The 72,089-nt window shown below is 41.6% G+C and overlaps 2 protein-coding genes across 2 annotated transcripts; both read left to right on the top strand.

The window, feature by feature from the left end:
• The first annotated feature begins 32,900 nt into the window (after nt 1-32,900).
• On the top strand, nt 32,901-40,041 carry NT5C1B (5'-nucleotidase, cytosolic IB). Its single transcript, XM_055714469.1, has 6 exons — nt 32,901-33,440; nt 33,527-33,694; nt 36,507-36,636; nt 37,135-37,257; nt 37,934-38,118; nt 39,127-40,041. Exons 1-6 carry the CDS (start codon nt 33,312-33,314, stop codon nt 39,463-39,465), a joined length of 1,074 nt encoding a protein of 357 aa, XP_055570444.1. The 5' UTR covers nt 32,901-33,311; the 3' UTR covers nt 39,466-40,041.
• Nucleotides 40,042-46,080: 6,039 nt separating this feature from the next.
• On the top strand, nt 46,081-51,352 carry RDH14 (retinol dehydrogenase 14). Its single transcript, XM_055714470.1, has 2 exons — nt 46,081-46,457; nt 49,814-51,352. The coding sequence occupies exons 1-2, from the start codon at nt 46,104-46,106 to the stop codon at nt 50,429-50,431; spliced, it is 972 nt and encodes a 323-aa protein (XP_055570445.1). The 5' UTR covers nt 46,081-46,103; the 3' UTR covers nt 50,432-51,352.
• The last annotated feature ends 20,737 nt before the right edge of the window (nt 51,353-72,089 follow it).

The raw sequence follows: 72,089 nt of genomic DNA, 5'->3' as shown, positions 1-72,089 counted from the left end.
ATCATCATGGGAACAAAAGGAAAAGTTGGCTACTGAAGTAGAGGAACTAAGAGATCCATTACTTTCCTGGAAATGTTTCCTTTTAGTTGGCTAATGTGCATTATGAGCTAATGATAATGCTGCACATGCCTATATGGAAGGGATGACCTCTTTCTGTCTATTCTCTGAGCCGACAGACAAAATCTATCTGCATTTCAGACACCACAGAGAGCATTAGTATGTTTTAGGGTATATTTACACTAGTACTGGGTGCTAGGACAGCTCTGTAATTTCCAAATTGCAGATGGTTCATGTCTGGGCTATTCAGCATACAGCCCACAGCCATTCCTATAGACATACCCACACACAAAAAGCTCTGCTCTTTGGATATCTTTCCCATCCCTTCCCAACCTAACAGGAAGGTTACCCTCTTAGAAGACTTATTTTCAAGCTGCCTTCTGGGAGTAAACTTCATTTCATTTGGCAAATATAAATGAAAAGCAATGTAATATCCAGTTCCCCCTGTGCCTTTCTCCCAGATGGTGTTCTGAACCTGTGTTTCATTTATTTCCTCTGTTCTGACAGAGGCAACTCATTCTTACTCATCCCAACATCATCTTATTTTTGACACCTGTGATATGTCGGAGGGTTCAAAGAACTCAGTCTCTTTTTGTTCCCAATTAGTGGGGGAAACATGTCTCTTTCTAGAAGTGGTTTCTCTCTATTCTTTCATTCCCTCCCTTCACAAACAAGAAGAGAGGAGAGCAGAAATACCTTATAACAACTCAGGACAGGATGGAGAAATTGCTGTATGATTATGACCACATCCTGCAAGGCTTAAATGGTACTACATGTCCTGCAGAGGAAAGTGCTCCAGGCCTTAAAGAATTTTTACACCTCCATGCCTCCTAGTTTGGAGCATCAGTGTGCTTCATGGAGGATAAAGGGAGACTTTTTTCAAAAAATGTACTTAAAAATTATTACGGTGCTGAAATTCCTCCCTCATCGCACAAATCACACAAATATGTTGTGATGCAGATTCTGCTGATTTTTGAAAAATCAGTTTTGTCCTTTAGGCTGCTAACCATCTTTTAGAGCAAGATCTGTGGAATCTAAGGCTGAAGCAGCATCACGTTTTTGTAAAGAATTACATTTCAGAGAAGGTATTATGCAGCAGGACAGTTAAGCACGCACTCCTGAATTCTTCTCTGTGTGTGGGAGGGCTGCACTTGTCTTTCCACACCAGAAAATATCTAAGATGAAGCCTGGCACAGTTCTTTTTTTGGTTATGCCAAATTCTGTACAGAAACAAGAGGTTAAGGTAAGCTACTATGTGCAAAGGTGCAGGCTTTACTTTCTGGTTTGGTCTCTGACTTAAAGCACTTGTCAGTCAATTTTTTTCTGGAAAACAGAGAAAGAAATTTATTCTGCTTGTTGGTTGACCACCTCTGGCCCAAGACAGTAAATGAAATACAGTTATTCTTGGATTATACCCAGTTTCACCATTTCTGATTGATCCTCCACTGAGAAATCAGTACAAAAGGTTTGTTGTCTGCTACTGCTTGGCAGAGAGGAGGTAGTGGTGTCAGGATGGGACTGCTGTGTCAGGAAGGCAAAAATAAGACTTCTGAGAGCAACTCATTAGTTTTGCAATTCACCTGTGGTGTTACATCCTTTATAGTTAGGAATGCTTCATTAAATACCATGCATTTTTTAAAAAGCAGTTTGCCAACTTTTTTTTCCCTTTTCTTTTAAGTCTAGAGCCAGCAAAGTAACCACTTTCTAGACAACACAGATAGCTTAACTTCAGCAAATGTACTAATGCTGATAGTGTCAAAGAAGAAACACGTCTCTGACAAGGACTAAGCAGAGGCTGCACAGCAGATAAGGAAATTATTTTTTAAAATGAAGCCAGAGGAAAATGGAATAAAGATAAAAAGAGTAAGCAAACACTTTATAGTTGGGTGGGTTGTTTTTTTTTTTTTTCCCCAAAATGACAGAAATCCACTGGATTAAAATAAAATCAACAGGACTACCCCACTAAGGAACAAAGTTATCTTAAGACTTCTTTATCAAATGAAACATTCTAAGAATCTGTTTTAATTAAAAGCATTACTTCTATCTTTTACCAAATGCAATCTTCTATTTGGCACAGCTTTAATAACAAATGGCAGGTATTTAAACAGATGGGATTTTAGCTGTGGAAGAGGGACGATATCTATCCATTTGGTTTGTTTAGAGTCCATTCGCACCTTGACTGATGTCTATAGGTCTCGCACAGATGTAGCAAGGGAACTGCATGCTTTGTTTTGTGTTTGTTCTCTCCTACATAGTGGGAGATACCCCATCGCACCAGCAGAAACTTCCTTACACAATGCCACTCTCTCCCCCTTCTGGTAGGAAGAGCAAGGCTGGATGCAGCTCCAACAGTGATGAACAGCTGCAGAATTGTCCCTTCTCATAGGACGCCAGTCACATGTGCTGTGTTAATGTGGAGTTAGGTCTTTTCAGTTCTTCCGACTTTGTGTCCCCCACCTTCCTTGCTCTCACTGGCAGGTTTGCCCCAGCCAGGCATGTCTGGGCAGTCCCACGTCTCTTACCACCTTTGTACTACGGAAGCAGAAGGGTCTAGGAGTCCTCTTCTGCAGAAAAGTAGAGGTTTAGCTGTGCCGTTCAAAACATCCTCGTTTAAAGTGGCCACCTAGTTACTTCAGTAGTTAAACCTCAAGCACTATTTTGGAGAAAAGTGTGGGAATTTGATATTTGCTAGATGTGCCCCAAAGGAGAATTTGTCTGGTTTTAGATTGTGAAATACTCCAGCTTCTGGTATTGTTGTTCCTTTTTATTTCACAGAGTAAACACATATTGCTACTCTGACATGCCTGGTCCTTCTAATGTTAACACACAAGAGTAAACTTTTATGATTACATGGATCAAAGGGTTGCACAAAATTAAGAACACGCATTAAGTGTTTGCAAGATCAGGAATGTAGTCTACTGTGCCCAAAATAAAAATTCAGAGAACTCGGAGAAAACTTTGTAGAGATTTTCTTCAACTTGAATTCAAATGAGTATGTTTGAATGGCCTGAAGCTGAATATGAAATCTTTGTGATTCATTCTGCTTCATGAAACTTCTGTCTAAGACAAAGAATAAACAACTTATAGAAAATGAAATTTTGGTTCTGGTTCTGCAAACTGAATGCCTGTGCTTAACTTTATGAACAAAACCTTTGATGTCTGTGGGTTTGCTGTATAATGGTTTGTCACACACTGGATCTGTGTAACTTACTTATGGCTTGGCGTATTAAATGTACTTTTTTTGCAGAGCACTAAAAGCAGACATTGGTCTTATATGTGTAAGTTAGCTTTCATTCTAAGTGATTTTTTTTAAATACCTGGATTTTGTTAAGCAATCCATAATATAACAGTTCTCCTTTGCAGTCGAAAAACATAGCTCCTTCATATGCACATAATATTGCTATCAGCTGCCTATTGACTTAAAAATGTTTGATTTCTCTCTCGCTCCCCTACTTAGTAAGATTAAAGGCTTAAATGTTCTGTTATACCATACCATATGTTAAGAGGAAAGGCTAATTTTGGCTGCCTACAACATTCCAAGCCCTATTTAAATAATATTAACTAAAAACTCAAATTATATAAATGCTTAAATCTGCAGATGTAAAGCTTTGACTAACAAAGTCCTTTAAGGACCCAGGGCTGCAATTTTCTGCTTTTGAAAGCTCTGCCTTGCTCAGGGGACATGTGCTGTTTCTTGCTGGAGTCCTGGCAGGGCTTGGTGATGTATTCACGGGATCCATTCACACCCACTGAATTTCACTTGAGATCTACGCAACTGCCTTAACCACATCCTTCTGATGGTTAAAAAGTTCACAATTAAAGCTAATTTCTGCTTTGCACTTGCTTAGCTCACAGACAGCTGCAAGCAAATGCTTCCATTCTTGCTGTATTTTGTTTCTATCACTATTAAAGAGGGCCTTCACGAAGGTTTTCTGTCTGCTGGGCAAGCTACCATGCCACACACGCACATGGGTAAGCTACCATGCCACACACGCACATGGGTGAGAGATGAGCAGAACTGCCAACGTAAGCCTTCTGTCAAACGCTCACGAGCTGGAAGGTCAAATTAGACAAATCAGGCCTGTAATAAGAGGAGACATTCTCTGTGTGAGATGCTGTGAGGAGGTGATCACGTCCTCATCAGTTGGAAGAATTCAGTACCTTTTTACAGTATGTTTTCAGGCAGCTGCTGAGATTAAGGTTACAGGCATTAAATTAAGAGTTTATGGTTCTCTCCTGGGCATAGATTCAGCATATCGCCATTCTCACAGAATTTTGGGTTGTGTGGGCTGCCACAGCAAGCGAAGCGTATCAACTGCTCTGGGCTCAGGCAGAGGCTCTGTTTCAATCTCATGCTTCAGCTTGTTGCCTGAAGAGGTCAGAAAAATATTTTTTCCACCCTGATGAAAAAGTTCAAGAGCTCTTCTGTTTATTTGCTCATTTTCTGTTTAGCTAGCAGGTTGTTATTTTGGGTTGTTTGGTTTGGTGCATTTCTCCTCTTACACATTGACTGCTGCTGGAGGTGTGGCAACCTTAGGACAGAGCAGCACTCTGCGATGATACAGAGGGTTCCCTCAGCCAGCTGGGTCTTCTGCCTGAAAACTAACACTCAGGAATACACAGAGAGTTAGGCTGAATGATACAATCATCCTATCTAGCATTAAGCCTTGTGAGATATATATATAAATTCACATATATATTGGTATTGTAAATTAAAAATACAATGCCATCAATCTCCAGTGTTTTAATAATTACTATTTTAAAACAAGAAATAAAAATATCATTCCTATGAACTTTATAGCACATCCTTCTTTTTATCCAGTGAAGCTGTCATGCTTACGTAAGTACTCCTCTTTCCATACAGCTTCACTTGCCATTCCTTTCATATCTTATCTAGACACTGTATCTGCTATGCTGGATGACTAATCCAGATCTATCTCATGTGCATAGATATTACCATCATTAGTTACGTGTGAGATCACATCAAGCCCATTAATTACTCTGAAATTGCTTCAGTCATTCACTAGGATTTGATCTAAAACTCCACTTCGGTACATAAACACATCCTTATGGATTTTTCTCTTAAAACTTATGTCTCGCTTACAGTGAAGTTCTGAGGGTAAGCAGTAGCCAATTAAGTTTAATGTGGCACTGTAAATATATGCGTTCCACTATGCCTTGTAAGCATGAAGCACTCCAGCTGATGATCTAGATCAGATCATACATATGGCAAACATCAAGAAGCTATTAAACCTGCTGCCTTGAAGAAAACACCACCAGCAAACTGATTGTATTAGGTGTTGCATGCAAACACCTATTTCCATTTTGATATAGGAATTATATAGTTGACTCTTCTCTCAAATCTGGACTTCCTTGCCATTAAATACTTTCCAGCCCAGTCCCAGCCACATGTAGCAAGTCACCCTCTAGAGCCCAGCTGTCTGGGCCAGTCCATTTGTATACTTCATTGTATAGCCAGAAAGCTACTATCAGGCATTTTTGTCAGGCTACCTGAGATGGTTCCCAGGAATATGGGAGACACGTTGATCAGACAAAACACATTTCTGGCCACTCTTGAGAATCTTCTTTACAATTAACAGACATAACCACAAATTCTGGTTTCTTAGGGAAATGATCACTAGGATCTATGGCAGAATAGAGAGATACAATTATGCCTTACATTACCTGTTGAGCACCATACTACACGTTGAACAATTCTACCCAGTTAGATTGTGTTTGAAATTTATGTGGGTAGTACTTTTCAGCTTTCATACAAGTACTGAAACAGATCGAGGCACCCATTGTATTTTTTTTAATTAAATAAAAATAAAGTTTTTTGAATGATCTGCAAAAAGACCATGACTTTGCTTCCCATTTAAATTAATGATTTTAAAGGACCATATTTGTGCTCAGACCTGTGCCTTAACTATTCATTATCGGATATATTATCAATCTCTTATTTGCTTTTCTGGATTTTCTACCAATTCTTTGTCCCTGTTCCTCTAAATCATGTAGTACTTGGCTGGTAATTAACTCTTTTTCTTTACTTAACAAACCCAAAATTATCATCTGCAGTCATGTGATGGTCACCATGCTTGAATAACACTGGCAAGTGAAAAAATACTACTGGAATATCAAAAGAGCTCTCATATTTCAAATACCCAGTTGTATTATATTCTAAAAAGGATTAGGAGTTCAAGGGGATAAAAAACCCTGTCTACTGATACAGCTAGGTATGATGTGCACAGCAGAGGCTGACCAGAACAGGCTCAGCATTACTCTAGCAGCAGATGCTGTTGCCAGAGGAGAAAAGCTGGAAAGCGGAAAGGAAGCTGATCAGTACCATTTCTCATGGAAAATTGTTAGGTACTTCCTTCCAAAACCCAAATGTGCATGCCCTATGGAGCCTCAGAAGGACATTTCTACACTGTTCGCATACACTGATGCTCTATTTGAAGGGCCCAAACAGGTCTTGCTTTCTTTCTGTCTAGGGGGAAGCTTCACCCTGAGGGAAGAAGCACCAAATGCAGAGTTTGTTTTATACTGAGTTCTTCCTTCACATATGGCAAAGATATAGGTTTATCTAACAATGGTCTATTATGATATGTCAAAGTCATAGGATTATCTTAGGCTGGGCTGTTAGGATATGCTGTGCTGATCTACGTCAGTATCATGTTAACTTGGCGCCAATTCCAGAGGTGCTTTGGACTCTGATAGTGAGACACAGGATGAAGGATAAAAAAACAAATTGAGAACAAAGATTATTCTTTTAAGGGAGTAAAAGGCAATCAACAGCAAAACAGATATTCCTGGTGATAAAAACCTCTTTGGAAACCAGCCATTCTCACTTTAATGTATAAGAAGGAGAACCTCAGAGTGGTTCCACTTCATCTATATACCTCCCACTGTTTTCATCAGTGTAGCTCGTGGTAAGCCCTCTTCTCCATTTCTGTCAGTCTCCCTCACAAACCCTTATGATCTTTCCTCCTTTTACGGTTTTATGCTTTTGAATTGCTCTAAGACTGCCAGTAAAAGAGAATGCCTAAATATATAACGGATACACCCATTCACCTTGGGATGAATGTTTTATCGGTTTGGATGTCATCATATTCTTCACAATCACATGTTCCTCCCTCCAACACATATGGCAAGCAGCTGTATAGAACGGGAACTATTCTTACTTACAATTTAAACCAGGGAGACTCATAATATCAAAATTAAAACAACAAAACAACAACTCTGACCTCTTTTTAGTGAGCACTACTTTCAATCAATGCAGAAGCAAAGAAGATCAATGAGGAAACAGAAATTAAGCAAGGAATAGTAGTTCTCCTGTCTCCAGAAGATGCTATTCCAAAGGAGAAAGGGCACTATTAGCCCAGATCTGTGTCCAAAAGTGCTCAAGAAATGGCCCAAGTTTCTAATCCCATCTTCTCCAATTTTTATTGAAGAAAGAGGAGTGAATATTTGCATCTGTCATAGTCAGACAGCAGAGTGCTCTAAAAATAACTTCCAATGTTTAAGTAGCACTTTTCATTCAGATACCTTGAAGCCCTTTACAGGGCTGGATAAGGTATGTTATCCCCATTCTACAACACAGAAAAGTCAAGGTATTGTTGAGTTAATTCACCTGCCCAAAGATAACCCTTAACTTCACCTAACGGACAGGATCAGGTTTATGGCAATTCAGGAAGCTGAATCCTGTTCTTCCATCCACTTATTTTATCATATTTCCTCACTGTGGCACATTTCACATTAGATGATGAGGGAGAGGCCATGGGACTGTCCAGGGCCCCCTCCTGCCATTCACTCCACAGCTGCTCCTGGCCCTGTGGACTAACAGTGTCCCATGAACTGAGGCAGCGGTGAACAAATACTGAACTGCTGAACACTTAGTCTGCAGGAAAGCTTTAAAGTCAGATGTTCACCTGAGCTTTCTCTTTTAAAGACCATGAGCAGAGATTGCCAAGACTGCAGAGACTGCAAAGCCCAAAACAAAGCCTTTACCTATTGAAGCTCTTGGCACAAATTACTCAGTGCAAGAGGAAATCCTATCGCACAGCAATGCAAAACGTTAGAGTGCCTGGTTGCAAAGAGCTTGCCTCCCGCTCATGTGGCCATCAGGACAGAAACTTTTCAGCATGACTGCCCAGCACATAGCAGTCAGCCAATGCTATAATTAGACTGAGAATCATTCTTTCACTCCTGCTGCATTGGGAAACTCAAAATTGTATTGCACACAAATCCCAGAATTAGCTCCTTGACTTCATTCATTCCACTAACAAACCACTCGCTTTCTCCATTCCTCCTAATGTCCTGATTTTTGTCAGCCATGATGTAAAACTTTTTGTCTAATTGAAATGGGAGTGTGGTGGGTGCGTATTTGGCACTTCTATCCATTCATGACGGAGCACTATTGACACATTCACATTTACTGACAGGGGTTTTTTTCCTTTCTCCTTTTTTAACTTTAAATATCTGCCAATTCCAAGATACTACACCTTCTGTTTACCGCAATGCCCTAGCTGAGGAAATGCAGCCTTAATTGACTTTTCTCGCAAAAAATGAAATATTTTTTGCCTTTTCCCTAAGTTTTTTTTTTCAGTTAATAGGAAAAAATGCCCCAAGATATACTGAAAACTAGTGAGCACGAGGCACAACCACCCATGACTGTCACTTTTCAGGATAAGCACATAAACAGATTAATCAGAACATTTTCTCTCTTCCCAAAGCTTATTTGCTACCATTTCTAATGGGACCATTCATGGCAGTCTGTAACAATCATTATTAAGAGAATAACACACGCTGTTTCTGTTCACAGGACCATGGGGTATTTTGGAGCTAAGCTGCTTGCTCTGTTTACCACTTAATATTATTTGTCTTCCTATAGCACCAGCAATTGCCCAGTATCTAAAGCTCTTTGGGATAGCTTAAGTAGACCTTCAGTTACCAGTTTGGTTTGGAAGGTTTCACCCCTGAAAATGGAAATGCTGTGAAGCAATGTGATGAAATCAGTCATGTAGCCTCTGTAATATAAAATATCATCTCCCTCGTGCGGCTGAGATGAAGAGACGTCAGGTGGCAGAGGCCAGAATCCCTTCCTCTCCATATCAGTAACCAGGAGATTGTCCCAGAACATGGCAGGAGGGCTCTTGCTGAATGCCAGCATAGGAAAGGGAATCAAAATCCAAAACAGTTGTGAACCACTAGGATAGCCAGCAGAAGGTCTTAAACTGAGAAGTGGCCAGGACACAATGCCTAACAAGATGAATGTGCAGAATGTGCTCACTTTATTGCTAACTCATCTCTGTATTTCCCTTTCTTTCTGCACATTTATTGCCTTTTGATGGGGTTTTCCAACAGCACTGTAACTTCTCAATGTACAGGCTGATGGGCCATAGTGTACAAATAAGAGAAGGGTGAAGCCTGGTTTTTGAGTACTTCCAGATTTCTGTGTGTCTCCTCCCATCGTTCATCTCAGCCAGTACGTAACAGTGGGGTGGCAGAGCGGGGCAGGGTCTGGGAGGTGCCAGAGAGAAGGGCAGCCACCCAGCCGCCATCCCATGCTAGGTCACACCACCAGCACTGCCTGCAGTGGGTGTGAGTGCCAGGGACTTACTGTGGTTCTTCCTTAAAGCTGTGACAGAGTCCCTTCGCAAAACAGCACTGGATGCTAAATCACCTTACACTTCAGTTACTATATTTTGGCTTCCATGAGACAAAAGGAAAGACTTCAAAACCTTAACACAAGTTATACTATTAGTCAATATATCTGTGAGCAGGAAAATTAATATACAAGAGAAATACATAATATTCCTATGATGTTATTTCAAATTTGCATTCTAGTAGTATCAACTAGCCCAAGCTGAGATCAGTCTGGTGATCATGATGATATAGTGATTTCTAATGAATGGCAGCTTTGTCCTCAAAGATTTTGAAATCAAAGAAGAAATGAAAAATCAGAAGTGCCACTAATCCTCTAAACCAACAGAGATACCTACCTACAAAGTTTATGTGATTTCCAAGGTCACCCCAGGAATCTGTGGTTAATTGATGAGGTGAATCTGTATTCTGTGTCTTAATCTAGTGCCATCATCACACAGCTTGATTTCCTGTGTTGTTCGTTCTGTATTAAGAAGCTCATTGATTTAAATTCACACTGCTTTAAGTTTTCCAGCTGGCTATTAGGGAAATCACGGGAGTTTGAAAACTGCAGGAAAACATATTAGCAACTCGGCTATTGTTAAACAGGTTTTTTTTTCTGGTCACAGAAATAGTGTGGCTAGATTTCAGGGTTTTTTCTTAGGTGCAACTGACAAGCTTTGTGTTTCAGATTCCAGATGTCTTTGGGCATTGAACTGTCCATAAAGAATATGATATCAGCAACGTATTTCACAGATATGTCATAAGTGATTTTTGTAAAGTGCTTTCAGATGATTACAAAAGAGCCATCATAAAAGAACAGAGAATTAATGTTATGTTAGGACATTTGGCCTCAAAGGACCATGACAGATAAAACTATGCATTGTGATAAAGAAAGTCTTTTTTTTTTTTTTACTAGGAATGGGTTGATAGTGTCCAGAGCTACATTAGGGTTATAACTTAGGTTTGAGGGCAAATTGGACAAACGCTCAGACATATTAATAGTAATATCCTGAGGCTGATTTCATGAGATTCAGGAATGTCTGAAACAGAGAATAGGCCCCTTCCAGTATTGGATCCATCTGCTGTTTTGATGCTAAACATAGATATATAAAATAAAGTACAGAGAGGTAGGATTCAAAATTCTGTTCAGGTCATCTTAACTTTTCAGCTTTATTTGAAAAAACAATTCCAGTTAACTGGAGGTTGCATACTCTGCAGTGCTTCCAACAAATCCTAGAACTTTAATGAATTCTCAAGTAGTGAGCAATAAGTAGGCTTGTTGAGTGTCGGACTGCCTGGGATAAAGTCTTCAAAAAAACCTGTCCATTCTCATTGTGATTCTACTACTGCTGAATGGTAAAACAAAACCCATTGAATCAAGCTGAATAATCATCAGGTCAGCGTTAAGCCCTTTAAAAAATCCCTATCTCCCCTTTTCCTTTGCACAGAATTAGTTTGTATAATTGGCATATTAAACCTTATTATTCTAGGCACAAACCCATCTCTAATTATTATGTTAAAACGTTGGGAGACCTTAAAGAAAGAGAAGATGAACCATCATTTCCCTTGAAGCACCTCTTTCTGGTCATCAATCACTGCTGGGTACCGGCTGGTGGACTATATAGACAATGGAGCTGTGGCACTTTCTGTAGCCTTCTTCCCAAGGTATGTTAAACAGTTCTCAAATTGAAAAATCTCCTCTGAGAAGGAAGAGGGAAACTATGTTTGTAATTAATTGCAACATACTATCTTTATCTTTTTTTCTCTTATGGTATTCCTGGTAGGTAAGAGTACTATTTGCTTCGAAGAGGTCTTCCCACAAGTTGAATCACCTTTCCCATTCACGAGTGAGTTCTTCTCCGTACAGTTGAATGAATTAAAGCAGTTGTTCTTGAAAAAAACTTACGTGTTATATACACATTCATACACAAATCAAGTGGCAGCATCATTCTCAGGAACAAGTTCAGAGTCTTAGGAACCTGTTCACAAATATGTATCTTCCTTTTTCAATCAGCTCCTGATCTGTTGCAAACCCACTCATGAAGTGGACTTCACTGTACAGCTTTAAGAGTTTTTTCACAGTGAAAATGTCATGTGAAGCTTGAAAGGTGCAAAGAATAAGGTTCATAACAGACACATGGTAGTTATATAAACATTAAAAAAAAATAGTAGTAGTCCTTAAGGCAACAAATATAATTCAATCTGTTTTCCTATGGCTTGGGATTTCAGAGAGAGATACTCTAGTATCTCAAAAGGGTTAACAATGAGTGACACTCTCTTTCAATCATCATGTGACTCAAACAGCCCCTGCCTGAATGCTGTAGGTACCTGATATCTTTAGTAGTTCTATCTGAAATTAGCCAAGAATTTCAAAAGCTTCCAGAGATATGAACACATCACCCCATAACCTTTGATTCTATTGGAAACAAATAGAAAACCAATTAAAAAAAAAAAACACACAGAAAAAAAAACCAACAAACAAAATCAAACCACTAAATAATAACTTTTCAAAGAACTTCCTGAGTTTTGGTTCATTTTTTAACAATTTTTGGTGGAAAAAGGACTCATAGCAGACTATTTTCTCATAGTTAAAGTAGTTCCAAGAAAAGTGATGTCCTTTTGACTGCTTGTAGAAACCGTAATCTGCTAACTTTAAAGATTCAGTTTTGCTTTCTGTAGAGCTGTAAGCAGTTTTTACTCATGGCCAAATGAGGTCTGGCTGCAACCACTACATTTGCTTCCAATTGAGTAAAGTGAAACTTTTGTTCAAGTATGCTTGTAGAGAGTTCCTGAATGATGTACATTAGCGATCAGTGCTTCCTCAGTTGGGACAATAATTAGAAATGGGGTCTGAACCAAGATTTTTGGAAGCAAATAACCCTATTTTTGCATTAATTTCCAACCCAAACCCAGATGCAGCTCTGAATTTCACAATGAGAGGAACTAAAGTTTCAGAGCAGATTCCCCAAATTCAAGGATTTTAAAATCCAGCTCTGTATTTTGTGGTTTGGACCCCAGTCTCTTTCTAGAGATATTTTCAAAGTTAAAACATAGTAACAGGCAAGCAGTTTCTAGTGTTTTTCTCCTCAGAAAATATTTCTATATCTCTTTCAGCTGGTCAAATTATCCTATTTGAAACGCATTGGTAATTTGCTGCGACTGAGTGACCTGCTTGTGAGGCTGTATCTGATCATTTGCAGACCCTGTTAAATAACAGCTTGTGCATGACTTTAGCAGATGGTTTAGCTAACATATAATTTCTATAGGTATATAAAATAACATTTGGAATAAGAAAGCATAATGGCCTCAAGATTCTCTCTTCATTTTTGCAAAGTCATTTGCTTCTAGCTGTTACAGCACAGCAGCAAAGGACCATGCAGTGAAAATTATGGTACGGGTAAACTAAGCTGAATAATAACACTATTTAAGTAATACTCCAGAAACTCTAAAAACAAGCATTTCACAGATAGCTACAAAGGGGGAGGTCTAATATTTCCAGATCAAGCAAAACAGTTTGATCAGCACTGATTTGGTTATGGTTTTAAGTATCTGCAGTCTCCAGAGAAGGCTTATTTTGACATTGTAATCATTAAAGCTGGTCTTTAAAAAGCATCAGCAAGCAATTCCATAATTTACTTCCAGGAGATAACGTATTTTAAAGGATATGCATTGTCGAAATTAAGAGGCAAGACTTTGCTCAACAGCACTTGGATTTCATTCCAGATGATAAAGAAACAATAACTGGGTTAACAGCTTAAGTTTTTCAGAGTTTCAAGAGAGAGAAATTCCAGAGCATAACTTTAGAAGTAAGTAATTTACCCTACACTTCATCTGTAGCTGATTGAGGGAGTCAGAGGTCCTGGAGAGCAAGAGGCTACCCTGTAATACCACGAGGGCACTCCACAGTGCCCCTTGCAATCCTGATCCCAGGGTGTGCACCCCAGGTGCATCCATACAGCAGGAAAGATATGCTCCACAGTTTGCCCCATGGTTTTTCCCATCAGGGAATAAACTGGAATGATATGTGATATTCTCTCTACCTGTGGACCTGCATTTCCTTTGGAAGGAAATCCTGATGCACAAGTGAATGAAACACAACCCCGTCTACTCCCCTCACAACGCTGGAATGGGGCCACGGTGCTGCGTGAACCGAGCCTGCAAGGTTTCGCTGCAGGACCTGTCAGTCCTATCGTGCTGGCTCAGCCAAAGAGCCCCTGTGGGAAGTTTCTGCTTTGAATCATCCCCTAGAAGAATCCACTGCTCGCTGCCAACCATGGAGGAAACCTAAGACGACCAGTTTTCTGTGCCCAGAGTTAGCCTTTGTTATCACATTTGTTAATCATTTATCCTCTATTAATTACACGGCACTTTGTTCAGCTAATATTAATTCTGCTGTGAACATCAGCGAATGTCTTGCACGCAGACGTGGGTGTTCTGCACATGTATTACTAGGAGAATATGTCATCCTCCAGAGCAAAATGAATACATATCAGAAATTTCTGCCAAAATGCCTCCTCGGATGTGTTTTTCTTAAATATTGCAAGCCACAAAAAAGGGATACAACTTTGCAAAAATGTTTGCTGTTCCCATTCCAGTTTTTATTTCAGATCTGCCTTACCTCCTTAAATTTCTTCACTTATTATTTAGATGCTGTAATTGTCCTGTTCAAACAAAAAGCCAATTCAAAATTGTTGCTAAGTAGTGGGAATAGCTCTACTCATTGAAGTCTGTGAGTGCGGCAGAAAGAATCCTCAATACCGTCCGAAAATAAAAAATAACAATCAACTCCAGCAAATGAAGACAGAGCTTATAAAACTATCAAAACATATAAAACTATCACTGCCAGTCCTGCAACACCCACATACATGAGTCTAATTTATATGAATTGTTCCAAGTCTCATTTACCAAGGAAAATTGTTGTCATTACAGATACATCAGTGACTTGGTCAAGAACATTTTTGTTCTACTTTTCAAATTAGAAAGTATTGATTACTTCATACAATGTTTTTTCAAGGAGAAATGTTGGTTTGGGGAAATGGATTGAAAAATATTTGCAAATGTTTTTTGAAGTAACTGAGACTTTGTCTCTAGAAATGACCATTCTATGGCTCAAAATTACTTGTCATAGAGAAATATAAGTAACTTAAATCACAAAGTATATATTGAAAACAACCAAAATGTTTCCAAATTGCTAAAACAAAATGTTACAGCTGATCTCAACCAAAAGCATATCTTCTGAATTTATGGCCCATGATGTTTTCAGATTTTGACTTCTTTGTCCTGATTCAGGACATAAACATTTTTCCTTACTGTTACATTTGGCCAGAATGCGAAACCGATTTCCTGCCTGTTTCTTTTTTACTACCATACTGATGGCAGTTCTCCTAGCACAGTCACAGCTGTGATTTTGGCTCTATTGCAACTGTAAGACTGCATTTGCTGAGATACTTTATGTCAGTTCCACAGACCCAAAAGATAACTGTTCTGCAAGCCCAATTTTTTTACTTGCTAGGATAACTGTAGAAACATAGTTTTATACACACAAAAAAATAATCCCTCAGATGTAGCTTGTATTATGTTAGCCATATGTTTAAAAGCAGATTTTCCCCTATTTGCATCAATGAATCTACTTCACTGAAAACGTTCCTGTAATTCACCAAAGTGCAAAGGGTCTCCTGGGTCCCATGCGGGCAATTTTAATGTTAGCTATAATCCATATTTTAATACTTGAATATAGTGATGGGAGATGCAATAGTTCTGTGGAAATGGTCTTAAATATCCCCTGTCCCAAACAATGCCAGAATTATTAGATGTTAACAGACTTGTATTCACTCTGCTAATTTTGTGTCCTACTGCTAGTCCCTTTGTGACCCCTTTGTTCCTGCCCCAGTTGCTATCTTAGAGCACAGGTAAAACTGATTGAATTCCTTCTCTGCTTCAGCACTTGGATGTGGGGAGAGCTGAAGAGGGACCATGTACTGTATTCCTTTTCTCCAGCTGGGTGTGCTCCTCTGTTTCCCAAGCATGATGCTACAGCAGAGGAGAGTAGCCTTCAGTGGAATTTTATGGCATATCCACAACAAAAAAAAACCAAAACAAACCAGCTCAGGGGCTATTCTTATATTCTGAGGACAGCCAGCATGGCACAAGTCATGTCTGCAAGGGTAAAATTTCTCCTGTCCAAAACCAGAGTGTCTGTGTTGAAATAGTTTACTGGAAGCCACATCTGTCACATGAAATCACAGAATCACATAACCAAAGAACGGCCAGGGTTGGAAGGGACCTCTGGAGATCATCTAGTCCAACCCCCTGCTAAAGTAGGTTCACCTAGAGCAGGTTGCACAGTCGCATACAAGCGGGTTTTGAATGTCTCCAGAGAAGGAGACTCTACAGCCTCTCTGGACAGCCTGTGCCAGTGCTCTGACACCCTCAATCCCCACAGCAGGTCTGGCTGTGGTTGGGAAGAGCCCTGCCTGGCACAGCTCCATCGTGTCCATGAGCACGCTGACACCAAAGCACTACAGGTAATCATGGAATGCTACCTGAGTCCTTCCCCAGCCTGGTATTATTTATTAGTTTGGACCTCCCTGTCCAGCCCAACATCCTAGCAAGAATGGGAAGAAATAAAGTTTTACTGGAAAAGGTTTCCAGGACCTCCAGCCAGCAGAGGAAGACTTACTGACATGAGTATAACAGATGCCAGCCTGGAAGTCAGCCCCAGAGACAAATCCCTGAGAACTGGAGGGCAGGGTATCAGTCAGTGGAGAGCTACCCACACTCTTATCAGCAGCTCCCTCGAAAGCTCGCTAAGCCCTCATTTATAGCAAAGCTTGACGGTGATGTGGTATTTTATTTGCCTTGGTATCACAGAAGACTTGAATGGAATTATTTCACATACCTCCTAAAATATTAGCACTGTAATGAATTTCAGCTTGCTTGAATGAATACTGGGGTTTCTTTTTCTATTGGCTGAGGCTTTTCCTTAAGTCTATAAATACTAAGAGCAAAAGTGATGTATTTATTTATTTATTTATTTCCTACAGGAACCTCTTGATAATAGAGGGCAGGGAGCATGAAAGATGGAAGAGAAAGGTTCAGCATTTTTCAATTTGACCCTAACATTGCCCCTGGACAAACCACTAAACAGTTGAGTTTGCACATGATATAAATTTCTTAGCCCCTTGTGGCTAATGAGAGCTGCAGGATAATGAATCACATCATCACTTCAAAAGATAATATGTGCAACCCCAGTGTTTTCAAATTTCATAAAGATGACATGAGGGCAGCTGGAAACCTGCCAAACTTCAGAATAGTTATTGAGTTATATGCACAGTATCAAGGCATGACACGCATGAAGGAAAAAACAATGTTTTGTGGAAAGAGACAGAAACTGGAAAATAATAAGTTAATGGCTAAACAGACATACAAGGGTCCATTTTTTTGTTCTGTGATATTTCACAGGCTGGCCATGTCTTGTGCATGATTAATTAGTCTCCTCTATGCTATGACCCCCCCAATGTTTCTGAGATGGTAGACAATTCAGCTCCATTTGCTTTTCCTGTGTGTGTTTCAAACTTCTTGCAACTGCAAAAAAGATACCAGTGATCTCACACACAAGATCAGCAGTTTCACACATTTGTTAACAGCTAGCAGCTCTCTGCATAAAGTAAGCGTATGACCTAATAAAGTTGTGTAAGCACACTGTCATTAAATGTATGTAATAGCTATTATAATTCGATATATTCTTAGCTGTCAACAGGCTTTGGATTGGGATCTGGGTGTTCCTATGCGGCAGTTCAAGCCAGTGTGACTGGGGTGCTGGCTGCTGATAGAAGGGGGAGCTTTTCAGAGGTGGACTGATGCCCTGAGCATACCTTCTGGGGATGCCAGCGTATCCATGTGAATGAATGAACTGCTGTGTTTGGACTTGCTGCGCATGAAGTTCTCTCTGCTTTCCTGTGTGGCCATCACCAGCGCTGACTCGTCCAAAATGCCATCAGAGGCAAACGCAGTATTTACCAGGAATGCAAAATAAGTTTACTTTTTTGACTAGTGCTGAAAGACATGGGATTTGTGTTTGGTTTTGTGGTAATACTACACAATCCTGCTTGTGAAAAACCAGCAGTTTTTTAGGACTTTATTTCCAGCCAGCCATGGGGAATGAGATTGACCAACTCCATTAGCCAGGACAGGCCCCATTTCTATATATCCCAGCTTTGCCTTTTTACTCAAGAAAGCTATGATGAGAGCTGGAAAATAAATCATTAGATTTTAAGTGCAGAAAGGGACAGGCTTCTTTTTGACAGCTGGTGCCAGAATCATTTTCAGGTATGACCAGAAATTGGGAACTTGCAGCTAAGTCCTGGAATTTCATTTTGTTCTTCCTCATTTGCCATCAATATGAGAATGTTCTGCAGCAGAGGTGGCAATGAGGATTGCAAGCACGCTTTTAAGTATAAAACAACCACATTTAAAAAACCAAAATTGGGCAAAAAATGCAGGGCTTTTATTAATCCACCCTTACTTCATCACCACACTGAATGAATGCTCACAACTGCTGTTTATGTGATATTATACTCTAAGTACTAAGGAAGGAAAATTTGGCCTAAACTCATAACAAGTCCTCTGTTTTGTCAGTGTGAAATACTTGATAATTTGTAATGCATTTAGCCATTAATCATTTTAAAGGGCTTTTAAATGGGCATGAAGTCCTTTGAGTCTTTTCCATATACAGACATTGGATCAGGGACCTTTGCTACAAATTGCTTTTGTCTGGACTTCTAATACAAAATCAACTTGAGAACAAGGGAAATACATCACTGTTAAATTTTATTATAAGACAGAGCCATTACAACACATCATGGGAAACAGTTTTGAGTTGCTCTATTAATAACAGCAGTGCCTGATTTCTTTGGTTTAAACTTACCTTTTTCACATTTCTTGTGACATTTTCCAGATATAAATTGTTATGATGAAGAGTCATTCAAAGCAAGGGAAAAAGCTGTAATTATGTTTCTCTTTTCTAAAAGAGAGTGGGGCAGGAGGGGGATTATTTTACACAGATCAGTGAAGGACACCCTAATAAAGATTGGTCTGGAACATTTCTTTTTATGACAATTGACTTATCAGCAAGAGCCATTGTAGCAAATCTGGAAATTACATAATTGCCAGAAACTGTAGATATTTGACTTGGCAAGAACCTTAGGTGTCTCTGATTTATTATTGTAAGAATTTGGCTCTGCAAAGATGAAGAACTGTTTAATGAAAGAACAGTAGAATACAAATGAAACAGGCTGAGATCCTGTTTTCAGAGGCTATATTTAACTACATTGTCACTACTACTGCAACACAAATAAACTAAACTGAAAATGTCTGGGGTGGCAAACTGGCACAAGGATCAAGCTGCATGAAAATACTAATTTCAGCAGCTGAACACACAGTCTTTTCCTCTCCATTTTGTACTACCCTTTGGGCAAGTTCTTTGTGGGTCCTTCATTTTATTAGACATTATCCCTTTTAGCACAAGCACAATAATAAAACTGTAAAGCTGAAAGAAACTTGTTAACGAGGACTTGCATTTTTTTAATCTGTCGTTCACAAGGCAGTGAAATCCTTTCAAGTAGCAAAGTCTAAAGACATTAAGTACTATTAAATTCAAGAGAAATGTGGGTGACTTTAAGATCAGAGTGGTGAAGTGGGACACTGTAAGTGCTTATTTGAGGTTTGGAGGATTTGCAGACTGCAGCAATTCTGAAAACACCCATAATTATTCTCTGTATCAGAAGACCAGGTCACCGCACAGTAGATTAAGGTGAGTGTCTTTCCTTAAACCATTTGCATCAAAGAGATTTACTTTGGCAAGTCCTCCAGGAGAAGTTTTCCCTTTGATAAAGTTCCGCCTCTTTTGGTGGAGAAATGCTGTTTCCTGAAAATGGATTATCATCCAGTCTTTAATATCTCCTTATGTTTATCTTACTACCTCACGGAGGAGCTGCTAAGGACATCCCACAGTTTATCTGTCTTGGCATTCAGCTGGGCAGCAGCAGCTGGAATCAATGCCACTGCTGCTGCTCCTCACAGCCCTTGTAAAGGGAAAGAAATCCTGCCACAGCATGAGATCGACATTCCTATCTCCCGGAAGACACACGTGCTGGCACCACCGTCATCCATTAGACCAGAAGCTTTGAGTCTGCTATCAAGCTGGAGCTTCTCTGCTGGCACTTGGACAGACCACTGCCCTGCCAGGTCTCTGATCATCTGTGTTATGGAGGAGTAAAACCCCTGTTAGGAAAAACGTTTCTGTTGAAGTGGAAAACTCAGATGATATATTTCGTTGGCAGGAGATTAGGAAGAAATATAGCAAAAAGACACATAAAACTACCTTGTTATCTCCATGTTTTTTTCCAGGAGTAAATACTGAATAGATGTTACTGGACACGTTGCGAAAGGGGAGATATGTCAAAGAGTCTGAGGCTACCTTTTACTAAATGATGGAGATATCACTAACAATAAATTAATATTGCTCCATGTTGCTGCTGTTCTATATCCACCCTGGCATTGTTAACTACTGAGTCGGCACAGGCAAAGGTGTCTCCAGAGACCTGAATGCAGAAATCTTCTGCCCAAAAGCCTTGATCCTGGCATGAGTGGACTATACAAACTAAGCCTTTTAGCAAATAGCAGTAAATGAGTATCCCCATGGCCATCACCAGCAAAACATATAAGCATCAGAAAACAGAGCACCTCCAAACTGTTTGGCTTGGGCTTTACACCCAGTCAATGTAAGCAGAAGTAGCACAGCTTGTACTGTATGTCATGTGCTACAAGAGCATTTCTTAATGGACAGGTTTATGAAGGCTTTACCTTCCTCACTTTTCGCATTAGCACCAGCTGCAGGATCATTCCCTCAATACACTTAACATGACCATGGCCTTGTAGACTTGTACCCGGCTCTGCTCTTGGACTCCTTTCATCAGTTTACCTTCCTTTCGCAGGTATATTCCAGCTATTTCATATGTCTACATTTAAAAACCAAGGGAGAGAAAAAAAAGCACCCAGAGGCAGGATTCTGTATTAGTGATCCAGCATGTGCATTCATGTCTTCTGAATGTGACAAGCCATTTTAATGTATATGCCCTCCTTAAAAGATTTGTTTGTATTTTCTGGATTTTTTCTAGGGAAACAATAATCACTCATCTCACCTTTATGATTTATATCACACATCGCATATTTTACACATGTATTATTTCATAAAATAAATATTTCTGCTTTTTTTTTTTTCTTTTCCTTAAGTATGTTGTAACCTTTCACAATAAATACAAAGTAAAAGGCCACGCTAATCCTAGAATAGTAGGAAAGTCACTGGCAGGAAATTTGAAACTAAAAACATTATCTAATTGTTATTTTAGCAGTGGCTGGATGTAGGAAAACATTTTAAAAGGTCTTACATGTCCTTTTCATTCATTCTCCATAAGGTCATGCAATAAGACTCTAAAATCCAATGGCAAGAGTGAGGAGAGATTTCAGTCTCACCTCTAAAGGAAATGAGAAGGTCATACTGGAAAGGACTTGGAGCACCAGAAACCTTCTAGTGTTATTAGTCATCACATATACATTACCTAGCACTCAACATGCATCCTCAAAAACTGAGAGCAACCACAGGGTTTCAACCAGTTATAAAAGCTGGAATCAGGTGTGCTGGAGGCTCTGATGCCAGGCTCCTCTTGGTGGCTTCATGGGATGAGGAGCTGCTATGGAGCTGGAGTGTCCCTGGCAGCTGCAGAGGGAGAAATGGAGGCTTGGAGCATCTCTGTGATTTTAGTGCAAGGTGGAGAGGATCCCGTGCAAGCAAATCATTAGTGTTCTGTGCTAACTGAATAAATGATTTCATTTGTAGACCCTCAACAGAATTATGAATTGAATGGTGTAGCTTATTTGCTGGGGAAAATACCATTTGATGCTGGCCTGAAACCCTACATCAAGAACCGAACCTGTAGTGTCATTGCAGGTGCATCTGGACTAGTTTGGGGGCTTGGGGCTGGCGTTTTCTTTTTGGGTTGTTTTTTTTGTTGGTTGGGGTTTTTTTTTAAAAAAAAAACAAAACAGTAATTTTAGGACAAACTAAAAAAAGTCTGCTTGAGATAAGAAGAGATATTTATCATTTTTGGTTTTTTAAAATAGCTGAAACTTTGAGGAATTTTGATGACCTCAGTGCAATTACACAGACTGAAATAGGAAGAAGCATTTTGAAAGGGTGACAGGATTTAACTCTCTACTGATGCAACATGCCATGAGACCATCTCACAAAAAATGCCTCAGAGTGGCTTATAGGAAAACATGTGCCTATTATAGCTTATTATTATCAGAATGGTTAGTATAACAAATTTATGGTTGCTGTTTTCACATATTTTTGCAATATCTCCTATCTTTATTGGGACATACTATGGAACTGGTCTCCAAAACTTCTGAAAGATTCATTTTATCTATGTGTTTGTACTATAACTCAATTGACTACTTACCTTCTTTTGCATTTCATCAGTATCATACACCGTTCATGGTCTGCTATTTAGGGTCTTTTTCCTGGCACTAAGTAATATCCAAGAGTGTGGCTACCAGTTATTTCACAGCTTTTTATCCAGCCAAAAACAGTTCTCCCATTTTCAAGTGAATACGTTGTTGGCAGAATATGTATTAATACTTATAGTTTAAGCTGACTAATATTTTCCACTTTGCCAAACTTTAATTCTCTGCAATATTTTTTATTGTTATTATTATTATTAATCTAAATTCAATCTGGACTGAGAAAAGTTATTTCAGCAAAATTTGTTCTTCTGCTTCCTAAAATGCAGTTTGGGAACAGTATATTTTTTGGCTCACATTAATACTTTAAACAAACTTTTGCCATACTTCTGAAAATCAATTTAAATTTGCCAGGTTCTGAGGCTTTGGAAAATCTGTTTACACATGCTCAGGTGAGATATACTTGAGTTAACAAGAATCTGCACTGAACATATTCCATTCTCACCTGGATGCCAAAAAACCTCCTGCCAACATGCTGTAACTTACAAGAAAGACAAAACCAAAAACAAAACAAAACAAAAAAGCAAAAATTGATTCTAGAGTATCAAAACCTTTTTGACTAATGTTTTTGTATTCCTCAGAAGCTATTTTGGTGAGTGAAACTACAACAAAATACAGAAAATCCCCCCCTCTCCTCCTCTCAGTGGTACTTTTTTGACATTCATGACTGGCAAGGATTAATAATTTGATGAAATTCAGCTGAGCTGGAGCTCTAAGGGACTTTTGCACAGGATTTCTAACTGACAATTATTACAGAGACAGAAGAAATCTACTACCAGATATGGTGCAACTTTTCCCTTTCAAAAGAATTTGTAGCCAACAGAACCAACCCAGCTATTCCTATGCCATTTTCCATTTCTGAGATGGTCTATCAAGTGTTAAAGATTTAACTTCTGTGGGGGCTGTATGCAACCCTTGCCACTGGAGGTCTGCCGTGGCTCATTTGAGCTTCTTCCAGGACAGAGGAGCCAGTTTCTGGAAGAGTGAAATTCTTCTGATGAAAATATCTCACTATTGGCAGGAAAGACAGAATTTTGACCATAGACCTTAATTGAAAGATGTCATGTGGAAGAGGGTCGTGGTAAGGAGGAATACTATAAAACTGATTAGAGAAGACAGTGAGAAATACCATATCCAAATATCTGTGATATTTTTAGATATAAGATATCAGCAGGAACTGTGTCATTTTGGTAGGAATGAGTGGATACAGACTGGAGAACAAATGGTATCAGTAATGATAAGTGCTAATTACTTCTGGATTTGATAAACAACACATTTCATCACAGATGTCCTGGCTGGATAAGAAGTAATGTTATTTTTACTTGATTATTATAAATGCTGAGGATATTAGAGAAGCAATATCTACAGAGATAGCTATAGATAGCTTTTTATCAAACAAATATTGAATCAGGTGAAAATACATTGAAGATACTAAATAGTATCTAAAGTTTTAAGTCAAAACTAAAAAGAAAGAAAAATTGCATTCATTCACAGAACAAAGGCACGTAATGCATAAATAAACCTTTTTTTTCATTGCCATCTCATTTTCATACAGAGGAAGTACTTCAAAACTAATCTTCTTGAAGGTCTATAGAAAAGCTGATTTTGGTTATGTGATATGACAGCATATTTTATGACTTAATACTGAAAAAAATCAGTATTATATATAAAAATGAATGTTATTAGAATTTTAGGGTGGGGAAGGAACTGCTATATGAGACGTGGAAACTCATTGGCTGCTGTCAATTACCCCTAAGTAATTAATTAATCAATCAGATTTTTACTTAATTTCTGTTAATTATTTCAGTTGTTAGTCAAAATCTTTCCTCATTTTGAGAAGTCAGCAACTTTTATCAGGTTTGCTTTTTTTTTTTTAGTAAGGTTGAATGTCCCTGAAACAGAACAATACAAGGTACAAATTCACGAGCTTAAGAAAAAGAACAAGAAATCTAGCATCTCAGTGGTCAAAAAAGCTGTTAATAAAGAAACAATGATAATTAGTAAATATGGCTAAATTGCAGTGAGTATATACAGGGTGACACACAAGTCAAGGCTTAGAAGGAGCCCAATTTTCTTATTCCTGTTCAGTTGCTGACTGGCAGCTTTTTGAGGTACAGCATTTGGCTTATGTCTGTTTGTACAAATCCTTGAAAAATGGGTGGTTCATAACGACCTGCAGCAAATGAAATAGCATGTTCAGTATTCTGATAAATGTAATTCCCATAAGGCCTAGTAAGACATTGGTATACTCAATGAAATTTGGGGTTTCTTGGTTCATGGAAGGCTTACAGGAATTGGAACAGATGCGGAGGACACCTGGAGTTGGTGGGGAAAACACCTCACCAAAATAAATGCTGTAAAGATACACTACCATGGAGAGAAGGGTAACATCATGAAAAGCTCTGGTATGACAGGCATGTTCATTAGCTTCAGTCTAGAAAGTAGAGAAGATATATCTGAGTAAGTTTCTATAACAGTTTTCTGACTTCAACTGAGAACAAAAGAAATCTAATTGGTTTTAATATAGGCATTGGGACAGATATCCACATTATTGTGAATTCAAGGAAATACTTGGGAAATCTTTTCTTACTCTTCATTGCTTTTTCTACTTTCTATGCAGTATATTATATTTAGTTACCCAAATCAAAATTTAGCCAGGCAGCAGATTTTCAGCCTCGGTTTTGTGACTACTGCCTCACAGTGGGTATTGTAATAATGTTGTTAGAGGGTGAGTTCAGGACCAGCTCAGCCTTCTGACTCAACAGTTGCACCCCAGCATCACGTAAGTCCTGATTTACAACAGTCTCTTCAGCCTCTGTGAGCAGACAGGGCAGTATAAAAGGACATGGCTGCAGGTCACACAAACACTCAATGCAGTCTAATTAAAATCAAACGCAGGCTGTGACAGACACTGTAACCAGGGGACTGGCAAATCCGAACGGGCCATTGGGAGCTGTCAGAGCCCTGCTCTCTGCACATTCCGCCTCTCAGTCTGTCTCTCCAAACACTCTCCTCAGTCCCATCTCACAGTGATTCACCGAGTTTAAACACATGAACAATCCTTCCTATCAACTTGTATAACTTCCCTCATGCCACACACCACAATTTCACACAGTAATATACATACAAGTCCAGCAAAACCACAGAATATGCATTTCAGAGGAACAGAAACTACTTGTCAAGGTATGCTCACACAGCAGGAGGTTGTCAAGGCTGTGACTACAGGGCAAACCTGAATGATCTCATACTGACAGGAGCAGGCACAGACGCATTGGGCCAGCCTAGGTTGTAAAAACACTTGCTAGTCGTGCAGTGGCCTTTCTGCTGCCACACTGCCACACCAGTACCCAACACAGCTACTCTGAAGATCCTTGGGTGAAGACCCTTTCGTTACCTTTGACTGCAGTTCTCACAGACTCTCAGTCTTTTGGTAGGGCTGTAGCTTCTAGCCTTTGAGTCCTACACAGGACTTGCTAGGAAGGTTACAAATCCTGCAGTACCTTTGGAGAGACGGAACATTAATCTTGTTTAAATCTCTTGGATTCAGAGGACTGGATTCATTGCCCTGTACTGTGCCAGTATAACGCACGCATTTACCAAAGGCATTGGCCTCAGCAATACAGTCAGCTTAGGCTCTCCGTAAAAGAGCATCCAAGGTGCAGGTTAAGCCTTCAGTGGAATGAATAGTCTTCTAACACATACCATTTTCTCTACAGAGAAAGACCATAATGACTGCATCCAACCTGGAAATTTCTGTGCAGGAAGGAAAATAGGATGAAAGCAGGACAGTTTATGTGTTTTGTTCAAAGTCAGGAGCTGAAGCTGATAATATAACTCAGATCACCCAGTTATATGATCCACAGACTACTGAAATCCTACTGAGTTTATCTTTTTGTTTTGTGATTTTATAGCACCATGTAAAATGAGGGTTGGGTTTTGTGATGTAGACTCTTACGGAACTATACATCATAAAAGCCTCCTACTGGAAACATTGCTTTTATGTTATTACTGTTGTTACTCTTGTCGTTACTGCTTGTATTGCTATCTTTCCATGCCCTCCAGAAAAATATTGAAAACAGAGAAATGTAAATACTGCTCTGATGTAAATAACACAACTTTAAAGTCACTTTCAAGTGAAGTAAAAGCAGACTGCCGGAGTATTTTCTACCCCAATGAATGCATAGTGTGAATTGATGAATGTGCCCAAGGAATGTTTAATTAACATGACAAAAGAGGAAGCCTTGCACAAGCAGCTTTTGAGCATGGGTCTCACCTTTGGCTGCAGGTGGGTCCCATAACCTCGTCTCATGACCCTCTGCACCAGGCAATTCCCGTTAATGGTCACACCGACTAGGTCAGCACAGTTCCTCTGGCCATGTGAGGGCCATGTGCAGGAGAAGGACTGCAGCACTGCTTTGCGAATGCATAGGATGGCAGCCTGGCTGTGGGAAAGCACACAGAGAAGGGCAACTGTACGACCCTCACACTTAATGCTTGAGCTTGGAGAGGTCTGCAAAAATAATCTTCCTCCTACTGAGAGGACTCAAGAAGGGAGGAGGGATATTGTGTGGGGAGCACCTTCCTGTGTGTTCCTGCAGCATCAAACACAACAGCTCCCCGATGGTTCTTGAGGCCCTTGGAAACCAGCATAACACAAACAATAATGCATTATCATCACTTTTAGTCCTTACTTGTTTTGTCCCAAACGCTTCACTTGCCAAAAGGAGGGAGGGGACCTGACCCAGCGATGGGATACACATTCCCTGTAAAACAGAATCACGTCATAACTTAAATAACAGAGATGTTGTGTGCAGGTTGCTGACAGGTTTGAAGCCATAGCTTAGAGAAGCCCTAAATCTCCTCTTGTATTTACACTTCTGGCTCCTCTTTCCCCCTCAGGAGCACTGCACTAATCACTTACAATCCTCTTCTTGGAACTGGGTGGTAACTGTGCAGTCAAAAGCACTCTCACTGCAATTAAAGCTTGTCTCTATTAATAGGTATAATCACACTGTCCTACACCCCTTGCTTGGAGCAATTTGTACATTTTCTGACTATACCCCTGTCCTTCATTGTCTAGGAGTGTGTAGAAAGTGTATTTTTTGCACATACTCATAAGAAACAAACAAAAAGGTTTTTTCCCAAGGACAGTAGCAGGAGGGCTGGCTAGGTAAACAAAAATCCCGTTTCCCAGTCTGCTGTGTTAGTTACATTTGTGAGTTACACCATGGGATAAGGCTAGAATGAGATTACTATGTATGTGAAGAGGAAAGGCAGACGTTCCGTTTTAGGAAAACAGTGGATCTGTTTTCCCCAGTACATGTGGAAAGGCAGTCAGTGCCATAACACAATCAGTGGACCTTTTTGCTCCAATGGTTCTGCTTTGCCATTGCTCCTGCAGCCCAAAGCCTGTGGGATTGCTCAGCTGTTGCATCAGGGTCTGTGCGGTAGTCCCAGCAGTGTCACTCAAGCACGCACATGTTTTGATACCTTCTTCCAGGAAATGGGTGAGAAACCACACTTTGCTTGAATGGGTTTTATGCCTCAGAGAGCGCGAGGAGAAACACATCTAACAGCCTTGCTTGCTCTCTCATTTTTTTCGAAACCATAACTAGCACAGTGCAACAGGGATTAAGTGACATATCTATGGTATTTTTGTACAAGCACACAAAAGTATCTAAGAAACTTTTTCAATATGATTTTCTCATTAAAGATTTTAACCTAATTTAATACTTAACTTGAACCCTCATGGAAGCGAGCACAACCTAATAGCTAAATCATGGGTATTTAATGCAGAATAGAATATGCAATTTTCAGAGTGAATTGTAGACTAGTTTTAACTTCTTTTGTTCTGGTAAAATGAAACAATAGGGTTTCAACTTTTAGGTTTCAGTCTTGCACAGACATGTCCCTGTGTAGAGCTGTTTGCATGACTGGAGCCTCCATTTAGTTCTATTAGTAAAGAGATAATTGATGCATAGTGAAAAATACTGAAACAACTGTCTCTATTATATAGAGATGAACTTAAAATTTTTCATGATGTTGTAAATTTTTGTTCAGTAGGAGCTAAGATCCACACAGGGTTTGTGTGGTTTTAATTTATCAACCTTCCATCTTATGTATGGTTGTTTTGTAATGCAAACATTCTTGTGTTCAAGCTTGGAACAGGGACAAACCTTCCAGCAGCACATCTCTTTTTTTTTTTTTTTTTTTTTTCCTGTGTCTGTAGGTGCCTGCAGAGTAAAACCAGTAATGCAAAGTCAAATCCTCACCAGCTAAACCTGTTATTATTGCTACTATTATTGTTGTTGGTTTCCTTTTTTTAATACAGTAGTTATGACTTTATTACTGATTCTTTTCCAACTCAAAAAAACACCAATATAATTATTTTGTGATAGCATATGTGCCTTTTGTTGAGCCTTTTCTGACCACAGACTTTCAACAATGGTATTAGTGTCTTATTTGTCATATTCCATGTTCTTGGCAGGACAGCCAGTATTGCTTGAAGCTGGACTTCGCTCTATTGTAAGAGAAGTCACTGAATTCTCCCTGTGGCAAGCTACTAGATGGGGCATGCATATTCAGCATTAGAGCTAAGGCACTTTTTTCTTACCTTTTTAGTTAACATCTAAGTAAGAATAGGATTTTATCCAAATTTCAGAATTCTTGATTCATTTTGAAATCTTACAGTTACGTGATGAGCCTTTCCTGGGGTAAAGTAAGCTAAAAATTCGTTGCTCAGCTCAGAAGAGTTAGGAAGACAGTTCAGTTCTATAGAGATATTTTATAAATTATATTTTCCTAAGAAAAATGACATTAAGCCCTCTAGGGAGAAGAAATATTCAAAAAGCTAAAGACACAACTTGGTTGCTGATTTCATCCTGACAAGATTAAGGAATCCAAAACTTCAGTAATAGGAGCGGCAAAACTTCTATTGTAATAATTAAACAGGATTGCTTAGTGAAGGGATCACAGGTCACCGAACCTTATGCGTCCTCTGCAGCAATCCTCTGTACTTGTGCTGGATTCAGCTTCACTTGTCACCTAACCTGTCACATGAACGCTGTAATGCTCAAAGTGACGGAGATGGAACAGACTGCCTTAGAAGAACAAAAGATCTATGTCACTAGGTAATTTATGTAATTGTTGCAAATGAACATATTATTAAAGAAAGACTAGCAGCAAAGCCAAGCCAGGAAAAGACACAAGATGGTTGCCACAGGTTTTTGCATTCTTGTTTCCCTGCACAAACCCAGAGGGAGAGGAGGAGAGGGAAGAAGAGGGAGAGAATGGAAAATACCACTGAGGAGGAACTAAAACAACTGGAACAATCGTTAGATAAACTAGAAAGCGCCAATGAGATGAAAAAGGAAACTGAATACTTTGGGAAGATTTCTTCAGCATAAATATGCGTGATGCAGCTTCATCATGGACATCTGTGGCACAAACAAACTGCTTTTTTGCCATTTCTGCCCATGTTAGACTAAGTGATCAACAGGAGGCAGGCAACCAAAGGAATACAGACTGAGATCCACATTGAGGAGTTGTAGGAAACGTAGAAAATCAGTTGTGAAAGAATCAGGTCTTGAATTCTAGAATTGCATGAGAAGTACTTATATCGTCTACAAACAGGAGGATTTTCCAAATTATTTATCTGGCAGGTCAGATGTAATTTTGCCACAGCAAGCTGACCTAGATCAAAGTCCTTCTCAGGTTCCTTTCTTCTGGAAACCCATACTTGTGCTACAGGTCTTGAGATCTCAGCATGAAAAACCACAATGCATATATGGAGTAAAAATCACGATAAGTAACAGTAAGTCAATTCAAAGTGACCCTCACATGACTCTCCGAGTGTTAGGCCCTGGAGTCTCTGTGTTTGTGATATAATCATGCACAATACATACTAGGATCTACACATCTGAAGGCAGAAAAAAGTTCTTCCACTGAGGCTCTTTTCCTTACTTCTGATCTCACTATGTTAAATATTTGGGAATATTTCACATCTTTCCAGAGAGAAGTAGGTATCAAAAGAAGAAAAAAAAACCACCTTTTTTTTTATTATTAGTAATGCACTTTGATCTCCTTGAACAAGAACATATTAATCTTACTTAGTGGTTGTTCTTAATGTAGGAAAAATATTGGCAGCTCAGGCAGGGGAACTTTCTTTTCATTTGACTACTTATAACAGGCTTCAGTCTATGTGCATTACTATTACTTACTTTTGCCGCATGCTTACTATTAAAAGTAAGTACATACAAAGATAGCAAAATACATTCTTTTCTGTTTGTTTAAATGCAAATGTCCTAGAAATTAATGTGCAATAGCAGAAAATTCCTTTCCTTTCTAGCTTAGCTCAGAAACCACAAAGTCATTCAATTTTGGATCCATTCCTATTTCACAGACTCCCCAGGAGATTTAGTAAAAGCAAGACATAGCTCTTTCCTGGAACCCCACGGGCTTTACTACATTTTTTACATGCAGATAAGGCTGCTACACTCTGCGTTTGGAAAGTCAAGGTTTCATTTATAAGGTGTTGAAGCTGGAAGGCTTTTATGTTAGGTCCTCAGTTCACAATCTCCAGCAAGAGAGGAAATGAAGGGTATGTCAGTGGCAAGCAACCAAGCACAGAACAGAGGCGAGGCATCTCAGTTCACTGCATATGTTCACACAGCTGAGTGCTATGTAGAGATACCATGTGGGTCTGGTGAACGAAACATTTATGCTAGCATAGCATTGTTTTCAGCAGCAGCACTTCAGCACTGCCCGGGCCCTGTACCAAGCTACCATCTTTTAAGTTTTCAGGTGTCTTGCAAAGATTAAAAGGAGTCTCAATTGCTTGAGTGATGATTCTTTTATTGGGCGGACAGGGAGGGAGGGAACAAAAAATAAAAACAAAGAACATGGCTGAGGAGCTCTGATTGTGCTCCTGAATATCTATGCAGGGTGATGGGGAACACAGCTCAAGCATTCAGCCTGGACACACCTGTGGGAAGTGCACTGCCACAGGTTCATGCAGAGATGAACATTCAGTTTTGTAACTACCAGACAACTGCTTCCCGATTTCTCCTTTCTTTTCCCCTCTTCCCCATGGGCAGTGAACCCATCTGCAGTATTTAACCAGGAACAGCCTCTTCTCAGAGGTCGTCGTCTCTTACACTGATGCTGAAGTCTCTGAGCAGGACCGTGGTGGTGACTGGGACCAGGAGCAGGTGTTCTGTGGCTTGAACCCTTTATCCAGGCTCAGCCTGGATGCTCAGCCTGGTGACAGGCTTGCAGCCAGTCACGGAGAAGAGGGTTGGGAAGCGGGGATGTGCCTCATCTGACTGCAGGAAGGGGAGTAGGTGTTTTCAGCAGCATGTGACACACTACAGCTCTGAGTACGGACACTACAATGAAATATTTAGGATCAACGTTCAAAGGAAACAAGCACATCTATCAGTAGCAGAGCTACTGAAATCAGGTCTGTTTGGATTTGTGTTATGCCTTTTACGTCTTCCCATGACAACTGCCACATACAATGATCCTAACTTGTCTTTTCACATCTATCTTCCCAATACATTACACTTGGTACCTCTCCTTTTACCTCATATTTCCATTTCCCCTTCCCTAGTATGGTCAGTTCCCATTTTCCATTTACTTTAACCTCCCAGTTTCCACCACTTCCGTGCTTCCAGATCCCTCCCTGGTTAGCTGGGCAACAGGCAATGTGGCAGACTGGGAGGTGGCAGATCAGCCAGGGAATATTCATTTGCTATTACATAGCAGAACAAGCACATAAAGTCCTTTCCCCAGCAGGGCAACAAATTGCATGTTGTCATTGACTCTCATTAAACGTTTTAAGAATTTAAATCTCTTTGAGATCTTTATCCTCTGTCAAATTTGTTTGCAACTGAACATCACTGGGGAATGACGGACAGATGGCATAATTACATAAGCCTCCTTTTACTGGGAAGCCACATTAAAAAACACACACACAGAAAACCCCAAACAGGCAAAAGCAGCAAAAATAATGATGCTCCTTTTTGGAGACTGGGTGAAGGCAGAAAGACCTGACAATTTGATAAAGATTATGCAGTGATCAGGGTCAGAAGCAATGTTTAGAGTCTCCTTTCAAAACGTTGGAGTCCTTTAGATGGTGCTTACATGTGCTATGACCTACAAATACCATGAGTCATTGGCTACCTGAAGCAGAAGAGGTCCGCTGTGCCAGCTAGCTCAGGAGACAGCCCCCTCCTCACTTCCCATTCTCCTGCAGCACATCAGTTTGGGGTTCAGATGAGCAAGGCTGCGGAGGCAGCTGGGAGCGCTTTAGAGAGGTACCTGTTAGATGCTGCCCTTCGCTCCGGGGGCGGATGCTGAGCTTTAGGACCACTCAAACCCCATGGCGGAATAACGGTTTGTTGCATGTGCTGCAGACCCCCAAACATCACGGCACAAACTACTGTTTCTTAAAGGTGCTTGCAGTGTTGCTGTGGCACACAGGACCCCAGGTCACTGCCATGTGTGACCGCCCATTCTGATTGCTAAAGTCACCGCCACATTATGTAAGGGATCTCCTGGAAATCTGTTGCAGTTAATGCTAAATCAGCTAAGCCACTGCGGCTGACTGGTAAACCCCTAACGCTGCGGACAGAGCAAGTGCTGGAGGCTGCGGGGGGCGGCCGGTGTCACAGCGTCCGCTGGGAAGGGCACGCTGCGGGTGTCGCCGCGGGGTCCCCGAAGGGGCGCGGGGCGGGGCTGCGGCTCCAGCTCGCCCCTCCATGAAGGGCGATGCTGCGGCCCCGCTGCCCCGCGGGACGTGACATGCGGGGGGGCCGCTGCCCCGCGGGGCCGGTGCCGCGCCGTGCCGGGGTCGGGCCGCCCAGAGCCGCGCCGTGCCGGGGGCGGGCCGGGCCGGGCCCGGGGCGCAGCGGAGCGAAGGGGAGAGGCAGCGCCCGGGTGACTTCCCCCTGCCCGAGCGGGGCGGGGCGGCAACCGCCGCCGCTTACCGGTCAACCGCTGCCCGGCCGCCCGGCCGCCGCGCCGGCAGCATGAGGGGCTCCGGGCCGGAGGCGCCGCCACCCAGCGCCGCCGCGGAGGGCCGGCAGCAGGAGGCTGAGCAGGACCGGGCCGCGGCCAAGGCTTTCTACGACAGCCTGGTTTCCAAGAGACCCCGGCCGGTGAGTGCGGGCGGGCCGGGGCCGGGGGGGCCGGGGGCCGAGGGCTGGGGGCCGCGGGCCGGCGCTAGCCTCCGCTCGCTCCGCAGCCCAACCCGCAGCACGCCATCACGGTAGCGGTCTCCTCCCGAGCCCTCTTCGACCTGGTGGAGGAGCAGCGGATCTACGAAGAGCAGGGGCTGGAGAAGTACCTGGAGTACCAGCAGGACAACGAGAACGTCACCCTCAAACCCGGCCCGGCGTTCTACTTAGTCAAGGTACCGGGGCCGGGCCGCGCCGGGCGGGGGGCGCGGGGGATGCCGCAAGGCCAAATTTCGGGAAGAGGAGGAGCCCGGAGCCGCCCAGGGCGGAGATGAGGCCGCCCCGGGAAAACGCGGCGGGGACGTGCCGCCGCCCGCGGGGACCGCGCCTCGGCCGGGGGGTCGCCCCCCTCCCGCATCGCGCCGCGGCGCCCCGGCCGAGGGGGCCCCGCTCCGCGCCCCTCCGCGCTCGCCCGCACCAGCTGCGCGCCGGCGGGAGGTGCCGCAGCGGGACGGTTTGCGTGCCCCGGCGCTGCGGCGCGGCGGGGAGCAGCCGGCACCTGCCGCTGGCACGGGGCCCGCGGGGCGCCGTTCCTTGCGAGACCTTTTTCAGCTGAGATAGGCCCCTGAACGGTTTTGCGTTTGTTGCAACGTACCTCCCCACCCCACCCCCATCCCACCCCCCCCAAAAAAAAACCCCAAACCAAAACCTTTGAGTTCCTCATTCCATTTTTATGTCTCACTTTTGAGTAGGACTAGTGCGATTAAAGACAGCATTGATTCTGTATTAATCCAATGGCTTTATTCAGAAATTAACCTTTTTTGTTGTTGTTAGCATTAATTTTTCTTTGCTTTCATTGTCGCCCTGGAATTTGTTCTAGAGGACCAGCAAAAGAAACAGACCCCTAGCTCGGAGTCACCATTTAAGCAGAGGTGAAATGGAGTATTTTGCTTTCATTGCACAAGAGAAATGGCCAAGGTGAACAGCCTCCAGCATGGAAAGCAAGCAAGATTAAAAAACAGAACAAAACAAAAAAACCCACCAAAACTACCCCAGGTTTTGAGGGACACAGGTTTTAGTGGGACTGACTTGTAAAAATGCCACCTAGAGTTCATTTTATGTCCATTGAGAATCGTTTGATAAGCTCTACCACAGCAATATTAGAAAAATTATTAAATCATAATTATCAATCATACTTGCTGACAGCAGAGTTCTGGAAGAACACTTCAGGGGTTTAAAAGTAGATTTTAATTACTTCAGTTTTAGTCTCAGGAATGTAAAACATTTTCCACATCGATCGCTTTTCAGAAATATAAAGTGGAAAATTACTTAGGTCAATATTGATGCTGTTGTAAATATAAGAGATAGCTGTCAATAGCATTAACTACACAAGCATTGTAAAGGTGTTTCTAACATAAAAGCATGGTCATAAAATAATTCATTTCGTACACCAGTGAGGCTAGGCTCACTAGTGAATTTACTGCATCTTTTCCTATCTGTAGATAGGTAGAGATAGCAGCCCTGCTAGCACAGTTTTCAAGAGATTTGTTAGAGTTCAGTGTCAGATTCACTTTGAATATAAAACAAGATTTGACTGTTTATCTCCTCACACTCTGAAGAGCAGAGCTGTTAGCTGTGCCCAACTAAATGCACCTTGATCTCTGTTCCCTTCCAGTATGCTATTTGCGTTTTAATTCTTCACATTTTTTAAGATATTCATAAATTGCTTAATCATAGGAATCATTAGGCTGGGGAATTAGGGGTTTGTTGGGTGATACTTCCGTGGAGACAAAGAAGGCAAAAAGAAATAATATACTTTTGTTTGTATTCCTTTGTTGAAACCTTTAAGAAACTTAGAAGTTTGTAGCGCTTAATCACAGGCCAGGATCTCCTTAGGCTGCAAAGTGTACAGGCACCAGACAAAAAGTGGCATCACCTCCCCCACGCCCCCTTATTCTCTTAATACTTTAAGAAATTGCCAGTGTAATTCATATTAGCAGTAGAAATGGGTTATGACCACATACTAAGAATTTTTCCTGGGCCTTATACTAGCTTCTCACTCAGAGTTTTCCTAAGCACAGTCCTACATGATGTAGCCATGCTTTTTAAAAGTTAGATTCCCAGAATTTAATTATGAAATCTGCGCTTTAATTCTTAACAACTGGCCCTACTTTTTAAAGCACCTTAATGAAAATCAGCCCATCTAGCTTTCCTGTGATGTTTTGTGGTTGACTTTATTGACGTAATCCCAAGGAATTCCATTCAAGGGCCAAGATCCCGAAGCAGAGGTGTGTATGTAAACTGAGAGCAAATAGCAAGTCTTACTCCAAAGGGATAAGACTCTAAATAAGATGAGAGAACAGGTGGCTACAGAGAGAGGTGGGCAGCTGAAAGGTCAAGGAAATAAGAATGCCTAACATGTTAGCCCAATATCTTTAAAGAGATTTCAAATCAATCAAAATCTGTTTCATTCAGTACTGCAATTAGAAATTGCCAAGGTAATCATGTTTAACAGGATTTTGTACCTAGTACTTAAGGACAGCCTTTGACACCTGACCGTCTGAACTGTCAGTAAATCTTTGCATAAGTACGTGGCCCAAATTTGCATCTGTTCATGCAAAGTGAGTAGTTGCACATATAAATTCCTTTACACTTTCTCCTTGATTTCACAAGAACAATTTTCAAGTGGACAAGAAAGTCCAAGCCCAAGTTTCAAGTGGACACACACACAAAAAAAAAGATAATAGGGACTGTGATAATATTCAGCAGTGCATTGATTTATTCTGGATAATGATGGTGTCCCAAGAAAAAGGATTTCCACAATAAAGTTAAATTCTATAACTCAGTAAGAGAAACTCGCTTCCTTTCAAATGAACCCAGTCAAATGGTTGCTGGGAGCAACAGAGCAGAAAGGAATAAAACAAGTTCAGCAAGTTAACTGAGGTATTTCACACTCTACTTCAAGACAGTCCTATCGCTAAACCCACAGTGATTAAGAAACAAGGCACATTCCAGTTGTCTGTTGACTTCCACATTTTTAACCTGCAGGCGCTGGAGCATGTCAATGCCCGGCTTCTTGAGCTATACCCTGATGATGAAGAACGATTTGATATTGTCCTGATGACTAGTAACCATGCCCAAGTGGGAGTGAGACTCATAAACAGCATCAATCACTACGGTAAGTAAAATAAATACTACCTTGTAGACCTGTCTGCTGTTACATAAGAAAATAAATTTATTTTATTTTTCCTGTGCTGACCTTGCTAAAAGCAGCTTCTTCGATACTGACACCAGTTCCTCAGAGGATGATATTTATTTTTGGGTGTCAGCGTAAGTGAGAGAGTGTTCAACAGATGAAGCTTGTCAGGTGTGAATCTTAATTTCCAAGAAATCCTTAAACTTTTTGTTGTTTGATATTTATGCCCCTATACATACACCTTCACAGCAGTTGCTCTGCTGTCTTAGAGGGATTTTTTTTTCCTAAATTCTTAAGGAGGAAGCACTGATCAAACATTGTAGTCAGTTTAAATTGTCGGACTTGCTGAAATTACAGTGAACATATTTTCATTTTTCAAGTTTACTGTCAGCTGTAGGCTAGCGTACCTTTTCACAGATTCCTTTACAGGTTTGTAGTATTGAAGCAGAGTCACACGTTGTTGTGCTGTTCTTACTTTAGGCTTAACAATTGAACGTTTCTGTATGACGGGAGGAGAAAGCCCTATTGGTTACCTGACTGTGTACCTCACGAACTTGTACCTCGCAGCAGACTCTGAAAAAGTGCAAGAAGCTGTAGAAGCAGGTTTGAAATTACTTTCTTCTGTTATCTGTTGAGCTTGTTAAAAAATAAGTATATTGTGTTTAGTTCACAGAAAGTAGTGCTGCTTTATCAAATGCAGAAAGTCAATGCTTTGTGTTGGGCAAACTCATCAGGGATTTTTATTTAAACAAATAAAATCAGGCTATTTCTGTTTATGTTCCTCTCTGACCCTTCAGCCTGCTGATGGTGACAACTCAATCACTCTCTACCTTTGTCACACCTTTCTGTCTTCTTCTGTGCTACAAGAAATGAACTCCCATACACACTTCCTACTCACCTCTGATTAACTTCTGTTTGAACAGTCTTCTCTTTGATATAACTTACAAAAAACAACTTCTGTGTTCTGTAAGGAGTTAAAAAGTAGCAAATAGTTTGATTCAATGGTCTCCTTGGAGTTTCCTGCTTTATCTTATTTGCAGCACACTGGTTTGTATATTCTTATATGGAAGTGAGAGGAAGAATGTCTAAGAAGTTATGTCAGTGGGACAGCTTCCACGCATTTGTGATACAGAACAGCCATTACTAATTAGCTTTAGTGGTCGTTTCTGCTCATCATTTATAAAGGTCACCACAAAGAAGTTGTTGGAACCTAACTGCTTACAGTTTAATGAATGACTTTGCAGGACATGCTAACTGACGTTTTCTGATTCATTTTCAGGTATCGCATCAGCTACAATGTTCACTGCCAACAAAGATGTTGCTTACTCGGATACACAGTTGAGGGTGGCGTTTGATGGGGATGCCGTTCTCTTTTCTGATGAATCAGAACAGATTGTCAAAGAGGAAGGATTAGATACGTTTTTTGAACATGAACAGCTGAATGAAAATAAGCCTCTTGCACAGGTTTGTACTTCTTGAATCAGTGAGTTTTCAAAACACTGTTAATTTTCATTGCTGCTGTGTTTCTCCAGTCTCCCAGTGTGTGTGATTCTTCTTTGTGGAAACTGATTTGCCCTATTTATTTCCTTTTTCAAGGATATCTTTAAAATGTATGTTTGACATAAAAGAGCCCACCGTTGCAGCCCTTTCACCAGATCTCCCGCTTCACTGAGAGAACTGCATATATAAGACAATGATTTACAGTTGTATTTTAATTGTATCATTAGAAAAAGGAAAGGCTTCTGCCGATTTCATTGATTTAATTTTTTTTTAATTAGATTGTGTAGGTAATGTTAATTTCAAACAGTGGGATATTCTGGTTATTGAAACGGAGTAATATCTGTGCTTATTTCCAAGCAGAACTATTCCACTTGTCTGAACACAAATGCTGAAACATTAGCTTAAACTGAAAGACCAACGCTGCTATTGTTAAAGGTGGTATAATTTCAGAATAAAAGCTTGATTTATGAAAGTACTGGACAGTGCAGTATATTGCGATTTGACCCAGTCTGTCATTTACTTATTTTAATTGGTGTGTAATTCTAATATTGTCATTTATCTGGAAAAAGTTTGGTAATGTCTGTGTAATTAGGTCTCTTACTGGTTTTTGCACAGAAAAAAAAATGCAGCTCATGGTTCATAGTAAAAAGTTAAGTGTTTTTAAAGAACGTTTTATTGAAGTTAAAGAAGACTATAGTTATAACTTTATATTGTAAGAGATCTTGTAAGCCTTAGTGAGAGTCAGTTTCCCACTGAACATACTATGTAGGATTATGGTTTTAACTTTTTTCCAGTTTGTGAATTCCTAGTGAAGATGCAGACCTATTTGGACAGATTACATAGTGAGTTTGCTGAGTAGCGTAGCAGTAGGGAAGGAATCATTTATGAAACTGGCAATCTGGAAGAAAGCAAAAGAATGATTTTGGGAGCTGTGGACAAATACTAATTATACTTCTGGTATTTCATACCCAGGGTCCTTTGAAAGGTTTTCTGGAAGACCTAGGGAAACTCCAGAAGAAGTTCTATGCAAAAAACGAACAATTAAATTGTCCCATAAGGACCTTCCTGGTCACAGCCAGAAGTGCAGCAAGCTCTAGAGCCAGAGTGTTGAATACTCTTCGTAGCTGGGGTCTGGAGATTGATGAGACACTTTTCCTAGAAGGAGCTCCTAAAGGACCAGTCCTGGTGAAAATCCGCCCTCACATTTTCTTTGATGACCAGATGTTTCACATCGAAGGAGCACAGAAATTAGGCACTATAGCTGCGCATGTTCCCTATGGCGTTGCTCAGAAATACCACAAATCTGCATGACAGGGTGGCAGCATTAATGATAAGGTTCTTAACTCAGCCAGCCTCTAATATACCAATAGTTATGTCTGAAACCCTCTACATTTGTATACTGTAAGCACTGTGTTTAAAGATTTAAATTCTGGCTAGAACAGCCTTTAAAGGAAGTACTTGTAATATAGCTAAGTTTTTAATAAAGTTATTTTAATAGCATTTTAAGCAGTTTAGATTTTTTACCTGTTTGGATCTAATACTGTGGGTTTGATTATTAGAAAAAGATTTGTACTGGTTTTAGAGCTTGACACATATTTTGAGAGACAGAAAAGTTATATTTTCTCTAAAATACTGTTGATGGGTTATTTATAGCAAAAACCATGCTGCAATGATAGTCCTTGATGGTTATTTCTGAAGTTACCAAAAGTACAGTTTACATATAATTGTTTACCTGTTGGTGGATTCCTTGTTAAATATGTGTTCAGTAGGTCTGTTATTACAAGGTTTCAGCTGCAGTGAAATGTTAGCTTATCTGATCTTGTGTTTACAGGAACCCTTTATTTTTCTATATTATTTTCCTATTCTAATAAAGCTGGCTTTACAGAACATTGTCCTTTGTATTTATAGAGGTGTTAGCATAATTTCCCATGCAGAGTCTATGTAATCAGCATTTCTGTGTCTCTTGCCTCCTCCGGATATTTAGAACCAGAAATTACTCATTTCAGCCAAATTTGAGAGAGCGCTAGAGGTCTCAAAGACACTTAAGTCCCAACAGATTTCATGGAGCTGGGTAGAAGTCTGAGATGCTGTGAGTATCTTGACTGGGACAAAGACTGAAGCTTTAGAGCATACCTTTGTGACAGCAGAGAATCTACCCTGAAATAATGCTGTTGATGGAACTGCTTGTTTTTAAAGTAGATTCAGTTAGGATTTGCAGCTGTTGTGATCTGCATGAACTCAGTTTGGCAACCTCAAATGGGTTTCCAGGGGACACGTGCCTGTTGCAACATGAATACAAATTTACTCCATAGGTCTATTCTACCTCTTTTATGCTAAGTTCCTGTATCTCAGTGTCATCCATGTGTCTTAAGTGATACCCAAATGACACAACTAACATCTGTCAGGTGGTGGTTGTCCTCTTTCTCTCCCTAGTGGAACAAGTGTCCTGTTCTATTTTTATTGTGGTTGTGTATTTATACCAGAAAAGACAAAACCAAAAGAATGTGCTTTGCAGTGGGAGTAGAAGATGGTGAACAGGCTTCTGATGATCTGTGGTTCCTGAGGCAATTCACTCCAGAATCTCATGTTAGCCTCTGAGAAAGTTTGGTCCCTTCTGTCCGGATGAATGGCCCTGTTATTGCAGAAGCCTTCATTGCATTAATCATGGTTTTCCTCCCAGAAACACAGACACATCTTGTAAATGTTCTGGGTTCAAGCCACAAAGTTCTTTGAAAACAAAGACAAAAGCCTTGATCCTGCATGAAAGGCGAACAGAGACCATTAGAAAGGTTTTTATGTTCACACCAGCATGTATTGTTGACGGGATGCACTGCATATTTCTGGCGTACTTGGAATTTCCTAAGGACTAAAGGCTTTGTGCCCAAAACATATCGCATTTCCCAGCCCAGCCAGAAGGTAAGGAAGACATGAATGACTGAGGCCTGGTCATTGTCTGCCAGGATGGGATAGAGTTTCCTCGCCAAATGGAGATTATAGAAAATTTTATTAGCAGATGTTTTTATGTGAGAGCTCAGAACAGCAAGGAATCCAAAAATACTCCTTCGCTGGAATAGGAATTTTGTGTGTACCTTCACCACAAAAGCATGGCTGCAAATTTCAGTAACACATGTCCTGCCTTGTTGAAGCAGAACATGGATCAACCATTCTTCATCCATGCGTTCTGAGAGCTATAGAGGTTGGGTGCAGGAAAACATAAAGGATATAGGCTATGCACATATTGCTGGCACTTGACTCTCATTTGAACATAGAAATTCAGGCTTGATACTGAAAAAGGCTAATGGGATCCTTGATCCCTGTGGGACTCCAGAGGTGAAGGTCTCATGCCTGACAGAGTAAGCATGTAAATCAGTGAATAAATTGGAAACTGAATCATCTGCTCCATTTCATTTACCTATATTTCCAATCGGCCACCTAGAGCAAAAATCAAACCTACTGGCAGGACATAGGAGTTCCAGTTCCTGCATCTTTTTTGATCTGTACACACCTAGTACTAGAGGGTCATTCCTCTAGATGGGAGCACCATCTGAATGTGTATGTCATCCCTGCCTAGATGAGCAGCTTCTGACTGCTGTCACTCATGAGCTCCTGTGCACAATGCTCTTTGTGCTGAAGGCTGGATTGACCACTGATGAACCCAGGCAGAATCCTTGAGGCAGTGCCCTTTCCAACATATTCACAGTCTTCTGAAGTAGTAGGTGTATCAGAGATGACTGCCAGAGTCCCCACTGCCAGAAGCTGAATACAGATTCTTCTCCTCCCACCGGAAGGATATCTTGCAGTTCCTCTAGCACGGCATTTCCTGGTTCTCTTATTTTGGCATCTTGTTGGCAACCACTGTCCCTTTCTCATGGTCCTTGGTTGTAAGGTCATTAGGCAGCAGAGGTGGACATGGCTTCAACATCTCCCAAAGATATGATTTACTATGAACAGAGCATATGGAAGAACTCTTCAAACTTGTTATGGCTCTTACATCAGGTTAAGGATGCCAAAAGCCATCTATGTCACAAACATATGTGAGAGTGTGGCCCGTTTAAAATACCCTTTAGTGTAGCCATGAGTCTCATGATGAATTGAAAAGCCAAGAATGAAGAGAGAATGAGTTTTCTGTGGTGAAGACAAAGATAGAAGAGGTCTCTCAGTGAATCCAATGTGTTTAGATGTAGTACCTATAGAGCCCTTAAACTGCCTGAGAAGTGTGACAGATAGGGGTAGTAAGGATACTTCCAGAAAAATCAGCTATAACATGAGCTGAAGTCAGCCTCAAAACAGACTGCAGTGATGGGGACACACACTGGGCACTGTCAACACGTGACAGTTAAGGGGAGGTTACTATTGCAAATGGTTGTCATGTCCAGATCAGCCACAAGAAACCTGATGGTTCATGGGTTTCCTCTTGGGTTTCCGTCACATTAAGAAGAAGGGGTTCCTCGAACCCTTTGTATTTGATCAGCCTGTCCGTTTCGCAAGAAAGACAAGACCCTTGTGTCTGACCAGTCTGTCTGCTACCTGCGTTTTGACAGCCCACTGTATTGGGCGTGTGTATGTGTGTGTGATTCGACTAACCTGTTGAGGGACCCCTGCTGACAGCATCACTGAGTCAAATCCTTTATCACAACTACTCAAATCTCCAGAGATTTATACAAAATGAACTTCTGCTGAAGATTTTTATTATACAAAATGCAAGTTTGTGACAGAATAAGGTTCAAAGACTGCTGGTGATAATACACTGCAAAACAAGCTTAAAACAACATGCTTATTCACAGCCAGCATGAGTTAGTCATAGAATAAAGTTCTTACCCAGTAGGCATCCCTATGGGGGAGAAGACAGGTTCAGCCCACTGACCGATCCCAAAAGTCACAATGGAGTCTTCCCTAACTTCTCCCCTCCTTTGTCCACTTTAAATGCTTCATAGCACATTGCATATTCATCATCGTACACAGGAATGGATACAAGTTTCTTTATTCTAATGTAAATTGGTACGCATCCTCAGACAGCACTAATGAAATGTTTCACTAACCTCGCACGCTCTCCAAGCAGGGTTCTGCCCTCTTTCAGAGGAGCTATTTGTGTTGGAGGTCACAATCCCCCATTACCACAATTACCTTTGTCCTACTTTCAACTAATTTTCTGTGGATGCAACACCTTATCAGCTTGGCCAGAACTTTCTCACTTAGAGGCTTCTCTCTGGATAATTTAGATAATAGTGTCCTTTCCCCTGTCTGTTTCCCCATTTGTTTCCCACGGTTGACTCCCTTGATTAGAAATCCTTTTGTTCATCAGTCTGGAGTTCAGAGAGTGGGTCAGCTTGACCTAAACTTTGTTGACAGAAATGTATAACATACAGCTGAACACTAAATCAGGGTTTGGTAATTTGGGAGTGTAGACAACAATTCCCCCCTTTTGGACTTATTTCAGTCCAAGACCAGTTACGTTTAGGTGGAGTTTGTATGACTAGTTATACATATTTTTGTTACTGACTGGTATCGCATGCCCAGTGATGTATGGTAGTACCCTGGAGGTAATACTGTACTTCTGTTAGGTCCCAGTTCTCTCTAATTTGCCCCCAAAGGAATTTTCCCCCAGTTTCTTACTCATTTCCCCAAATGTGCTAGGTCTTGACTCAAAGACATGCTCCTTATAAGCCAAGCTTGTTTCTGGGCTCCCCAACAAACTGTTGTCTCCCCTGGACTCTACTCAGCTGCATGCTTGTCCCTAGTCCTGATCCTGACCTTGTTCTCTCATGTTGTTCTATCGTGTGATCCATGTTGTTTAGTAGTCATTGTCCCTATATTATTCCTATATCCACACTGAACTCTTACTGGCTTTTTTTTTTTTTTTTTTTTTTTTTGGCAAACACCTTTTTTAACTTACGTTGCTGTTGACCAAAACTCAGATACTTTTCAATTGTCTATATACATTTCTGCTAGCAACTCTCCCAGGGCTAGGATGAAAAGGAGTCTGAGTGGGGGAACCTCAGTGGCCACTTCTGCCTCCCTGGATGGGTTTGTGTTGGTTTGGGTGGGTTCATCAAAGTTTGGGATTAGTAAAGGCAGGATCTGGAGACATGACATGAATATGATGGCTGAAAACAGGTTTTGGGTTAAGGATTCAAAACTAAGTTGGCAGGTGTGAGGGGCCCAAGGGTCTCAGTGCCAAAAACTGGAGAGACCCAGTCTGGGTGCAAGCTACCAGATAAACCAGCTATTCCAGGGATCCACATTATGTGCATATGTGAACCACTGCCACACTTCAAACTGGAGAACAGGCATAGACCAGCACCTGGAAAACCCCAGTGTCAAAGCTGGTGTTAGCATCTCTGGATATAGATACTGGATGTACTCAAGGGTCCATGCTAATATTTAAGACCAGTGATTGCAAGTGTGCTTGTGAGGTGAGTGCATGTACGTACACATCTGTTCTGCAAGCAGCCTCCCTTCTACCAGGCTGGGATGGGACAGACCCCCTCAGTCCTGAAGTCCACTAAATTTGGTTACATCAAACAGGCTGCATCTAAGCTAGTATTACTCAGCTGAAGTTGGTCCTAGAAGCAAGTGTTCAGCAGGTCGGACTGTCAGCTCATCAGTATGTTTAAAGCCTAGATTAGCTATCAGATACTGCCATAATGACTTCTGTGTACTTCCCTACCCAGTAGCCCATCACTTTTGCTTGCAACATGCAGATGCTTTATCAGGACATGGTTGGTCATGTACTAACATCTCTGCTAAACACACAATCCAACTCGAGCCAGAGCCACAGAACCTGCTGAAATACCAAAGAAAGAAACCTGGTCTTGAAGGCAGCATGGGGGTAGGTCTCAGTGTGCTGTTCTGACATACTCTCTTGCCCCACTTGAACCCTAAACTTTCCCAGAACATTTCACTGGCACAAAAGCTAGCTGGCATGGACAAGTCCACCTGTATGCCAACTCTCCAGAACAGGATGGCTGCTTCCAAACTGCCTAGCAGGAGCTCATGGGCTGTGGGAGTGCCCTAACCAGCTCTCAGCCTTGGGCCAAAACTCTGCCGCAGACTGCTGCTGCCGTAGGACGGCAGAGATGTTGCGTTCCTGTGCTGGGAGCGCTCCCTGGCACCCCCACAACCACTGCCCCAGCCTCTGCATCTCAAGCTGAAGACGTAAGGCAGACAGAATTGAATGTGGCTTTTGCAGAAGTATTTAATCAGCCATGAGACTCAAAGACTGGTACTGAAATAGTATAGGTGCCCTTAATATCCGTTTTCCTGTGGTGGAGTCTTCTATGTGAAACTGCTAAGTATTAAGAAAACATTTTGGTAAAACCTCTACTAGCAAACTAAATGCTCCCTGGAAACGCTCCTGGGCCCCAGAACTCAACCATCCCTCTGTCATTACATTCATGTAGTTGTCTCCTAATTCCGAAGTCGTTGGACCAGCCCCTGGCCGGGTTTTGTGCCAGGCCTGCGGCCCTCTCCCAGCCTGCACCCATCCACACTTCAGGAGTCAGCAACGGGTGAAAACCAGGAACCGGCTCGGACGTTTCGGGCCTTAAGCGGCCATTCTGTGCCTGCCAGCTCCAGCGCAGAGGCGCAGCCCCAGGCACACTGCACCCGCCAGCAGAGCGGCCTCCGGGCAGCCGCCGGGCCGGGCCGGGCCAGGCCGGGCCGCCGCCTCGGATTTCCGAGCCAGGGAAGGAAGCAGCACGCCGCCCCCCACCCGCGGCTTGGCTTCGGGCTGCCTCGGGGACCACGCTGGGCCGGCCCGGCCACCCAGCCACCGCTGGACACGCCGCCGAGGCCGCCGGGCCCCGCAGCCCCGCCCGGCGCGGCCCCCGGGCTGCGGACTGCCGTCCCCACAACGCCCAGCGGCGCGCCCGGCCAATGCCAGCGCAGCCCGGCGCCGGGCGGGGAGGCGGGGGCGGCCCCTGGCGCGGGGCGGCGCTTGGCCCGCCGGCATGGCCGCGGCGGCGGCGGCGCTGGCGCTGGGTGGGGGGGTGCTGCTGGCTGCCTGGCGCTGGCTGCGGGCCGCGGGCCGGGCCGCGGCCGGGGCCTCCATGCGGGGCAAGACGGTGATCATCACGGGGGCCAACAGCGGGCTGGGCCGGGCGGCGGCGGCCGAGCTGCTGCGGATGCAGGCCCGCGTCATCATGGGTTGCCGCGACCGGGCGCGGGCCGAGCGGGCGGCCCGGGAGATCCGGGCCGAGCTCGGTGAGGGGGCGGAGGCCGAGGGCGGAGGCGAGCTGGTGGTCCGGGAGCTGGACCTGGCCTCGCTGCGCTCCGTCCGCGCCTTCTGCCACCGCGTCCTCCAGGTACGGCCGGGACGGCTGCGGGGCGCGGGGCTCGGCCCACCGGGCCCACCGGGCCTGCCGACAGGTGCAGGGCGGCGCCGGCCGGCGCAGAGGCCCCGGGCCCTGTGAGCTGCTGGGTGGTGGCAGCGCGGCGGTGGCGGCGTCCTCTGGGCCCGGCCCGGTGCGGGTTGCTGCAGGGTTCACCGCAGCGTTTGGAGGGAGGGTAGAAGTAGATTGGCCGTGGGCTGGCACCTGGAAGGGTAATGTTTGTGCTAGTTTGGCCTGGCCTAGTCCTTTCCTGTTTTGAAAATGAAGTACTTGTTTCTGTACGAGATGAGTGGTGTACCAGCCTTTTTCTCTTAAATAACTATACCCTAACTACCGTTGTTACTTTAAATTGGTGTTAACAGTTCAGCATTGCCTCCAGAGAAATAAAAGTTCACGAGTGCGCTGCTCACAGCTTCAGCCATCCTGCTGCCACCTCCTCAGACTGTCACCTACAATGTCTGCCCCCCCGCCCCCCATCTTAAATCTCTTGGCCAGTCCTAAATGAGTTCAGTAGAAAACATTTTTGAATATATAATAAAGTCTCTGCAGATTTCCTGAAAACCTGAGTGTAAGGAGAACAGGGACATCCAGTTGATTCACCTGACAGAAATGCCACTAGATGCTTTTGACAGTGTTATTAGGCACCAGAGAGCAGAGGGAGGCACAGTTGGAGGCATTACTCAATTTCCATGAAAAGTGTTGTTTGGGACTCATCTCACCACATCTAGCTACCTGACCCATGAGATGCAAAGGCCTGGGAAGCCAGGCTTAGTATGTCCTGCTGCTGCTCAGGGAAGTGCTTGTGAAGGACTTCAAAGATGCCCAGATGCTGTTGGGGGCAGGGGGGAATAGGGAGCAACTTTATTGCATCAATTTCCAAATACCTTTTCTAAAACTTAAATGTCTGGAAAAAGTCAAGTTTTAAGTTCTGTAGAGGGGCTCTTTGTAGTCATATACATTCATACATAAGAATCCAGTGATAAGGTCTAATCTTGCTTCAGTGTTCTGGGAAAATATGCATATACGAAACAGGCATTATAAACATACAAAAAAAGAAATATGCTGTCTAACTTCTGAGAATTACATCTTTTATAGTACAAAATATCCCAAAATGTGAATTCGTTAGCATCTGTTTATTGGTAAAGCAGATGCAAGTGACTTTTAAGTGAGAAATGGGTGAAGAGAGTGCTTTTATCTGCAGGGTTCTGCTGACATCTGCATTTTAACTTTCATTTTCAAAATAATTCCAAAAGCAGCTGAATGGCAAGGGATGTGAGTTCAAGGAATAGTTTCAAGAGCCATTTGACCCAAGTTCATGTTACTGATCTTCTCTAACCTATGGTTCTTTAGAGCTGTTTATTTGGGGGGTTGTTGGTTTGGGGGCCTTTGTGTTTTTTTGTTTGAGATGAAAACTTAAATATTGGCAGGATGGGGAAACAATGGACTCCCACCACCTAACTTAAATTGTGGGAGCTTTCCTCTGCACAACTGCAAGCAGTTGCATCTTTCACTCCTTAGTCGCACTGCAGAAAAATAAAACACTTTGAGATGTTGGAGCATTCCACAGAAAAATGGAGGAAAAGGAAGCAAGCTCAGAAGTTACAAGGAGCAGTGTTGCCCATCAAAGCAATGTTTTGTGCACTCTTGCATTTGGTTATAGTAGCTGCCTGCTTGGCATTGATCAGATTACTCTAGATTATTAAATATAGGAGTGTCAGTAGCGCACATGGAGATCTTGCTTCTTGAAGTGTTAAGTCTTGCAAAAGAAATTCTGCAGTCAGATGCTGCAGGAAGTTTCTCAAGCAGTATTTTTCTTTAAAGAGGAAAGCAGTATCACTTCAGTGAGCAGATCTAGTGAGTAGCCTCAGTGCTGTCCTGGTTTAGTGATAGTAGCCATTATGTCTCTTTGGGTGAAGAGAAGTGAGTTTGGTGCTCTTTGGATCATGCCTCAGGGACCCAATTATATGAGATATTGAGCAACCTCAAGTCCCATGGAAATCAGTCTCAGGTTGAAGTACTTGAAGTTTTGTGTGATCAGATGCCAGCATCTTTAACTGAATGCTAAGTGCAGATTTGGGTTTTGCTCTCTTTGTATCATTGCTGCTAACTGCATTCAGATAAAAGGCAAATGGTACAAAATTAATTTTGAAGTTCTCTATTTTTATCATCAGAATGACCCAAAATTATCTCAGCTTGTCTTCCAGTCCCTGTGTTGGGTTTAAAGAATTAACAGCAAAGAAAATTCATGCTGCTTTTCATAGAAAGTGAATACATTTGCTTCTGATTCATGCAAGCATAAATTTCCCATGATAATTTCACAGTCTTTTGTCAGAGGTGGGTGAAAGTGTTGAATTTGGAGCTTATTTAGGGAACTTATTTTAATCTGTATTTTTTGAAAAAGTTACCACTTTGGGTAAATTGGAGAGCTCTTAATTTTTGAGTGGATGCTGGAGCAGGAAGTGCATGATGTATAATACATTTAAATTATCCATACCCCCTTCTCTGTTAATTACTTATGTTCCCTGATTCTGTGGTGTGTAACATACCTTCTTGAGTCTGTGTTCTACCTACCTGAACCGGAATACTGATTCATGAAATAGCATGTGCTGAGCATGTCATAAATACCTCAAGCTGCAGTCCCTTAGTTCTTGAGTAGTCCTATTAGACTCAAATTGAGTATGAAATATGAATGTTTCTTTTGCATGATGAGTTCTGCTCCATAGTTCTCACCAAGCAGCACAATGACGGCTACTGATTTTAAAATAACAGTGTTTCAAATCATGAGAACATTGTTTTGCAAAGTTTTTCATTACATCCCCCCAGTGAGATGGTGGGTCTACAATGTAAGCGCTTCTCTTCAACCATGAGATTAGTTCTTTGAGCCAACACTTTCTGTTCCACAATTGCATGTCTTTTGTACCACGGACCCCTTGCCTATGGCTAAGGTTTGCCATAAATTAATGTGTCCTTTTGCAGTGCAAGAACCAGGTAACTTCTTGGAGGAAAACAAAATGCACCACAAAGGTAAATTATCACTGAATTGATACAGAAAAAGATGCTCCTGGAGAAGCAGGTGATTGTGTTCTCTGCCTCCGTTAAGAGTAGATACAGACCTGCATCCTACTGTGGGCAAGTACTCAGTTTAGTGATAGTTCAACTTACAGGTTTTTCTCAGCAATGCTTTAAGAGAATATCAGGAAGTTGCAATTCAGAAAACCAGGAATGAAATCATTTCTTTCTAACAATGGCCAATGAGAAATGTTAAGCATAACAGTATGTTTTGCATAACAATTCTAAAACTGAATAATGTTTTTCTTTCCTATTTAAAGGAAGAGCCAAGGCTGGATGTTCTGATAAATAATGCAGGGGTATTCCAGTGTCCGTACATGAAGACAGAGGATGGTTTTGAGATGCAATTTGGTGTTAACCACTTGGGTCACTTCTTGCTCACCAACCTTCTTCTGGGTCTCCTCAAAAATTCTGCTCCGAGCAGGATTGTTGTAGTATCCTCAAAGCTTTACAAATATGGAGAGATCAACTTTGAAGACTTGAACAGTGAAATAAGTTACAATAAAAGCTTTTGTTATAGTCGGAGTAAACTGGCTAACATATTATTTGCAAGGGAGCTAGCCCGTCGGTTAGAAGGGACAGGAGTCACCGTCAATTCACTTCATCCTGGGATTGTCAGAACAAATCTAGGCAGATACGTGAATATTCCTTTGCTGGCAAAACCCCTATTCAACTTGGTGTCATGGGCTTTCTTCAAAACACCTCTGGAAGGAGCCCAGACTACTATATTTTTGGCCTCTTCTCATGATGTTGAAGGTGTGTCAGGAAAATATTTTGGGGACTGCAAAGAGGAAGAGCTCCTGCCCAAAGCCATGGATGACTTGGTTGCAAGAAAATTGTGGGATATCAGTGAAGTGATGGTTGGCTTATTGAAATGAGTGCCAGGGAGTATCTGCAAAAAAAAATTGCAGATAACTATGCAATGCATATTTGCAACAGTGTAATTGTCACTTTAAATGCTGTGGGAGTACAGATTATTTTGTTCAATAAGTATTAAATAACAGTGATTTCTGCTGGAGCTCTGTTTTGAAATAAAGGACAATATTAAATAGAGGCGTTCAAAGAAAGTCTGCAATATGAGTTTGAGGGTGTGAATAATTTCTGGTTAAATCTGCTTGGAAACTCATGTTTTACAAATAAAAATTAAACAAAACTGTTTTGCAATATATATGCATATTTGCCATGTTCCTTCTAGTCGGGCTAGACAATGCAGGTGAAATGCAGGTGACGGTGAAACACTTCTGTAATAAGATTTTGAACATAGGTCCTAATAATAATAGGATTGTTGTCTTTTTTGAGCCATCATAATGAAAAATGGAATAAACAGTTTTACTGTTATCTTACACTGTAATCATTTAGGCCTTTGCGTGCCATTCAAAGACTTGTTGTCAGGCCCGTGGTTCAGTGAACAAGACTATTGAGCTGTATACAGTTTAGCTGTGAAGCACAAAGTCAACTTTTTTTTAGTGATTCAATGAGTAATATACTTGGTTGTGCAAGCTGTGCAAAATTTTTACTTTCTTGTGTGCTGAACTTGATATTTCTTGATATGCAGATACCTTGGGTTTCATCAATATTGCAGTTGACAGATGTATTATGGTCTTGATTGGGCTTTGCATGTCATGAGTTGTGTGCATACAAAGTTCATAAGACCTCACCCAGATTAGACCAGAGAGAATATGCTTTTCAGTGTGTGTTTGGCTTGACTGATGGCACTTGAACTCAGTAATGAGATCAGATAAGTCTGTGTAATACAGCTTGCTGAATATTCTGTAATAAAAATCTTTTTTAAAAAGGCAGCATTCATTCTTTCACTGTGAAAGATATGTCTGAAATCCGTAGTTGACACAATAGCCTTGTTTCAAAACAGAAGATGCACCTGTATCAGTTTAGGGAGCCTGTCATGTGGGGTTGGTAGAAATAAAATGGGCTCCAAATAAATAACATGGGTGTTACGTGAAGCTGTACTGATTTATTCTTTCTAATTTATATAACTTAAGGGTTCATAATGACATTTATGACTGCTTGTTTTGCTCTACATCGATAAAATGTTCTAGCAGTTACAAAATATAGAATAAATATGGAAGAATGATTTAGGATGATCTATCTTAGTAAATATTACTCGAGGGAAGGTTTATCAATAATAAATTATGTATTCAGTAGATCCTTATTAACCTACTCATAAATACATATCAATTCTGCAGCTCAGGTAACAACCAACCAAATTTTTTAGATTCTTTCTCTTGATTGTTCCCTCAGACTGTCAGCGTATTTTAACTTTTGCACAGTGGAATGGACCTGAACTAGCCTTGCCCTTCACCAGCAAGATTGTGTTCTGGGTGAGTGGCTTGGGTGGAGGCAGAAGGTGGCATTCCAGAAAATCACAAGGCAAGCTATGAAACAGCAATTTTTTAAGGTTTTGTAACATGTTGCGTTTTGCAGTGCTCACTGTAAGGCAAGGTATAGAGATGGACATGTTGTCAAAGCGTAACTGAGCATTGAACAAAGTTCTCTAATGCCAGAGTGAGATGTGTGACTGTGGTGGGTTGACCTTGGCTGAACACCAGGTGCCCACCAAGTTGGTCTATCACTCCCCTCAACAGAACGGGAGGAGAAAATCAAATGAAAAAAACCCTTGTGTATCATAATAAAGGCAGTTTAATGAAGCAATAGCAAAAGCTGTGTGTGCAGAAGCGAAGGAAAACAAGAGTTGTTATTCTCTATTTCCCATCAGCAGGTGATGTTTGGCCACTTCCCGGGAAGCAGAGCTTCAGTACACCTAGCAGGTACTCTGGAGGACAAATGTCGTAAATGACAAATGTGTGTCATGCCCTGCCATGGCCTTCCTCCTCCCTTTAGCTTTTATATCTGAGCAGACACTATATGGTATGGAATATCCCACTGGTCACTTTGGGTCAGCTGCCCTGGCTCTGTCGCTTCCCAAGACCTTGCCCACCCCCAGCCCACTGGTGAGGTGGGGGAGAAGGTCGAAGAGGCAGACCTGATGCTGTGCGAGCGCTGCTGGGCAGTAGCCACACACCGGTGTGTTACCCCCACCTCTCTGGCTACCAGTGCAAGCACAGCGCTATGGGGGCTGCTATGGGGCTCAGCCAGACCCAGCACAGTAACGTACTTGGCGAAGTTCTGCTTTGATCTTCAGGCTGCATTTCACATTTTCACTCTAAATACTTGTAAATAGCTGCACACAGCTTTAAGCAGCTAGCTTAAGAATTAAAAGGTTATTAACTTCTCTCTGAAGAGATACAGAGAAGCCGAGTCAAACATGGGTTTGTGTTTTCGATGCTTCTGTAGCAATACCAAGGGAACATTATTGTATTGTCTCACTGCTGACACAGGTGTATACCTCTTGCAAGGAAAGCCTTAGATGCAGAGGCGGAAAGTGAACAAGATGGCAACTCTGAAAATGCTGTAGTAAAGAACTGCACTGAAACTGGCTGAAGAGCAAAGAAATATGTAGGTTTTCATACTGAATGACCAACATAGGATGTGCACTTGCCTTCAAAACAGCAAAGGTGAATTTCTACTGAAACAAGGGATGCAGAATAAGAAGTCCCAGTCATGTAGTATGGCTGCATAACATAGAATCGTAGAATGGTTTGGGTTGGAAGGGGCCTTTAAAGATCATCTAGTTCCACCTTCCACTAGCCCAGGTTGCTCAAAGCCCCATCCAACCTGGCCTTGAACACTTCCAGGCATGGGGAGTCCACAGCTCTGGGCAACCTTTTCCCGTACCTTGCCACCCTCAGAGTAAAGAATTTCTTCCTAATAGCTAATCTAAATCTACCGTTTCAGTTTAAAGCCATTACCCCTTATCCTATCCCTACATGCCCTTGTTACAAGTCCCTCTCCAGCCTACAGAAACCTTTTAGGTACTGGCAGGCTGCTATAAGGTGTCCCTGGAGCCTTCTCCAGGCTGAGCAACCGCAACTCTCTCAGCCTGTCTTCATAGAAGAGGTGCTCCAACCCTCTGATCACCTCCATGGCCCTCCTTCCAACAAGTCCATGTCCCTCTTATGTGGGGGGCCCCACAGCTGGATCAGCACTCCAGGTAGGGTCTCATGAGAGTAGAGCAGAGGGGGAGGATCACCTCCCTCACCCTGCTGGCCATGGTTCTTTTGATGCAGCTCAGGATTCGTTTGGCTTTCTGGGCTGCAAGTGCACATTGCCATCTCGTGCTGAGCCTTTTGTCCACCCGTACCCCAAAGTCCTCAGGGCTGCTCTCAATCCATTCTCCACCCAGCCTGCATTGATACTGGGAGTTGGGTGCCCTAACCCAGGTGTAGGGCCTTGTACTCAGCCTTGTTGAACTTTTAATGCTTCATACATTTACCAGGTACTTGGTTTAATTTCTTTTGAAACATACGGAAACAAGAGCCATTGTCAGAAAGGGATTACATTCTGGCAATCATAACCGAATTACAGCCCTCTTCCAAAGTAGGAGAGTGATCACATGATACTCTTAATGGAATATTAATGAATTTATATTGCTTGAAAACAATTTGAAAGGGTGGGTTGTTAGGAACTTACCAAAAGGTAAGCTTTTTTCAATATCTGGGAAAAAGTAAAATTTGTCACTTTTGAGGCTGAGTGTAATTTAGCCTCTGTGGGCCAGAAAGCTTTGCTTACTATCTTAAGACTGCTGTGAATGTTTGTTTGTGTGATGCCTTTTTTATTCTAGTAGCATCTGGGAACTGGAGACCTCATAGGTCAACAGATCTTGCAAAATATAAGTGCAAAACCAAAGAAGAGCCCATATTTCAACAAGCAGTAGTGTTGACTGAGTCTAGGTTAGAACCCAGCATTTTGGCTAAGGAGATATCTCTACTCTACAGGATCTTAGTAAACTCAGATATATGTGCATGATTTGGGACTGTTTGCTGAGTGTCTTCTTTTGGAGTTGGTAGAGAATGGTCTAAGTGTAGAAGAGCATCTTCACACTTCACCCCAGAATAACAGTGTCCATAAAGATGTGGCAGGCTCTGTATATTACTATTGTATAAATGATTTATATCAAGATCATGCAGCTGAAACTGGGACACGTTCCAGGTACCTCCTTCCACCATCACCATCATATGAACACCACCACCCTCAAATTAAACTTCTTTCCCATGAAGAATGAAACTTTTTAAAGCTAAGGGTGGAAGAGGTAGACAGTGGCCAGGGAAATGCAGTATTCATCGGCAGGCACAGACAGTGACCACACTGCCGGCAAGTACGTTACGGATATGCAAGGAAGCCACAGTCGAGGTTAAGGTCTTGTTGAGGTCTGTGATAAACATAAATGTTACAAGGCAACTCTTTCCCAAGCCAAGACGTGCCTTCATCTGTCTTAAATTGTTAGGATGTGAGTGTTTGATTTTGGGTCCACCAGCAGTGTTGGGTCAGTGCTCCATACCTGGGCCCTGGGGATTTAAAAACTGGCTCAGATGTGTACGGGGCACAGTGACCCCTGAGAACGTAGCCCCTGCCCTTGTGCTTTTTACAGGGGAACTGCCTCTGCTTTGCCGCAGCTGAGAGGTGGAGAGCCACAGCAGCGAGTAACTTTGGCTATTTGCAAATTCCCCCCCTGGAGCCTTCGGCCAGTCTCAGCAATAAGTGGGAATGCTTCCGAGTTGGCCCAAAATGATCACCTCTTGTATGGCAACAACATCACACTGTACTCGAAAAGGGCTATTTCAAAATTGGTGTGTGTGCGCAAACACACAGGCAGGTGCAATTTAATCCCTTGTTTTAAAAGATGGACAGGAAGACCTGTCAAGGCTTTACCAAGGACTGAGGGGAGAGGAGAGAGAGTTATTAGCATGGGAGTGTCACCTACCACCTGCACTGCTTTGGTACATGATGATACCTTGGCCTTGGGGGCAGATCTGTTGGCCCTGAGCTCAGGGCTGAGCTCATCCTGGTTGCGTCTGGGTAGACATACCCACTGTCTGCTTTTGCAGCCGGAGAACACACAGGCACAGCCGAGGGGGGAAACCTCCCTGTGTATCGGTCAAGAGAAACAGGCGTCAAATGTCTTAAGGGGAACATGTTTTAAATGCTTCAGTATAATTTATTCATCCTTGGCTGTGGTGCTTTTGAAAGTGCCACTGTAACCAACTTCCCTCATGGACAGACCAAGAGTTTAAGAAAGGAATAATTTCCTTTTTTTAACTTTCTTGCTTGCTTTTGTTTACCAGTCTGAGGCCCTGGCTATAGCAGTCCTCCCCACACACATGTAGCTATTATAGCTGAGGTTTCTGCAAGTGAACCAAATTGCAGTTGCATGTATTTATTTTATATGCCACATCTGTTTAAGTCAAGGGAGACTTACGTACATTTTTTAAAAAATAGTCTGAATCTGTCACCAATTTACCTTCCTTACTTTGCCACAAAGGCCAACATCTACCCCCAGGCCAAGGGACAACACTGCTTTTTCAGTTACTACAGCCAACACAGCAGGCAAGCTTATAAACCCAGCAGGGGTTCTCCTGTAAAAATTCTCCATCTTAATGAGATAAATGATCAGTTTTTTCCATGATGCAATAAAACCAGAAGTATTTAAATGCTCCTCTCTTTCTTCAGCGGTTGCCTGGTTTGCCTAGGCTTCCTACTCTACGTGAACGCCTCACAGGCTTCAAAGCCTGAGCCCTGTGAATGTGCGGTGTGATTATGCTTTTGCTGAAAAATGTGGATATGTCCCACTTCAAGCACACTTAATTTCTTTCCACCTAAGGCTATAAAGAAAATAAACAACTAGCAAGAGCCATACAAATAATTTTAAAATGGGAGGCCTGTTCCCTTTTTCACATAACTTTTTCCAAACTAATCACTTAAGAGAGTAATTGACTTGCAAAACGATCCAGGAGGCCTCCACAGTTGAATTATTATTTTTGATCTGTCCCAGAATGGTGCTGCTATTTCTCATAACAGAAAATGACGACCTCCCTCTAGACTTTTTACTTACCGTTTTAGCTACCACTAGCAGCCTCACACCTGTCGTAACTGGATTCGGATCAGAGAAAATAATTTGAATATTTAATTAATTCCAAATGTCCTATGTAACATGGAGAAAGTAGTGCTTTCCTGATTGCTTTTGGGGGGAAGGCTTGCACACTGACCACCTAACAGGGATGATAGCCCTTTTTTTCTACATTTGAGAGTGATCAGTTCTTTTCAGGTAACATAAAAGAAACATAATTGATCTGGGTAGGGAAGGAATCCATAGTTTATCCACCATGAAAGATTCAGGAGGCTGTCACATGCCTGAAATTTATAATAATCACTTTGGCAAAGTACTGAGCATTTCTCACTGTCTGCTTCATGGCCAAAGCAAGCAGTCTGAATCTGTGGTCCCACTAACAGCTTTGGGAGTCAGACACCTAAATATTTTTGCTAATCTTGATCTTCTGGTTTTGGGTTTGAGCAGTAGGACTCTTACAGCCAGTTGGATGATGATTCTTTCAAGCTTGATGAATGAGGCTTTATGCACTTCTGTGTATGTGTGGCATTCTGAAAAAAAAATACTTCACAAATTACGGTGGTAGGGTGGTGGTGGTGGTAGTGGTGTTATGTATATATTAAATATCCTGCAACATTCTCCAGAAATGTGTGGGTTTTCCCCAAAGAAATGTCAGCCCATCTTTGCAGTTGTTGGGATTTTTGTCAGTTTGCCACCTGAACTGCAGTTTGGTGATGAGTGATGTTATTTCAGTTTATCCAAGTCTTGTTGCAGCCTTCCCTAGCAGTAGGTCACTGCATGACCATCCACCCTCCAAATCCCACCTGCCCTTGAGACAACCAGTGTCAAGGTCTTTATGGATGCTTTAAGAAAGGGGTCATGAACAGCATCTGCAGAAAGACAAGTGGCATGCCTGGAGGCCCAGGACCTACATGCACTGCAACAAGTAGGTTTGGTATCATTTCACATACTCGGTCATAGACAGGAACACCTTGTCCAGGGTATATGGATTTTAGACTTCAGCCTGCCCCAAAGGCCTATATAGCACTATAGATGTAGTCCATGGGTAAAACATAGCAGACTGAAATGTGCTCCAGTACAACCCACTCGCTATTCTGAATGGCCAAGATCCTACAGGTCCATTTGAAGTCACTGGTAGTTCCAGTTGCTTGATACTTCACCTGGCTTTGAAAATACTTGGGAGGAGGAAGAGATCAGAGCATCATTTTCTTTGTATTCAGTCTGCCCTCCTGCAAATCTTCACAGGCCTAAATATGTCTCAGACACATTTCTGCAGATCTTAAAAAAAAAAAAAAAAGTAAGTCTGCTTTATGGAGGTATTTGTCCATACAATTTTGCTGTAAGAGTAAACTCATAATTTTTCATTTTATGTATTATCCAGATCATATTATGAACTAACTGTATCAGAGGCACAGCTAAGCCTGGAGTCCTAGGACAGAAGAACAGAATGAGAGATAATGAGCTGTCATCTGTAGATGCAAGAAAGGCAACCTGAAAACTCAAAGGGAATAATTAAGAAGCTTTGATGACAGCTATTTTGTTTCTGTGTCTGTGCTTGGGGTTTTATGTTTAATTCTAGATACATACCATTTTTTAAAAAAGGGTTAAAATTGCAGAAAATGTGAAAACAGCCATGTTTCAATGAAGTGGCACAGTTCTTCACTGTGGAAAACCCATAAAATGACAGGAAATGGCTTAATGTGGTAGGTGTTCATTTTTAAGGGTTCTGTTGACAGAAGTTGATGAGTGAAAATATTGTATTTCATTTTTGCCTTTTGTTCAGTAAATAGCATGGAATTTTGATGCTGCCTAGAGGGACAGCTTTGTACTGTGGTGGTCTAAACTGGGATTTTTCATTAACGTAACTAGTCAGAGTAGGTGGGGATCTTTTTCTGATTTCGTGTTGGGATTTTTTAAGAAAAAAAGCTCAAGTCAAAGAGAAGACCAAGAAAAAGCACCACAAAGTTTATCTTTTACCCATCTGGAAGAGTTTACTTTAAACATGGAACATTGTTTGCTGCTGTGGAAATGAAAGTGAGAGAGTCGCAGCTTTCTTCTGATGCCATCTGGCATATGATTTACTTGTGTATGGTATTCACTAATCCAAATAACCCTGTGTGTGGTAGCATTGTCTCTTTACTGATCATGCAGCTGAGCTGGCTGAACCTTAGGTGGCTCACACAAGGCTATCAACAGCACAGTACAATAGACAGTTTAAAATTAGAACAATATTACAGAAGGGGATATGCCAAATTCAGCATGCCTTTACCTTTATTAAGCATTTTGCTTAACCGGACTGAGCTTGATGTTTCCTTTTCATCCTCCTCATGATTTTATTCACTCCAATTCTACTTGGGCTTTAGCTCATTGAAGTAAACCAAAGCATTGGGCATCCATCCTTAGATTGGTATCCTTGCCCTGTTGATAACTGTGTTTGCTCCTCTAAAGTCCTTTCCTGACCCCATGAAGCTTGTATTCCTGTTGGGAAGTAAGGCTACTTCAGCAGGACAGTTGTACGCTGTAACCAGTAACCTTGTGGTTAAGAAACTCTCCTGGTTCCTAACCTAAGACAAAATTGTCTCCAGATCAGGATATTCCCATTTATCAGGCAAAAGATCTAGCTACTTCATTATTATATTAATGTTAGGCTGCCTCCTTTTGCTGTAATGTGAAAGAAAGAGCCTTGAGTGGTTATTTTGGGAAGCAAAATAATTATAGGATTATGCCTTGAGGAGCAGATCCTAAGCTATGAGTAGATGGAGGCAATCACTTAAATCCCTGTATTTAAATTCTAGGGAAGGGTTAGTATCCTGATGCTCTTCTATGCTCAAGACATTATAATGACTCACTTCTCAATGTGTGGGTTTCTTGAGTGATTTTTCCACAGTGCCTAATTCTGTGTGCCTAATAGGTGCCTCTTATTTTGGCTTATAATTCTACTCTGAGGTCTAAAGATCTAAAATGTAAGTATTGATTGTGTCTTGGTTTTAGTCACTTCAGATTTTAATTCAATCTGGCCTTGACAGGTGACTTCAAAAAACCCATGCTATGGTTCAATTTGCAGTTGTCCTTCTTGGAAGCTGACTTTTTGATTTTAAGGACAGTTGATCAATTTTGAGAGTGCTGATTTTCTTCATAGATAGATCAGCATAATTCATATGTGATATTAAAACATATACAGTGTATATAATTTTGTAGCAGTGACAGGGAAGGGACTGAGACCTCAGCTCTTTCCCTGCAGAGCAGCCAACACTTTGAACTCACTGGCTGCATCTGCATTGCTAAGCATTTACTACCAGGACCTGTTTCCTGAATGACAGGCTCAATGGGATAGTTCACGTTACCATATTCTGTCCTCCCCCAGAAGAGGCATAGATACATCCAAACTGTTTGCTAGGAGTGTCCTTGGCCCGTGCTGATTCCTGAATGATGCAAAGAGTTGTTTCGAAAAGCGTTAGTTGCCCAGAGCCAAAACTGTGCCAAGAACTGCCCTAAATTTTGAACAGCACAGATGATCAATTTTCAGTGCCTGGCACTCCGTCAGTCCTTAACTGAGTGGAACAAGCATAGCACCTTCCTCCCTTAAGTGTTAACAGAATATATGTGGTTTTTCAATTTACTTCCATGCCATTCGGACACTGTTCTGGAAAACTGAAGTATATTTTCTCTTACTAATTTTGTAGCGCCAAAATTCCACTGACTTTGCTGCAGTTTCTGTTGACTGATCCTGTAAACACAGGGAGAATCAGTATTGTTATTATTATCATCATGTCATCATGCTTTGTTCATTTTTAATTTTATAACTACTGTCTGATCTTTTGGAATTGTGTCTGCTAATGTAGCACTGGATTATGGAAATCTTATTTTACTGAAACCTGTTGTTCTTGGACTAGAATTCACAGTTACACAGTTGCACTTTATGGATCCATAGATTTTTTCAGAGCCAGAAAAGTCCCTTCAATTATCTAGTCTGACTTCCTGAATGACACAAGCCATTTAATTTAACCCAGTTAGCCTTGTGTTAAGTCCAGTAATTTGTGGTTGGCTAAGGCTTATCTTCTAGAAAGATGTTCAGTCTAGGTCTGAAGCCATTGGTAGTTGGAAAATCCATCACTTCCTTTGGCAGTGCACTGCAATGGTCATCACCGTCACTCTTAAAAATGTGTGTTTTGACTCTTCTCTGAATTTGTCTGGCTTTTGCTTCCAGCTATCACCTCTCATTATGCCTTTTTTTTTGTGAGATGAGAGTGCTGCTGTTACTGCTCAGTATTTTCTCCCTGTGGTGATACTTGCACATAGTAATCACTGAAATCATCACTAGATGTTTTTATTAAACTCAACAGACCGAACCCCTTTCTTTAATCTCTTACTGCAAGGCTCTTTTCCAAGGTTTCTGATAATTTCTGTGGCTCTTCTCCACATTCTATCCAACTTTTTACCTCTTTCATGAAATGAGGAAACAAGAACTGGATGTAATACTCCAGCACGTGTCCATTTATAGGCAATCCTTTTACTTCTCAGTGCTTTCCCTCTACTGCTCTAAAGCGATCGCTAATTTAAATGTGCCTGGGCTGCTCCCTGGCACCAAGGCCAGCTAGAATATCATAGTCTGCATCTGTACTCCTGAATGCTCTTTATCTTCCATGACAGGGCATCTGCATCCAAACTGTATTTTGGGAATGGCTCCTTGCTATTCCTGACACTTTGGCTGTGTTTGGGAATTATCTGGGAAAATGCTGGCAGAGGCTGAAATCATGCCAGGGATGAAAATAACCATCCCGTGGTACCGATGTTCAAGGACTAATGCCTAGGAACATTTTCTGGCATTTTTTTTGTTTAGTAGTGTAGTCTAAGAGTTCCCAGTCATGCTCAAAGCTTCGCTGATATTTTTAGCCTCAGTGAAAGTATTAAAAAGAGACATGTTTCTCTTATTTGCTTTAAGATCCCAAGAGTCAGGTGTGTGGGCTCAACTGGTCATCTGGGTTAGGTGAAGGCATTGTCGAGTCAGAAACAAGCACCTCCTGATTTTCATTCAGCCCATATCTCTTAGATGCCTGTTTTTGAACACTTTCTCTGCCTGGTAGGATTTACTTCTCCCACCTCACCACTAATGATGAAGGGTACTTGGACAATGAAGAGCCCAAGTCCAACTTTTCATGACATGACTTAGGTGAAATGACTCCTACTAAGCGTCACTTTTGTTCTATTACCCTTACTCCTATGGGGATGACTCCTATCCACAGCACTTATGCATCTAAATCACAGGAGTATTTTTTGTAAAAATATTACCCATGGATGTAATATATTCACATGGATATGATATAAGGACTTTTAATTAATTTTCTCTGACTTTTATTGTAGGAATGGAGCATGAAATAAAACCTCCTATCCTGAGTTTTTAGAATTCAAACACTGATTTTGACTGTCCTTTTAATGTGCTTTGCATGGTACAGGAACATAAGAAATAATCAACAAATCCTACATTTGCTGGTCCCGAGACTAACCATGGTGTAGATGTTTTGCTGATTGAAACTCTTTGCTCCCACCTCCTTCCCCCCAGACAAAGTTATGAGGAGCACTGACTGAGGAGGATAGCCTGTGCTGTGTCCTTAAACCTCAGACTGGATGGGTGTGTTGATTATTTTCTCTTCCGATCTATAAAAGTAAAACCACTTGAAATCAGCTGAAGGATTTCACCACTTTAGTGGTGTCAGTTCCCAGCCTCAGAGCTCCCAGAATAGCTTGGTGTATGGACTGGAAAAAACTAGTATGTCTCTTTTCTTACTTACGGGAGGTTTAGATCAGATGAAACAAAACATTTTCAGTGTACACCTAAGCCCATTTTCATTAGTAAACTCCTTGCCTATATGCTTGAGCATAGCTGGTTTGCTTAGTAGAGGTATTTGTGTCAGAGGTATACCTTGAACTTTTAATTTATTACTGTTTTGTTTGTATTCAGCCATGCTAATTTAGAGGGTTTATGTTAAAGGAGTGTATCTAAAACGATGCAAAACACGTGGAAACAGTACTCAGTGATGAGCAAAATCGTAGCTTTGTCTCACTGATTGGCCCACCCTGGCTTATTTTCAGTATGTACTTTGGCTATTTGAATCTATCTTCTTCCTCCATGCCATGAGGTGGGTTTAGCTATCTCCAGACAGCATGAGCGGACAAGACCTAGAGGCTGACTGATGCAGTCTTCCAACATTAATCCAGCAAGCTGTGAATCCTTAAATGTTTCTGTTGTTCCCATTCTGCATCTGAGAGTTTATAGCTACATTTAATGCTGTAAAATCACACTGTCTACATCCAGTCTAGAGCGAGCTGAGCACAAGCAGCACAGAGACGTGTTAATCTCCACTATCTGGTCTTGAGACCAAGGCTGACCATTTTATTCAACACTGTAGGCATGCCTTTCGAAATGCAGCTGACATTAATGTCTTGTCAAATGGAGGCTGTAGACAACAGAAAGGGCTTTCATTTTTGCATGCATCTGGTTTGGTAAGAGCTATGGGTGGTTCTTGCAACCAATCTTCACCTCCTGCAAGACACAGGTGCTTTTGAAGCCAGGAGTGCTGAGCACAACATATTCAAGTTGTGAATATGAGATGCTCATATTCAGAGATTGTCACTGGTTTCAGCTGTAGACTGGGCTGTGAATTGTGGTAGTTTTAGAGCAAATTCCTCCTCTGTTCAACCATCCCTGATACAGGACAGTAACTCTTCAGGATGAGTGGAAGGGGTGGCAGGTATAGCAACTCCTTCAGTCACCTGAGGTACATTTACTAGCAAACATGAATAGGTACCTTAACTTTCTTCTCCCTTATAAACCAGCTTTAATATTAACTTGTGTGAACACAGGAAAAGCGTAAATTGCTATTCTCACCTCAGAAAACACCTGTGCTTAGCAATAATTTGAAATGGTAGCTGATTTGACATGAGTCAAAGCAAAGTCTGTTGTAGACATGCAGTGGGGATTCATTATTATTTTCATTAGGTTTTATTATCATCACCTTCAGTAACACATACAGTGTTTCTTTCATCGCTGTGTAAGAGGGTTAAACATTACAACAGCAGTCTAATAATTCTCAACACCTGCCCATCTGGCAAGCCTTTGTTCTCTAAAATTTGTTCTGCCACTGTTAATTTTAGATTGGTATTTTTGCAGCTGATCAAAGTAGTGGGATTACTTCAAACAAGGACTTCATGGGCAAATACATCACCGTTGGTCTAGTCTGGCTCTGCAGAGCCCTGGCAATGAAAGGCCTCTGGGCAGACTGGGCTAGCAAAAATGAGTGTGCACGGAGACATTCATGATGCCACTCTTTTATTTTTGATGCACTGTACATTCAGCATTTTCTTCCCTTTAAAGTGGAAGATCATTTAGATGCTTCTTTGAAGACTAATTTAGGAATGTTGGCAAAGGCTAGTTAGTGTAACATGTGCAATTTATTATGTTAACAATGTCTAATGAAACAACAAATATCAATAATCCTGCCGAGTACAGAGAAAACAAATGCACACTTTTAATGCTGTAGTTTGATCTGATCTTGGTAGACTACAGTTAATATATTTTGAAACAAAATATGCATGGCAAACTGTTTTCACAGTACTCTAATAAAAGTCTTTCTCATTTTTAAGATTTTCGTCTCTCAATCTCCCCTTTGTTTTCCTGAAATAATAATAAAAAAAAATAGAAAATGTATTTTGCCATCTGTAAAAAACCTAAATTCTCCTCAGCTGCTGCTGTTAAAATGCTGGAACTCAATTCCAGTAGGTTCCTGTTCACCCTGTGCACAATAAATAACATAGTATGGAAAGCAGTCCAAAATCCCAAGTAATTCACAGAGATATTAATAAACTCTGTGCTTTCTTTTTTTGGTAGGGAAACTGAACAGCTAAGCAAGTTGGAGATTCATTGCCTGAAGATGATTGAAATAGCACAAAGTAGGGCACAGTCAATAGCCAGGCAGTTAATATAGTGAGAAATCCATTTACATTGTTGACTCAGTAATTTATTTGCTGTGCTATTGATTTGATCTCTGCCAAGAGAGAGCTAGGAGCTTGGTCGCAGCTTTGTTGAATATGTTCTAAGGGCTTGTATAGCATGACTGGAAGAAAATGGTAATGGGCAGGTCATGGCTGGATTGGTTTGGAAGAAGCCTGTGAATTTGTGACTGTAAAAGTCTGACACCTCCTTTTTGTTCCTCAGCTCCTCCAAACTGTGTCAGGCTTACTCCAGTGGTTGAGTGTACTTCACCGACAGACCCCATATGTCCATGTGGCATCTCACTAGGCAGGTCACTGTGCACCCATAGAGCATCACAGATTCACTTCCATCTACCTTAGAGAAACACTTTCTCAAATTTTGTTCTTTCTGCTTAAAACTTTCCACTGTGCACTGGGGGAGATTTAGAAGAGTTAGTCCCATTGATTTTCCTTTTTTTGTGTGTGTGTGGTGGGGTATTTTTGTTGGTTTTGTTTTTGTTTGTTTGTTCCTAATTCTGATAGATAATTTTTTCAGAAAAAAACCCCTTCCTGATTGCTAACTACCAACACAGTAACTAGTGCCATTGCACTGGAGGAAGTCAGCAAATGAACCCATGTGTAAATGAATGGCATTAAGCATCAAATTTACTTCCTCAGCAGTGAGAAATACTGTACTTCATTAAAGTTTCACTTCTATTGTCAATTTGCATCTAATTTACAATTTTAGTCTAGGAAAGTTTATCCCTGTTTTTTGTTAGCTTGATTAACTTTAAACACAGTACTTAAATTATGTTTTTTGGATCTTTCAGCAAGTCAAAGTGACTGCCAGTTCTCTAGAAATGAGCAAACTGAGTGTTTCTTATGAAACGTAGTTTGCTTGAAATTTGCAATGGGGCATGACCATGTGTTTGTACATATGCTTCAAGGATGAATCTGCTCTCTCTTCAGAAATTACAAAATTGCTTTTCATTACTCCCTATGAATTCATCCTGAACTTGATGTTAGTTCAGGATCCGGTGAGATTTCAAGGAAGAAATGAAATAATTTCAAATCTATTTGTCATGACCGCTGAACTCTTTGATAATGATAATCAGCCTCTGAAGGTATACAGCAAAAAAACCCCACCTTGTAGAGTTATCTGTGGGTTGTTTTTTTTTCTCAAATGTGTTGCACAAAATATGTTTTAATTTTTCTACACCCTTTTTACTGGTAAGAAACGTGGGTCTTCTGTTGCCTAGAAAACTTGATAAATTAATGGAGAGGCAATGAAATGAGAGCTTGAGGAATAACTGGAAGCTGGGAGGTTTTCAAAGTAAAGGATGTTAATCAGACTGCTTAAAATGTGTTTTTAACAAAGACTGAACAAATAAATATTTTTAATAAAAGAAGTTTTTTGTTTAACTTCTTGTTAAACAAATATACTTTCCATTTCCAGTAAAATGTTCTGTTTCTGATATTTCTAAATCTTAGAAAGACCAGAAAAAAAAAAAAATGTTCTGACCATTCTTTTACGTTTTACAAAGGCAGGGGGAAACTGAAAGTGTTATGCCCTGTATGCCTTGAAGGGTTAATTATATGTTTTGTATAAAATACATTGGCAAACAGAAATGCATGTGACAGAGGCCAGATGCCACTGGTGCCTTCACATCTTAGAAGACATTGCTCTATTTGCAAGCTGGTGTCTGGATTATTGCAGTGAAATCCTCCCTTTGTCTAAGTCTACAATGTGCACATTCTGCCCATTCTAGCCCTGAGATCTGAAACCTACAGCTTTGGTAAGACTGCATTTTTTGTTTAAAGTCAGAAAAAAAGAAAAATATTTAGAGATTCAAGACAGCAACTTTTTTTAGCAGGGTACTGACACACATGTCTAAATTCCTCTGAAGTTGACCAAACACATAAGCGTTTACTGAATTCAGTTTCAGACTACCTGGGACAGAGTTAAGCTTACTTCAGAGGGAAATCATCCTTTCACGTATTTGTCATCACATAAGAATTTTGACTCATATCAAGAGATAGTAGCTAATACACATAAAACATTTTTCTTTTGAAAAGTTTTGCTTCTCCTCTTCCTCAGAAAATAGATTTGTTTCCTCTGGAAAATGGAGACATCCAAATGGCAGCTCAGGAATGGCACTTCTTTTTTAGCCCAGTTGTGCTAATGATTCTATTCAGTATTGTATTGCAGCAGTGATGAGGAATGTCACATCTATAACAGTGTGTAATATGTTACATGTAGGGTAGATGTAAATTGAAGTAAAACCAATGTGAACTGGCCAACCCCTTTGAAATGTACCTGGTGCCTTCTTTCTGGTTATACTTGCTGTTCTGGTTGAATATTTTCTCCAGTCAAATGTAATTTCTGGAACAGGTGCTATGAAACATAGAATTTTTTCTTTTATGTGTGATATCTGAAAAATTTCTCTTGTTTTCTTAGGCAAACTCCTAAAGCAGGCCAGAGTTTGCAGTTTTTCTGTCAGCACAAATTAATTTAAAGGCCTCCTGTGTAATAATAATAGTTTTAAATTGTTTATAGGGTTGATTTTAATAAACACTGCATAACATAGAGCAGTGATGATCATAACCAGTTGATTCAGTCCAACACAATATCATCTTTCACTGGTGCTCTGAAGAAATAGCACAAACAATGAAGATGCCTGAGGTATGTCACAACACCATGATCAAAAGGAATGTATTAGTTAAATATTATAATAAACCCAGTAATGTCTTTTGAAATAGAATGATTTTAATTGTAAAACATCTGCCTGAAAGTCCAAAGAGATTAGAAATGTCCGTTTATGAAAACATTCTAATTAAAGGCTCTAAATACTTAGAATAGTTCTATGCCTATGTAAGTTAGTCCAACTGATAGCAAAACTCAACATGTTTCATATTATTTCAACTACTTTTATTTGAACAAGGGAATAGATAAACAAAAGGAAATGATACTGTTGTTTTTAAAAATTTACGAAAATATAACCTGAACAGAGGTCAGTCTTCAAATGCACGGTCCATATGGCTTGGCTGACACAAGTAGCTGTAAGGAGAATATCACTTTGTAGGAACAGTGGGACTCGGCTCTCTCCTGCTCTTTGCAGTAGCAGAGGGGAAAGAAAACGTAAACTGAACTGCTCCTTTATCCACCATTTTTGATGCCTCAGATATATCTGAGTCAGTAGAAGCATAAACTACTGCAGCTTCTAGGTCTGTTAATAGAAATTCCAAAAATAATTATCCTCTACTTTATATAAAACAATGGAATAGCTATTTTGTGTTTAGCCTGGAAGTCATCAGATGTCATTATTATAAGTGGACTTCACAAACAGCTATATTGTAGAGGAATAGAGAAATACTTGTGTTAATTGTGGTATTACTGTTTAGGAAAAACTGCTGTTTAGTTTTCTGCTTTACACTTCTACTAGTCAAGTATAATTCAGCTACACTGGTTGAGCACAGCCCTTCCTGCGAAGCAGGCCACATTGTGGAATATTGTTTTCCTTCTTCGCTAGAATAAAGGAAGTTTAGCAGTGTATATGCAGTGATCTAACATTGCCTTAAAACACTAGTGATATAATATATGTATATAGGTGAATATGTGCCTCTTTTCAGATTCATTTAATGTCAAACATAAGGTGGTCAAGACAAAGTCACTGGTGAGTAATTTGTCCTGATAGCCACATACATCCTATGGTCTGCATGTTGGGCACAGTGAAAAAATTAATACAATCCAACAAAGCAGTCATCAGGGCTATATCTTAGGAGGTATGTGGGCATCAACCTGTAGGTTAACAGGTTATGGTATGTGCATGTCCCAGCATTAACTCACTCACACTTTCATTTCCATCTTGCCATGCTCAGTGTGATGCTGTGTGCTAACATCAAGGATGCTGCTACAGCCAGAGACCTAACTTGGAGGTGGTGGTTCCTTAAATTGCCTTTGATCCATAACCAGCTGTACTCCTACCTGCCCCAGGGCAAAGGCAAACAAGGGACCTTAAATGAGTATCCAGAGATGGATTAGAAATGCTTATAGGGTAGGCTTCTGTTCTCACTCAAAAGCCACTAAGTGATGGTTGACAGGTGGTAAGAAACTTGCTAAAGTTACTGTCATGTCTAACCATCATTCACGTACTTTCTGCTGTGACTTAACCTTTCTTTTTCAGCCATTGTACTGAAAGCACACCGGGTAAGAGGTCATTTGAGAAATTGCCCTTCTCCCCTGCTAGACACTGCTGATGGGAACCATGCTTTCCATGATGGCCATGTGTCATTGGGGATGCATGTGTACGGAGGAAAAGAGTCCATGACAATTGTCTGGCATAGAAGGATATATTTCTGTATTGGGTTTAGAATAGACTAGGCCTAGACTATTTCAGCTGGAAGGGGCTTACAGTGATCATCTAGACTAACTGCCTGACCAATTCAGGGCTGACTAAGTTAAGGCATGTTATTAAGGGCATCGTCCAAATGTCTCAAACACTGGCAGGCTTGGGGCATTGACCACCTCTCTAGGAAGCCTGTTCCAGGGTTTGACCACCCCTTCAGTAAAGAAATACTTCCTAACGTCCAGTCTAAATCTCCTCTGGAGCATCTGAACCATTTCCACACACTCTATCCCAGGCAGAAGAGATCAGCATCTCCCTCTCCATGTCCCCTCCCCAGGAAGCTGTAGAGAGCCATAAGGTCAGCCCTCGCCTCAGCCTCCTTTGCTCCAGACTAGACAAACCCAAAGTCCTTAGGTGCTCCTCCTAGGACATTCCTTCCAGTCCTTTTCACCAGCTTTGTTGCCCTCCTCTGGATGCTTTCAAGGACCTTCACATCCTTCTTAAACCGTAGGGCCCAGAATTGCACACAGTACTTGAGGTAAGGCTGCACCAACACTAAATACATTGGGACAATCAGCTCTTCTGACCAGCTGGTTATGCTGTGTTTGATGCCCCCCAGGATGTGATTTGCCCCCTTGGCTGCCAGGGCACACTGCCGACTCATACTGAGCCTGCTGTTGACCAGCACCCCCAGATCCCTTTCTTCAGGACTGCTCTCCAGCCACTCCTCTCCCAGTTTATACTTGTGCCCAGCGTTACTCCATCCTAGGTGCAGGTTCTGGTGTCTGCACTTGTTGAATTTCATCCCGTTAATCATAACCCAATGCTGCGATCTCCCTAGATCCCCCTGCAAGGCCTCTAGTCCCTCAGGAAAGTCAACAGCAGCCCCCAGCTTAGTATAATTTGCAAACTTCCTAATGGTGCATTCAACTCCTGCATCCAGATGATTGATAAATATATTGAACAGGACTGGCCCTAGAACTGAGCCGTGAGGAACACCACTGGTGACCAGCTGCCAGTCAGATGCAGACCCAGTCACTACAACCCTTTGATCTCTGCCCTTCAGCCAGTTCTTCACCCAGAGAACAGTGAACCTGCTCATCCCACAGTTGGACAACTTGTCCAGAAGGATGCTGTGAGGGACAGCATCAAAAGCCTTACTAAAACCCAGAAAAATATATCCACCTTCCCTTCATCCACTAGATGGGTGACTATCATAGAACAATATCATATTAGTTAAACAGGACTTTCCCCTAGTCAACCCATGTTGACTGTACCTGATGATTGCATTATTCTTTAAATGCCTTTTCACAGTACCCAGTATAATTTTCTTGATAATTTTCAAGGACCTGAGATCAGGCTAAGAGATCTGTAGTTCTCTGGGCCTTTTCTCATGCCCTTCTTGTAAATTGGAACAACATTGGCTAGCTTCCAGTCAGCAGGGACCTCCACAGACTCCTAAGACCTTTGGTAAGTGATTGAGAGGGGTCCTGCCGTAACATCCAGTAGCTCCTTCAGTCCTTGCGTTTGTGTGGCAAGGTTTTGGTAGCAGGGGTTCTACAAGGGTGGCTTCCGTAAGAAGATGCCAGAAGCTTCCCCTATGTCCAATCTAATAGAGCCAATTCCCTCTCCTTCTACTCCACTCTCATGAAACCTCACCTGGAGTGCTCCATCCAGCTCTGGAGTCCCCAACATAAGAGGGACATTGACCTGTTGGAACGAGTCCAGAGGGGGCTATGAAGGTGACTAGAGGGGCTGGAGCACTTCTATGAAGACAGGCTGAGAGAGCTGAGGTTATTCAGCCTGGAAAAGAGAAGGCTCCAGGGAGACCTTATAGTGGCCTTTCAATACTTAAAGGGGGCTTATAAGAAAGATGGGGACAGACTTTTTCATAGGGCCTGTAATGATAAGACAAGGGATAATGGCTTTAAACTGGAAAAAAGTATAGATTTGAATTAGGTATGAGGAAAAAATTCTCCACTGTGAGGGTGTGAGGCACTGGAACAAGTTGCCCAGTGAAGCTGTGGATGCCCCATCCCTGGAAGTGTTTAAGGTCAGGATGGATGGGGCTTTGAGCAATGTGGTGTAGTGGAAGGTGTCCCTGCCTATGGTGGGGGTGTTGGAACTAGATGATCTTTAAGGTCCTTTCCAACCCAAACTATTCAATGATTCTGTGATTCTAGAAATCTCCAGCTGGTTCCAAGACAGACCCACCACTGGCCATGGTCAAGCCCATCAACAATGGTGGTAGTGCCTCTGGGATAACATATCTAAGAAGGGAGAAAGCCGCCTGTGCAACAGCAACTGCAGCCAGAAGAGAGGAGTGAGAACACGTGAGAGCCGCAGCCCTGCAGCCCCCAGGGCAGGGCAGGAGGAGGCCGGGGGGCTCCCGGCGCCGCGGCAGAGGCTCCCCCCAGCCCGCGGCGCAGCCCCCGGCGGGGCAGACTGTGCCCCCAGCCCACGGAGCCCCCGGGGGGGAGCAGATCCCCCCCCGCAGCCCAGATTGGCCTGGACTGGATGAATCTGGTTGGATTTACTGCACCGTTTGAGTATGACACCTGGGAGAAGCTAGTGTCCTGAAGTGGCAGAAGTGACAACAGGCTACAGAATAATTCTAAGCAAGAATCAGTGCTTCAGCCATCCATCACTTACTTAGTATGAATTGCACATCTGACAGAGCTGACTGAAATTCTGAAGCAGGCAATTTTATTTAAATAAATAAATCTATAAAATCTGGATTTTCCATTTCTGCTGTCCTGCTTGCAGCTGCAGATTCCTTTTCCCTGCTGTAGCTGCACATCAAATGAAATTTACATAGACAAAACTGACCACATACCTTTCATCTTCCAAAATAACTGTTTATGGAGACTCAACTCTTGATGGTTGACACTCGAGACATCAGCGGTAATAAGAAAAAAAGCAGTCATATTTGTGTAGAAGAAGAAACGAAGTGGGTGCTTTGGCATCATTATCTCTTTTAGTTGGCGATATCTTTGTGCTGTCTCTTCTGAAGGTCCCAGTCTATTAATTAAATTCATAACTTAGTTCAGCTCATGAATATGTATCTTTTTTTTATCTGCACATGTCTATGCTCTCAAATGATTATGTTCCTACTTCCTTCATCCATCCTCTGGCAGTCTACCCTATGTAAATGTATTACAGTTCACTTCTGGGCTTCCTTCTGGAGTGGGCTATTTAGCACCTTTAGAAACCATCAGGTGCATTTCTTGGGGAAATTTT

This window comes from Falco cherrug, chromosome 6 (assembly GCF_023634085.1).
Source record: "Falco cherrug isolate bFalChe1 chromosome 6, bFalChe1.pri, whole genome shotgun sequence".
NCBI classification, from domain to species: domain Eukaryota; kingdom Metazoa; phylum Chordata; class Aves; order Falconiformes; family Falconidae; genus Falco; species Falco cherrug.
Note: the sequence above shows the minus strand (reverse complement) of the source record. Positions and strands in the feature narration are given on the sequence as shown.

Bases quoted from the DNA above. Each gene is read 5' to 3' on its own strand.
- NT5C1B (XM_055714469.1), top strand. From the start codon at position 33,312: ATGAGGGGCTCCGGGCCGGAGGCGCCGCCACCCAGCGCCGCCGCGGAG. The intron at 33,441-33,526 runs GTGAGTGCGGGC...CTCGCTCCGCAG, and splicing joins TTTCCAAGAGACCCCGGCCG to CCCAACCCGCAGCACGCCAT. The intron at 37,258-37,933 runs GTTTGAAATTAC...ATTCATTTTCAG, and splicing joins GCAAGAAGCTGTAGAAGCAG to GTATCGCATCAGCTACAATG.
- RDH14 (XM_055714470.1), top strand. From the start codon at position 46,104: ATGGCCGCGGCGGCGGCGGCGCTGGCGCTGGGTGGGGGGGTGCTGCTG. The intron at 46,458-49,813 runs GTACGGCCGGGA...TCCTATTTAAAG, and splicing joins TCTGCCACCGCGTCCTCCAG to GAAGAGCCAAGGCTGGATGT.